Source organism: Vulpes vulpes, unplaced genomic scaffold, assembly GCF_048418805.1.
Source record: "Vulpes vulpes isolate BD-2025 unplaced genomic scaffold, VulVul3 Bu000000624, whole genome shotgun sequence".
In the NCBI taxonomy this organism is placed as follows: domain Eukaryota; kingdom Metazoa; phylum Chordata; class Mammalia; order Carnivora; family Canidae; genus Vulpes; species Vulpes vulpes.
In genome coordinates this window covers 120,667-191,421 of record NW_027325676.1, presented here as the reverse complement: position 1 = coordinate 191,421, position 70,755 = coordinate 120,667, and the positions used below count along the sequence as shown (strand labels likewise).

Here is a 70,755-nt window from a genome sequence, read left to right as displayed (position 1 = left end):
ATATTCTCAGACCATAATGCCTTGAAATTAGAACTTAATCACAACAAGAAGTTTGGAAGGACCACAAACACATGGAGGTTAAGGACCATCCTGCTAAAAGATGAAAAGGTCAACCAGGAAATTAAGGAAGAATTGAGAAGATTCATGGAAACTAATGAGAATGAAGATACAACCGTTCAAAATCTTTGGGACGCAGCAAAAGCAGTCCTGAGGGGGAAATACATCGCAATACAAGCATCCATTCAAAAACTGGAAAGAACTCAAATTCAAAAGCTCACCTTACACATAAAGGAACTAGAGAAAAAGCAACAAATGGACCCCACCCCCAGCAGAAGAAGACAGTTAATTAAAATTCGAGCAGAACTAAATGATATCGAGACCAAAAGAACTGTGGAACAGATCAACAGAACCAGGAGTTGGTTCTTTGAAAGAATTAATAAGATAGATAAACCATTAGCGAACCTTATTAAAAAGAAGAGAGAGAAGACTCAAATTAATAAAATCATGAATGAGAAAGGAGAGATCACTACCAACACCAAGGAAATACAAACGATTCTAAAAACATATTATGAACAGCTGTATGCCAATAAATTAGGAAATCTAGAAGAAATGGATGCATTCCTGGAAAGCCACAAACTACCAAAACTGGAGCAGGAAGAAATAGAAAACCTGAACAGGCCAATAACCAGGGAGGAAATTGAAGCAGTCATCAAAAACCTCCCGAGACACAAGACTCCAGGGCCAGATGGCTTCCCAGGGGAATTCTATCAAACGTTTAAAGAAGAAACCATACCTATTCTACTAAAGCTGTTTGGAAAGATAGAAAGAGATGGAGTACTGCCAAATTCGTTCTATGAGGCCAGCATCACCTTAATTCCGAAACTAGACAAAGACCCCACCAAAAAGGAGAATTACAGACCAATATCCCTGATGAACATGGATGCAAAAATTCTCAACAAGATACTAGCCAATAGGATCCAACAACACATTAAGAAAATTATTCACCATGACCAAGTAGGATTTATCCCTGGGACACAAGGCTGGTTCAACACTCGTAAAACCATCAATGTGATTCATCATATCAGCAAGAGAAAAACCAAGAACCATATGATCCTCTCATTGGATGCAGAGAAAGCATTTGACAAAATACAGCATCCATTCCTGATCAAAACACTTCAGAGTGTTGGGATAGAGGGAACTTTCCTTGACATCTTAAAAGCCATTTACGAAAAGCCCACAGCAAATATCATTCTCAATGGGGAAGCACTGGGAGCCTTTCCCCTAAGATCAGGAACAAGACAGGGATGTCCACTCTCACCACTGCTGTTCAACATAGTTCTGGAAGTCCTCGCCTCAGCAATCAGACAACAAAAAGACATTAAAGGCATTCAAATTGGCAAAGAAGAAGTCAAACTCTCCCTCTTCGCCGATGACATGATACTCTACATAGAAAACCCAAAAGCCTCCACCCCAAGATTGCTAGAACTCATACAGCAATTTGGTAGCGTGGCAGTATACAAAATCAATGCCCAGAAATCAATGGCATTTCTATACACTAACAATGAGACTGAAGAAAGAGAAATTAAGGAGTCAATCCCATTTACAATTGCACCCAAAAGCATAAGATACCTAGGAATAAACCTTACCAAGGAGGTGAAGGATCTATACCCTAAAAACTATAGAACACTTCTGAAAGAAATTGAGGAAGACACAAAGAGATGGAAAAATATTCCATGCTCATGGATTGGCAGAATTAATATTGTGAAAATGTCAATGTTACCCAGGGCAATTTACACGTTTAATGCAATCCCTATCAAAATACCATGGACTTTCTTCAGAGAGTTAGAACAAATTATTTTAAGATTTGTGTGGAATCAGAAAAGACCCCGAATAGCCAGGGGAATTTTAAAAAAGAAAACCATAGCTGGGGGCATCACAATGCCAGATTTCAGGTTGTACTACAAAGCTGTGGTCATCAAGACAGTGTGGTACTGGCACAAAAATAGACACATAGATCAATGGAACAGAATAGAGAACCCAGAAGTGGACCCTGAAATGTATGGTCATCTAATATTCGATAAAGGAGGAAAGACTATCCATTGGAAGAAAGACAGTCTCTTCAATAAATGGTGTTGGGAAAATTGGACATCCACATGCAGAAGAATGAAACTGGACCACTCTCTTTCACCATACACAAAGATAAACTCAAAATGGATGAGAGATCTAAATGTGAGACAAGAGTCCATCAAAATCCTAGAGGAGAACACAGGCAACACCCTTTTTGAACTCGGCCACAGTAACTTCTTGCAAGATACATCCACAAAGGCAAAAGAAACAAAAGCACAAATGAACTATTGGGACTTCATCAAGATAAGAAGCTTTTGCACAGCAAAGGATACAGTCAAAAAAACTAAAAGACAACCTACAGAATGGGAGAGGATATTTGCAAACGACATATCAGATAAAGGGCTAGTTTCCAAAATCTATAAAGAACTTATTAAACTCAACACCAAAGAAACAAACAATCCAATCATGAAATGGGCAAAAGACATGAAGAGAAATCTCACAGAGGAAGACATGGACATGGCCAACATGCACATGAGAAAATGCTCTGCATCACTTGCCATCAGGGAAATACAAATCAAAACCACAATGAGATACCACCTCACACCAGTGAGAATGGGGAAAATTAACAAGGCAGGAAACAACAAATGTTGGAGAAGATGCGGAGAAAAGGGAACCCTCTTACACTGTTGGTGGGAATGTGAACTGGTGCAGCCACTCTGGAAAACTGTGTGGAGGTTCCTCAAAGAGTTAAAAATAGACCTGCCCTACGACCCAGCAATTGCACTGTTGGGGATTTACCCCAAAGATTCAGATGCAACGAAACGTCGGGACACCTGCACCCCGATCTTTCTATCAGCAATGGCCACAATAGCCAAACTGTGGAAGGAGCCTCGGTGTCCATCGAAAGATAAATGGATAAAGAAGATGTGGTTTATGTATACAATGGAATATTACTCAGCGATTAGAAACGACAAATACCCACCATTTGCTTCAACGTGGATGGAACTGGAGGGTATTATGCTGAGTGAAATAAGTCAATCGGAGAAGGACAAGCAGTGTATGTTCTCATTCATTTGGGGAATATAAATAATAGTGAAAGGGAATATAAAGGAAGGGAGAAGAAATGTTGGGAAATATCAGGAAGGGAGACAGAACATAAAGACTCCTAACTCGGGGAAACGAACTAGGGGTGGTGGAAGGGGGGAGGAGGGCGGGTGTTGGAGGGGAATGGGTGACGGGCACTGAGGTGGACACTTGACGGGATGAGCACTGGGTGTTTTTCTGTATGTTGGTAAATTGAACACCAATAAAAATTAATTAAAAAAAAAAGAAGTCTAGGTACTCAGATAGGTAAAGCAAGTGGAGGGCATTGATTTTTTTAAATTTATTTTGTAAAGCCCTGGGGACTCTCCTTTTCCCAAGAACTTAAGGCTCCAGAAGGGTTGCTTTTAACCACACCATGCATAATAATTTTTCCTTCTGCCTCCAAAGAAATTCTTAATCCATGCTCTTCCTAATCCTTCTGCATTGGTTGTTTGTCAGTTAGAAACATTGACAGGTCTCATTAGTGAGTAGATATTCAAATAATACATTTGTTCTAAAGAGAAAAACAAACATATACATGTTACAGAGGTCACAAGTCACAGAATGTACTGTTTGGAAATTTGCATTCACTTTTTCTATGTATATAAAGATTAAACTCTGATTCTTTAGGGAACTGTTTTTCAAATTACCCTATTAAAATAAAGCACCTCTGTATCTGTAGCTACTTTGGTGAAAAAAAAAAAAAAAAAAGCTTTTGCCTCTTGGTGGATGTTAGAAGGAGATCAAGATGTACCTACAATGTAAATTTGTTAAAAAGAAGGTAGGGTAAGCTGATATACTAAACTACTAAGTACTCTCCCTACCGTGAAACCTTTGAACCTATATTTTCTCCTGGACACAAACTTCCTGAGAACTTTCTTATCTTTGAAGGCTCAAGGGCAGGTGTAAAATGAGCTTATCCTTTTTACTTGAATTGAATATCTTGGGCACTTAAAACTATAATCTCTATAGTCTAAACCCTTCCCACCAAAACAAGCAGTAAACCAACAAACTGCCCATCCAGGGAGATTACTAATCTGGTGGCTGATAGGTTATGTGATTTTGTTGCCTTTAATTTTCTTCCCAGATTTCCTTCTGTAGCATCCCTCTTTATTCTGTAAAGCCTTTTGAATTTCTGCTTCTCTCTGAAGTATCATCAATTAATGAAATATTATGTAAGTTGGTAACAATTTGATCCTCTCTACTCATATTAGCATTAAGCAACAAGATTCCTGAAGATGGAAAGACTTCCTTTGTCCTGCCTTTAAGATATATATATATGACATCAAAACTACTTGTGTCTTCCACTTCTCCACCCCCTGATCACCAGGAATATGGGGAAAATGTAGACAAAGGACACTCATTTCTAAGAGATTGCTAGTTCCTGATCTGAGCCTTTGCAGACTTCAAAAGAGAAAATACTATAATTGAGAATATTCTTTTAAAGAAGAATGTGTCGGGATCCCTGGGTGGCGCAGTGGTTCGGCGCCTGCCTTTGGCCCAGGGCGTGATCCTGGAGACCTGGGATCGAATCTCACGCCTGGTTCCCGGTGCATGGAGCCTGCTTCTCCCTCTGTCTGTGTCTCTGACTCTCTCTCTCTCTCTCTCTCTCTCTCTCTCTCTCTGTGTAACTATCATAAATAAAGAAAAAAATATTTAAAAAAATAAAGAAGAATGTCTCTTTTCTAGGCTTACCAATAATGGAGATTAAATAATAGAGAGCAAAGGTAATTCTAAGAAGAATGGTGGAATGATAGGAAACAGAAAAAAGAAAGGCAAAGAAATAGTTGCCTTTGTTCTATGGATTTGCTTAAATAATTTACAGCTCTGCCCCCAGACTCCTCTCTGATGCTATCAGAGCTAGCAACAGAGCTAGCCTAGGTAGCTATAGGCAGATCAATAATGAAACTCTATTGAAAAACCTCAGAAAGTAATGGGCAAAACCAAACCAAAATTACCCAAACATTTAATCAAGTGAATTTCTCTCAATTTTTGTTCTGGGTAACTATGTCATTACTTAAACAGTGTATTTCTTTGTATCGTTAGTGTATGTTTGATTGCATCTCTCCATTGACTTTAATCTTCAAATATGGTGTTTCTTTAATTTAAAAGGGTTTCAATATTCCCATCCCTTTATTATCAACAGACTTGCTGCTGGGAGAGATGAAATGTTGCCCTAGAAACACTCAAAACATCAATTTCCCTGGAGCAATATCTCACAAATCTCAGCACTCAAATCACAATGTATTTAGTTAGAGCTTGCTCAGTGAGTACTTGAGGGTTGACTAAATGACTATTAAACTTCCCAGAGCAATCAAAGTAAAAGCTCCAAAGCAGCAGATCACCCATGTTGGAAGACAGCTCCTTCCATTCAGAGATCAGTTTTGTCAAGACCACCTAGAAGACACACAATTACCATTTACTGAGGGTAACTGCAGAATAGTAATCCCATATGTACCATGGATAAAACCTATATATAATTTCCTGATATTTCCTAAATGTGGCATTTGGTGAAAACATAGGTAAGTATCCAGGTGTACATATGCATGTGCTTGTGTCTGTGTGTTCTCCTTGTGTAGAATCTCTTTGATTTGCTTACCCTCTCACTTGATGACTACCTTTCTTCTCTTGATTACCAACTCTCTTGGTAGAAGTTTGGCAATTTAGTTTGTGTATCTTGAGGAATGCAGAGAGGACAGATCTAAGGACTTGAGACATATTTCCGAAGTGTTTGATTTCATCAGGACCAGCATAAGATTAGGTGTTTGTAATACAGATTGACTCATGGATTAGATCATCTTCTGACAGAAAGAAAGTGGTAAGAAAGTTATAGCTTCAAGATATGCCTGCAAACTAACACATCTGCTCATAAATCATAGTTTCTGGGAGAAGGAAGACCAAAACAAAAGTAAAACAAAAGACATAACACTGTCAACAGCAACAGAAAATAAAAATTTGATTCATAAACCAAGAGTCAGAGATTTTGCAGGATACCAGTAAAATTCCCCTGAGTTACCAAGGGAAATGCTATTTCACCAGTTTTGAAATGACTTTCCACTAGACCATTGACAAGTACTTCCAATGCCGCCTTCCAGTCTAGCTTAGTGGAACATATTACTCTTCTGTGAAGGTTTGAGGGACTGTGTACGGCATTGCTGTTAATATTCACATTTCATGCGTGAAACTGGGGTATGAAGGGGTAATCTGTTTCTCTGGACTTGCACAGCTTTCTGAAGCAAGAATATCCAGAGGAATTACAGAAGTATGACTATATTGAAGCCTATTTTAAAAATTGTATACTATTTTGAAACATAAGTTAATTGGAAATTTGGGCTGTTCTCAATTATAATTTAACTTGAATGTCTGAAAATAATTCATAAGTAGCCTTTACTTTCTATCATTGAGGTTTCCATGTAAGATATGTTTTATTTATAACATGCTACACCTTATTTTTTTACATGGTTACTAACTGTGCACCTTTTGAAATAGTTATGATTTTAAAAATGATAATTCTGAAAGGTCTATTTCTATGCCTTCTATGCCTAGGAAAATATTTGAATACTCTTGCTGTATCATTTAATTTTGTATTGACTCCAGCTGCTGGTTGCAATCTATTTTCTTCCGGCCAGTGGCCATGAAGATGCCTGTCTAAGGTGTCTCAAATCCATATTTTATTTAAGATGTATGCTTTCAAAGGTGATCATCCACTTTAAAAATAAGAAACACCAAAAATAAATAAAGATACTAAGTCCTTTATTCCATTGAATATTCAAGCTAGAGGGAGTGTGTGAGGTCCTGCGGTCAGGGCTCCTCATCTTCTCTTTTTTAAAGATAAGGTTGCTAAGCCTAGTGAGATGGTGCAGCTTGCCAAGGCCACACAGCTAGTAAAGGAGGAGCCAGCACTGGAGCCCACATCTCTTGGCTTGCAGTTGAGACCTTCCCCACTGTATTTCAAGGAGACCATATTTAGCAAAGATTAAAATGCTGAAATTTTGTCTCCACATCTGTATTTTTCAGTAAATCAATCTTGGACATGAATCATACTCACCATTTCCAGTGTTTATCTAAAAACTCCTAGAGCTCTGAACATTTTGGGGTTTACCTTTCATTAGCTACAGTGAAAATAGTGGGACTGGAAAGACCCAGTCCCATCTCCTGTCCTGAATATACTGTTCCTCTGATATATTAGGTTTGCAGCTGCTTTTTGAGCCTCTCTCTCGAACACCATCCTCTTTACCTTATTGAAAAGTTATTGGGAATTTGGGAATCAACTGAAATATTTCAGTTTACAACAATGTAATTTAATGTTCACCATTCAAAATCAGAAACATAATGATACTCACTTATAGTCTGCCTTCCCTCTGGCTATTATTAATAATTTAAATAATGTTAAGATAGTGTTTCAAAGTAACATTTCAATTTTCACCATATGTGCTTAGGGGGATCCCTGGGTGGTTCAGCGTTTGAGCATCTACCTTCAGCCCAGGGTGTGATCCTGGAGACCTGGGATCGAGTCCTGCGTCGGGCTTCCTGTGTGGAGCCTGCTTCTGCCTCTGCCTGTGTCTCTGCCTCTGTCTTCCTCTCTGTCTCTCATGAATAAATCAATTTAAAAAAAGAAAGAAAGAAATGCCTGATTCGAGGGATTTTGCTTTTTCAACCAGTAGGAAGTGCATTAACTGAAGTATTTGTATCTGCTTTACTTCCCTTGAGGACCAGAATAATAGTAATCACATTTTTCCTGAGTGCTTACAAACTGCCAGTTCTGGGAATAAACACTTTATGTGCATCATCTTATTGAATTCTTATGGCTACCTTGTGAGATGGTTATTATGGACTCAATTTTACAGATGAAGTAACTGAGGCTAAGGAATTAAGATCACAGAGTTGATAAATGGCAGAACTGTGGAAAAATCCAAGCAGTCTCAATTCAGGTCCCAGCTCTGTTGCAGAATATATAACCCTCTGGGGAGGGGACAGCTTCCTAGTCCCAACATTATTTGGTTGCCTCTGTGATCATGGCAGACCTCCGGGAGGGGGTAATGATCAGGTTGAGACTGAAGAAACATCATGGAATAGTGGTTGAAACCCTGGGCTCTAGACAAACAGTGTGCTGAGGCTGGCATCCCTGCTTTGCTGCCTACCAGGCTTTAGTTACCCTGTGTCTATAGTGAGGAAAATATTACTACACATATCTGTAGGTCTGCTGTGAGCACGGGACAAGGTAATCCATGGAAACTATTTTACACAATGCTGGGCATGTAATACACACTCAGGAAAACTTAGCTATACTTACACTTTACTGATAACAAAACAAATGAATTCCTCACCCATTGTCCATATCTCCAAACCATAAAAATACCCCATGAAAAAGGAAGATCTGAAGAGGGTCTGGGGCCTCTGGGTGAGAGCTTTCATTCTTCTTTGAATAGCTCAGATGTCATGAAGGCTTTCTCACATGAAAGTAAAGCAGCCAGGCAGCAGTTACGATATGAAAACAAGTGAAAACAGGACAAAGCATCAACCGGACATGGCCCTAACCTTGGAAAAGTCGAAGAAGAGACTATGTAGCCAGGGATACTGTGAACAGAGGTGCACACGGGTATTACAAAGTGCACTGCTGTTGGGAGTGAGGCATGGGGTCTTGGGTAGAGACTAAGGAAGTACTATATGATAGCATCCTGGAGGTGATAAAGCCCTTGTTATGTGAAACACATGAGGCAGACCTGTTGTTGAGTCAAAGAAGCTGTTCTCTGCACCTAAGATATTTAATATGGCAGTTTCTGGGATAGGAGTTGCAAAATAAACGCACAGATCTTTCCTAGCACCAATGAAGGTTTTTGGCTAAAGCATAGAATGGGATGGGAGTGGTTGGGCAGGGTAAAAACCTAGTGTGAAGAGTCCTAAAGAATGTGGTTTAAGTATGGTTTAGATTCAAGGTAATTAACAAACTATCAGAGGTTCAAAGAAGAGTTTATGGTCTGTGTTTCTCTTTCTCCCTCTTTCCCTCTGTCTCCCCCTCCCTCTACCCCACCACACTTCCTGGATTCTCTATCTGGAATACCTCTCTATCCCTCCCCTCCCCATTCCCCTCCTGTTTGCTTAAACTAACTCCTGCAGTATTCAGGTCTCAGTTTTAGGTCTTTCTGAAAAAGCCATCCCTGACCACAGACTGAGTTAGGTCTTTTCCTGTGTGTACTACTAATGTCCTCCTCTTACCCCTGTGAAGTTTGTTTTCTTCATGTAGTGCTTTGTAACAAATCACCACAAATGTAGCAGCTTAAAACAACAAAATTTCTTTTCTCACAGTTTCTGTGCCTTAGGTATCCTGGACACTCTGCTCAGGAACTAAGGCTAACATCAGGATGTTGGCCAGCTGTGTCTTCATCTGGAGACTTGACCAGGGAAAATTAGGCTTCCAGGCTTCCTTAGCTTGTTGGAAGAATTTGTTTCCTTGCAGCTGTAGAACTGAGGTTCCTATTTCTTTAATAGCTGTAGGCTGGGACCTACTCTCAACTCAAGTCCTTACCATGTGGCCCTCTACAACACGGTAGTGTGGCACTTCAGGGCCAGCAGGGAATCTGCTACAATAGGAGCTTATGTAACATTAAATAATCATGGAAGTGACTTTCCCATCATATTCACAAATTCTGCCCATACTTAAGCGGGAGGGGATCATACTGTGTGTATATACCAAGGGTAGGGGATCTAGGGAGTCATCTCAAAATTCTGCCATTTTTGCTTTATGACTGAGACATCAGTCATCTCAAAATATCCTTTATCACATTGCATTATAATTGCCAAATTGCTGAGATCCGTGAAGTACTATCTCTTGGTGGACCTGGCTTGTGCTTTGCATAGTGCTTGGCAGATATCGGACTCTCACTAGATACTTGCTCAGTGACTTAATAAATGTTGACAGTTGAGTTTGGGTGGTAGAAACCATGAAGGTCAAGAGAGAAAAAAAACCTTACTAACCAATACGTTCAGTAGAGTCTTAGGTGAAAAAATGTTTCTGAATGGCAATGAAGGATAGAGAAATTTTGAACTAAATCTGGAATCCTCAGAATCTATTAATGAGGTGTTATGGAGCAAGAATTTTCTGTTCCCTAGTAGGTTATTCTAGGTGGGTTAAAATCAACTTGACATGAGACAGATTAATAAAAGGAAATAAAATTTAATTTCCTACATATGGAAAATCCACACATTCGGAAATACCAAAGATAGTCAAGCCAAGGGAGGTATATATATGTCATTCTGAACTAAGAAAAAAGAGATAGGGATCTGGTACTTCAAAGGGAAGGAATGCAATTCTCAGGAAGACATAAGTGGATTGATGTTTGGTAAACTGTTGTTTACCACTCAGAAACAATGGGACAGAAAGGACTTTGATCAAACAGGCCCTGCTATGTTCTTTCCTGTCTACCGTATCTAGTTTGTGGTGTACTGTAGTTAGCTCTGATGATAGCTCTCTTCCTGGAGCAGAGTGTCTATCTAAAGTATTTTTAGTCAGTTGTGGGGGAGATGAACTTTTCCTGAATCTTCTACGTTTTGATTGCATTTGAACTCAAAGAAGCTATCCATCCTGGGGTGGTCTGCCTTTTGGCCCCTAAGAGGATGGTAGCAGCATTGTGGTGATGGGGAAACTTGACACTGTATTTTTGGAGGTGGTGATTGAGTGATACTAGTCAACATGGTTTGGTTGATTATGATGCATGGGGTGTTGAATAAGTAAGAATGAACAGTTCCCACTAATTTGCTGACGTGTGGGAGGCCGTCCATGATAATCATTGCTTAAAAAAATATTTCAGCTTTTCCTCTGATCGAGACACAAGGATAAATACTATTGAAGAGTATCAGGGCTGAACCAAGAAAATATAGGAAATTTAAAGCAGGGAATTCGTTTACTCAGTGATGAGAATGCTGAGAAGACAAAGAAGGGACCGTGAGACTAACCAGAGATCAGTAGCCCCAGGAAGCCTCTACCATGTAGGGTTCTAGGTCATTCTAGGGAGGAGGTGATCACATAGGAGTTTGAAGGCCAGGGTTATGGAATTCACATGATAAAGGAAAACAAAACACAAAAAAGAGTCAATACTTATAATGTGCCTACGAAGTAAGAAAAAGACAACTAACCAAATAGAAAAGTAAGCAAAGGTATTAGCAATTCACACAGTAAAATAAGATAATATAGTTCAGTTTTCATAAAGCAAGACATTAAACAACAGTCCTCCATGGATGATTTTTGAAATGGAGAGAAATGTGAAAGGTTGCATAAATGGCTGGCTTCTTACATTGGTTACTGGAACGGAGGAGTGTGGAGCGTGGGACGCAGGACTAGGGAGCGGGAAAATAAAAGAAAAAGGAGTACACAAGAAAAGTTTAAAGAACACATTCAGCATATACATGGTCCCATTCACGAAAAATAATTGACATATATGTCTATGTATAGGTCTGTGTATATACTACTTCCACCGCTCCCACCCAAGTCCAAACATCAGCTCTTCTCCTGGATTCCCTTTAGAATCTTCTTTCTCATTTCCGTCTTCCATGCTTGCCTTCATGCAGCACTCTGCACACAGTCAGAGTGATTATTTGAAAAGCTAAATCAGATCCTTCGGTGATGAGTACTGCATGATAGTACTCTCTGAGTACATGATAGTACATGGTAGATCATGATAGTACTTTCCATCTCACTCAGAGTAGAATGTGGCCCCTGTAGCTTCTCTAACCTCAGGTCATTCTCTCCCTTCCCTCAGGACACTCCAGCTACACTTGTCTTCACTATTCCTCGGATGTGCTGAATGCCATGTCACCTCACAACTTTCGTGCTTTTGCAATCCCCTTTGCCATCTCCATCTTCCTGCCTTCTCCTCCATACTTCTGCTTAAATGTCACTTCTTTAAAAAGGATTTTCCTGACAACGCTACCCAAAATAACATCTCTGATACTAATAACCTTCTTTACTTTTCTTTTAGCATCTATTACCACCTGGCATATGACTAGAATATAAACATCTTGAGGACATAGGCTTTGTGTCCCATGGCACACAGTAGGCACTCAAAAACCATTTGCTGAATGAATGAATAAATGGGGATATTTGGGCAAGGATAGTCACCAAAATATTAACAATTATAGGTTTCAGGTGCTTTTTGTTTCTTCTTTATAATCTTCCCTATTGCTTGAGTAGCAAAATTCTTAAACATTATTTTTCAAAAAAAAAAAAAAAACACGTTATTTTTCCTCAGCGACAGATCAGAGGATTTGGCTTGTTAATAGGAGTCTCTGATGGTTTAGATGAAGAACTATTAAGGAAAAATGAGCTTATTACATTTCCTCTTAGAAACCCAAGATTATTAATAATCTCTGCAGCTTTCATTTTCCCGCAGGACCTCAAGATGTTATGTGGCTATGGCTTTATTTTCTAGACATGGGTAGGAAGTCATATATTCAGGGTCCTAGTTCCTATGCTAGTATATGAGCCTTGCATCTTCCTGCTTATTGTAGTGGAGATAAATGTATCTTGTCTGTGTCAAAAACCAAATCACTAGTGTTTGCTGTAGTACTTAAGATAAAGGACATTGATGTTTCTTACATGTGTTTCTTTACTTTGGTTATTAATTGGTTAATATAATTGGCTGCTTCCAAATTTGGAGCATAAATATTTACAATTGTTAGATCTTCTTGTTGTATAGACCCTGTAAGTATGATATAGTGCTCCTTTTCATCTCTTCGTACAGTCTTTGGTTTAAAATCTAATTTATTGGGAGCCCCGGCGGTGCAGTGGTTTAGCGCTGCCTGCAGCCTGGGGTGTGATCCTGGAGACCTGGGATGGAGTCCCACGTCAGGCTTCCTGCGTGGCGCCTGCTTCTCCCTCTGTCTGTGTCTCTGCCTCTCTCTCTCTCTCTCTCTCTCTCTCTGAGTAAATAAATAGATAAATCTTAAAAATAAATAAATAAAATCTAATTTATCTGATACGAAGATTGATACCCCAGCTTTCTTTTGAGATCCATTTGCATGATACATGTTTCTTCACCCCCTCATTTTCAGTCTACAGATAGATTTAGGTGTAAAATGAGTCTCTCTTAAAGAGCTTATGGATGGTCTTGCTTTTTTTTTAATCTAATCTGGATACCCTGTATCTTTTAACTGGAGCATGTAGCCCATTCATGTTTAGAGTAACTATTGAAAGATATGAATTTAGTGCCATTGTATTACCTGTACAATCCCTGTTTCTGCGGATTATCTCCAATTCTTTGTGGTCTGTGTTACTCTTGGTATCTCTTTGCTTACAGAATCCCCCTTAATATTACTTTCAGGGCTGGCTTTGTGGTCACATATTCTTTCAGTTTCTATCTGTCTTGGAAGCTCTTCACCTCTCTATCCATTCTGAATGACAACCTTGCTGGATTCAGTATTCTTGGCTGCATGTTTTTCTCATTTAGTATAATGAATATATCATGCCAGCACGTTCTGGCCTGCCAGGTCTCTGTGGAGAAGTCTGTTGTCAGTCTGATATTTCTCCCTCTGTATGTTGGGAATCTCTTTCTGGACCTGCTTTCAGGATTTTCCCTTTATCTCTGAAATTTTCAAGCTTCATTATTCTATGTCAGGGTATTGATCTATTTTTATTGATTTTAGGAGGGGTCCTCCCTACCTTTTGGATATGAATGCCTGTTTCCTTCCCCAGATTAGGAAAGTTCTCAGTTATGTTTGTCTCAAATATATCCCCTGCCTCCCCCTCATTCCCGCGCTCTGTGCCTTCAGGAATTCCAGTAATTCAGATTTTTGTTTTTTTAAATAGTATTATTTATGCCCATGAGGAACCTCTTTTCATGGGCTATTAGTTGTTTTTCTCTCTTTTCCTCAGCTTCCTTTCTTCCATCAACTTGTCTTCTATGTCGCTTTTTCTCTCTTCTGCCTTATTTACTCTAGCTGTTAGAGCATCCAGTTTAGACTGCATCTCAGAGTATTTTAAATTTTGGCCTGATTATATCTCATTTCTGCAGTAAGAGAATCTTTAGAGTCTTTTATGCTTTTCTGAAGTCCAGCTAGTCACTTTATAATTGTTATCCTGAATTCCATCTGACATTTTCTTAAATTCATATCCATTAGATCTGTGGCAGAGAATATTCTCTCCTGTTATTTCTTTTGTTGTGATTTCCTCCTTCTAGTCATTTTTCCAGTGAAGAATGGCTGTATGAGTCAACAGAACTAAAATTTTCAACAACGACCCAAGCAAAATACACACTAGAAGAATCTGAAGAGGTTAGGAACCAGGAAAGAAAAAAAACACAAAGAAACACACACACACACACACACACACACACACACCAAAAAAAAAAAAAAAAGAAAGAAAGAAAGAAAAGAAAAGAAAAGAAAAGAAAAGAAAAGAAAAGAAAAAAGGGGAGGAGAGAATATAACCTCAGAGTGGACAAAACAGGATGATCCACTTAGTCCTGAGTGTATTTTGGTCTATATGTTAGAAGATCCTAAATTCTAAAGTTATAAAGAAAACAAATATATATATATATATATATATATATATATTATAAAAATATATTTATTATATATATTACATATATTTTATAAAAATGAAATTGAATAGAGTCAAAGGAAGCCAAAAATGAAAAACATATCTATAACATGTAATTGTAAAATATGAAAGTTAAAAAAAGATTTAAAAAGAAAAAGTGGATTAAAAAAACTAGTTGACCATTGCTGATAGAAACATCGGGGTGCAGGTGTCCCGACGTTTCATTGCATCTGAATCGAAAGATGAATGGATAAAGAAGATGTGGTTTATGTATACAATGGAATATTACTCAGCAATTAGAAACGACAAATACCCACCATTTGCTTCAACGTGGATGGAACTGGAGGGTATTATGCTGAGTGAAATAAATCAGTCGGAGAAGGACAAACAGTGTATGTTCTCATTCATTTGGGGAATATGAATAATAGTGAAAGGGAATATAAAGGAAGGGAGAAGAAATGTTGGGAAATATCAGGAAGGGAGACAGAACATAAAGACTCCTAACTCGGGGAAACGAACTACGGGTGGTGGAGGGGGAGGAGGGCGGGTGTTGGAGGGGAATGGGTGACGGGCACTGAGGTGGACACTTGACGGGATGAGCACTGGGTGTTTTTCTGTATGTTGGTAAATTGAACACCAATAAAAATTAATTAAAAAAAAAATAAAAAAATAAAAAACAAAAAAAACAAAAAAACAAAAAAACAAAACAAAAAAAAATAAAAACATTTTGGATCAGTGTTGCTTCAAAGAAAAAACTGTATAATGGTTTTATTGTATATTCATCTAAATGTTAATTTATATATAACATAAATATATTAATTTATATATGTAAAAAAAATAAAAATAAATAAAATGGGGCAGAAAAAAAAAACTAGTTGAAATGGGAAAAAAAAAACACAGGAAAATTTTGAACTGAAAGACGAACAAACTATAAGAAAAAACCTTGAGTTCTTTATATATATTATTTTACCCTCCCACTGGAGTTTTCCAGTCCTGGTTGGTCAGTAAACTTGCTGTTCCCGTGTTCTTCCAGCCAGTATTCTGGGGTCTGGGAGGTCTGCTGTGCTGGTTCTCAGGTGTCTGTGCCTGGGCAGAGTTGCCCGCCCCTTGCCAGGGGGCTGGGCTCAGTTTAAGCTGTTTGCTGTTTGTGGCTTTTGTTCCCTGAAGGCTTTCCACAGCACTTAAGAGGGTGGAAATAAAAATGACTGGCCCCCATCTCCAACCCCAGAGCTGAAAGATCGTGGTGTGTGTCAAACTCTACAGACTGCTATGGTGCCCACCCACTCACATCCTCCAGGGGGAAGATGGAGGGACACTGATTTGTGTGATTTGCAGGGCTCTGGCAGGGAGAGCTTCCCCCACTAGGGCATGGAACTGCACGCCCCCTCGTAGAGGAAGGAGAGGGTCACCCTGTTTCTGTCCATTGCAGGAGTGTTCACAGAGTGTTCATCTGGTTGAGTGTGCACCCGCTCTGCCTTTCCTGAAAGAAGACAGAGGGTTGCTGCATTCCCATCCTTTTCAGGGGCCCAACACCCAGAGCAGTCACCCAAGCCAGCCTTGGTTCATTGTTTAGGGCAAAACAAGCTGAGGGTCCCCTCCCTGGCTCAGTTATTTAAAGCCATTTCCCTGCAGCAATGCTTGGAATTCCTTCAGCTGAGACACTCCTGTTCTTTCTGCACTTCCAGGGATATTGATCCCCACTGTCCCACCTTTAATTCTGCCCCCACTTCACCCCTGAGTATCTTTCAGGCAGAGAAGTCTCTCACAGGAGGAGATTTCTAAAGGTCCCAATTTTGAGCTCCAGGGCCACATCACTTTCCAGTACCAGCTTACAGAGGCTCCTCCACACCCCCACACCATTTGTCTTCCAGTATGGCCCCTCCATTTCTCTTCTCCCCACACTCCTTCCTTGCAAAAAATGGTCACTTTTCTATTTTTTTTAAGATTTATTTATTTATGAGAGAGAGAGAGCGAGAGAGAGCGAGGCAGAGACACAGGCAGAGGGAGAAGCAAGCTCCATGACGGGAGCCCAATGTGGGACTGGATCCCGGGACTCCAGGATCCTGCCCTGGGCCAGAGGCAGGCGCCAAACCACTGAGCCACCCAGGGATCCCCTCACTTTTCTATTTGTATTGTTCCAGCCATTCTTTCCTTATATCTCAGGTTGAATTCATAGTTTTCAGGATGATTTGAGAGTTATCTAGCTAAATAAGGGGACGAGATGAAAGGAGGATCCCTCCCCTTTTGCCATCTTGCCTCTTCCAATTAATTTAATTTAAATAAAAAATTAAAAAATGCATCTTCCAAACCAGGAAAAAAAATTACATTGGCTATTTGGGATCTCCTGTGGTCCCATATAAATTTTAGCAGTATTTGTTTGCCTTCTGTGAAGAGTACTATTTGTATTTTGATTTGGATTGTGTTAGATCTGTAGATTGCTTTGGGTAGTAAGGACATTTTAAATATATTAATTCCTCTGATCCATAAGCAGGGCATATCTTTCCATTTGTTTCGTTTTCAGTTTCCTTCTTCAGTGTTTTATTGTTTTCAGAGTATAGGTCTTTTACCTCCTTGGTTAAATGCATTCTTAGCCTCGGACCCCGGCACCCCAACTAGACTAGCGGGTGGAGGCAGAGGCGGTCTCGGGTCCCCTGTAGGCTCCGTGGAGGGGGTCGCTGTGCAGAGGCTCTGCGGCGGGCCTTGTGGGGGGGGCATGGCCGGGACGTGGCCAGGAGCTTGCCCCGTGCCTGACCCGAGAGTGACCTGAAGGGGGCCAGGGCGTGGCCACAGGAGGAGCTGTGCCCAGATGCGGACCTGGCCTTGGCAGGAGGTTGCACGGCCGTGCCGCCGCTCCAGGCCCGCGGTTCCCCGCGCCCCGGGCTCCCAGCAGCAGCTCTGCAGGCCTCGGCCCCCGGCGCGCAGGTCAGCGTGGGCCCCGGGAGGCGTGAGGGACCCCGGGGTGGCTGTGCGAGAGGCATCGGGCCCTCCCTGGTGGCGCGGCGGGTGCCAGGGAGGGGTCGGGAGGGGACAGTGGGCCTCGGGGGCCGCATGCAGGCGGCCCCGTGGCGAGCTGGACCGACACCCTTTGGGCCGCCAGGGTGCCGGGCAGAGGGCTGTGCGGGGGAGGAGTGCTGGGACCTGTTGGCGGAGGGGGTGGCGGTGGGGCCTCCTATGGGTCAGGCCGGGTCTCACATGGGCGGCTCAGGGAGGGTGCGGGGCCCCTCCCCCGGGCTCGGGGAGGAGCCCCCGAACCCATCCACTCGCTCAGAGGGGTTAGGATGCAGGCAACGTCCACACTCAGGGCAGGGCCTTGGGGCGGTGGCTTTAGGGCCTGGGCTGCGGGGCCCCAGGAGCTCCACCAAGGCCCTTGGCTCTTCCTCCGCCCCCCTCCCGCACCTCGCCCCTGCCCCCCTCCCCGCTCTCAGGTCCCCCCCTAAGCTCCCTAGCCTGGCCGGGAGCCCGCCCCCCCTCCTTGGTCCCTTACAGGTGAGTACGGCTACTTCTGAAATTTTTGCATTTTGAAAATGTTCCCCTTTCTCCACAGCCTCCAAACATTTGGTGTTTCCTGTCTTCTTAGTATTCTCACTGGTGTCAGGTGGGATCTCATAGTGGTTTTTATCTGTATTTCACTGGCGGCCAGTGATGCGGATAATGGTCTCGTGTGCTTTTGGCCATGTACGTCTATGTCTTCCTGCGTGACTTTTCTCTTCCTGTCTTGTGCCCATTTCTGGATTGGATGGTTGGTCTCTTTGCTGTGGAGTTGCAGAAGTTCTTCAGAGATCTTGGATGCAGGCCTTTTATGTGACAGGTCATGTGCACGTATCTTCTCCCAGTCTGGACGTTGTCTTTGAGTTTTGCTGAGTGTTTCTTTTGCTGTGCGGAAGCTGCTCATCTTGATGAAGTCCCAGCGATCCATCTTCGCTCTTGTTTCTATGGCCTTGGTGGCTGATGTAATTTGCCCGAAGTTGCTGTGGCCCAGTTCAAGAAGGGTGTTGTTGTTGGCTGTGTTCTCCTGGAGGGTTTTAATGGAATTTGTCTCACATTTACATCCTTCATCCATGTTGAGTTTTATCTTTGTGTATGGTGTGAGAGAATGCTTCAGTACCATTCTTTTGCATGTGGCTGTCCCATCCCACGTTCCCAGCAGCCTTTAGTGAAGAGACTGTCTTTTTTCCAGTGGATGGTTTTTCCTGCTTGGTTGAATATATGGTCTTGACTGTAGAGTTGAGGGTCCACTTCTGGATTACTCTATTCTGTCCCATTGGTCCGTGTGTCTGTTTTTGTGCTAGTAGCACACTGTCTTGATGAGCACAGCTTTGTAGCACAACCTGAAGTCCGGCATTGTGATGCCGCCAGCTGTGGTTTTCTTTTCTAATACTGCCCTGGCCATTCGGGGTCTTTTCTGATTCCACACTAATCTTCAGATGATATGTTGCAACTCTCTGAAGGGAGCCTTTGGTATTTTTGATGATAGGGATTGCGTTCAATGTGTAAGTTGCCCTGGGTCACGTTGACATTTTCCCAATATATGAATTCTTCGAATCCAGGAGCATGGAATAGTTTTCCATCTCTTAGTGTCCTCCTCAATTTCTTTCAGATGTGTTCCGTGGTTTTTTGGGTAGAGATCCTTTACGTCTTTGGTCAGGTGTAATCCTACGTATCTCATGCTTTTGGGTGCAGTTGTCACTGGGACGGACTCATTAATTTCTCTTTCTTCAGTCTCATCATTGCCGTATAAAGAGTTGAATGATTGCTCGGCATTGATTTGGGATCCGGCCACGCTGCCGAATTTGCTGTATGAGTTTTACAATCTTGGGGTGGAGTCTCTTGGGTTTTGCAGGTACAGTACCATGTCATCGGTGAAGAGGGAGAGTTTGACTCATTCATTGCCAATTTGAATGCCTTTTATTTCTTTCTGTCGCTTGATTGCTGAGGCCGAGATATCTTTTAGTATGTTGTATAGATGTGGTGAGAGTGGACATCCCTGTCTCTCATTCCTGATCTTCGAAGAAAGGCTCCCAGTGTTTCCACATTAAGGATGATAATTTGCCACGGACTTCTCGGGGATGGCTTTCAAGAGGCTGATGAACGTTCCCTGTGTGCCCGTACTCTGAAGCGTTTGGATCTGGCATGGATGCAGTATTTTGTCAAATGCTTCCTCTGCATTTGTCTCTTGAGAGGATCATCTGGTTCTTGTTTTCTCTCTGGCAGATCTGATGAAGCCCATCGAGTGCTCGCCGAGTGCTGAAGCAGCCTTGCAGCCCGGGGATAAACCCCACTGGGTCATGGTGAGTAACTTCTTAATAATGTCCCGTTGCCCCCTGTTGGGTCGTGTCTTGTGGAGAAGGTGTGCTTCCATGTTCATCAGGGACGTCGGTCCAGGATTCTCCCTTTTGGTGGGTTCTTGGGTTTTGGAGTTAAGGGCGCAGCAGGCTGGGATGGGGCCAGACTGGAGGTGTGGCTCCTTGGCCCAGGCGTCGGGTCCCACGTGGAGTGCAGAGGCACAGGGCAGGGGGACGGGTGCTGTCGGTGTAGAGGCCCCAGGCATGTGCATGGGCCCAAGGGGCAGGGAGGGGTGCTGGGTGCTGGGACCTGACCTGGGCAGAGCCTGGGCCGCCGCGAGGGCGGGTGGGCTGGGGGGGCCTAGGGGGCGGGGACCTTTCCTGGCTTGTTGCGGGCAGATGGTGCAGAACTGGCAGGGGCAGCAGGGGCCCGGAGAAGCGTGTTGTCCTCAGACGAGAGGAAGAACCACAGTTCGGTGTGTTAGCTGCCGAGGGGGATGCAGCCGGGTCCACGTGTCCCGCCCGGAGGGCAGAGGGAGTCCTGTGGCCTGGGTGGCAGGTGCGGGCCCCGAGGGAGGAGGGGCAAATGCAGGACTCTCCAGCCACACGAGGTGCACCCAGAGCCCTGGTGTAGACTGAGCAGGGCCCGTCACGTGGACTGCATTTTCCTCCCAGAGTAGGAGAGTGGCGGGAAGGGGGTAGGTGGGAGGAGGAGAGAATACGGATTGGGGCTTCCAGGGCGGGATACCTGTAGCCTGGAGGCCCTGACAGGGCCCTGTGTCCAGAGCAGTGTCGGCTTTGGAAAGCAGAGGGCGGGACAGTCCTGAGGAGCCAGTGTGCTGAGGCCACGGGTGTGGGGCAGGTACAGGAGGCCGGGGACATGGGGCAGGTACAGGAGGTTGGGTGCGTGGGGCAGGTACAGGAGGCCAGGGGCATGGGGCAGGTACAGGAGGCCGGGGGCATAGGGCAGGTACAGGAGGTTGGAGGCGTGGGGCAGGTACAGGAGGCCGTGGGTGTGGGGCAGGTACAGGAGGCGGGGGGTGAGGGCAGGTACAGGAGGCCGGGGACGTGGGGCAGGTGTGCAGAGGCCAGAAGCTCAGGGCTGTAGAGTGTGCAGCAGTCCCTTCAGCCCAGGGCCGCACGTCCTGAGCGCAGCTGTGTCCGTTGGTGGCGATGACGGTGGGGGCAGCGAGGACCAGTCACCTGCCAGGAACCCCTGTGGTTGAGCGGCCAGGTGCCACCGCTCTGCAGGTGGTGAATGGGGCAGTGGTCTGGAAGTGGCCAGGGCCGGGGCCTCGCTCCCTGGGACCCCTGCCTGGAGCCCCCCTGGGGGAGCGCTGCAGCAAGGGAGGCCAGAGCATTAGTGCGTGAGGGGTGCAGACGTCCCGCTCCTGTGGCCTGGCCCAGCCTGCGCCAGGTGCCAGGTGGGGCAGCAGTGGGCATGGCTGCTCTGACCTGGCCGTGGAGCAACGAGGAGGGCAGCACCGGGGGCCCGAGTGGGCAGTGTTTCCTCACGGGGGGAGGGGGCTGGCACGGATGAGCAGGGTTTCGGGGCACCCTCCTCCACAGGCCGGCCTCCTGGTGGGGACCCAGAGGCCGAATGAGAGAGGCAGCAGATTACGCCGGGCACTCCCTGGCCGGCCCTGTGGCTCCTGCCCCACTGCCCTGTGGCCCTGCCAACCTGTGGGTCTTGGGGTGCTCATCTGGACCCCGATATGCCCTGCCCCGGCCTCGGATTGTCCCCCACCCCCCACAGTTCCCCATGCGAACTCCCCCCCCTGCCCCTGGTCCCACCTGTCAGCAGGTGACCTCCGGGCATCACCCCCATCACTGGTGGCTGGTTACGTGGCCCACGCTGAGGGCGCCCTGCGGCCCACCGGGCAGGGCTGTGCCTGACTAGAGGGTGTAGGCGACGCCAGGAGGGAGGGGAGCGCCAGCCAGCAGGTGGGGGTGCGGGGAGGCCCCGGGCCGGGTGCATGCAGAGCGCCAGGCAGAGGAGCCCCCCCACCGGCCTGCTGGACACAGATTCCTCCTGCACGCAGGCAGCTTCACCAGCGCTCACGGGGCTGACGAGCCAGGGGGCCTCAGTTTCCCAGGGTGGATCCTCGTGGGGGGGGGGAAGGGAAGGAGTGATGAGGTGCGTGTAGGGCAGTGACCTGGGCCCTGCCGTTCTGCTGTCCGCTTCTCCCCTGGTCCGCTGGCCTCCCGCTGGCCCGTGTCCCGCCTCTGGCCCAGGGCAGGGCAGCCCGTGGGGTCCCGACCTCACACTCTGTGCCTCCGAGCGGGGTGCCCGCATGGGGGCTGTGGGGTGCCGGGCTGCAGGGGGGGCACGTGGCTCGCCGGTCCCCTTGCTGCCAAACGTGCAGTCGAGGCCGTGCGGGGGCACAGAGAGGCTAGACGGGTCGTGCGTTGGCCCGGAAAAGACGTGTGTTCCGCTCGGGAACCTGTCAGCGTATGGGGGTGGAAAGGCGCCCACGATTGCGCCCGGGGCACATGAAGCACCTTGACCTTGCAGAACCCTGTCCGCGGCCTCCCACACCCACGCTGCCCGCCGCCCCCGACTCGTGGCTTCAGGAACAAGTGGCACGAGCTGACCACTGGGCCTTGAGGGGGCCGGCATGCGGCCCTTGGACGCTGCCCCCCGCCCTCCACCCGGAGTCTCCTGGAGGCTGGTCAGGATCTTGAGATGCCCAGTTGGGAGTTCGCCACTTGCTCTGACCGGGCTGGCACTGGAGGCCTTTCTCCTGAGGCACCCGCTGCTGTGGGCTCTGCTGGACCCCGTGTGGGGAAGGCTGCTGGGTCTTTCACCAGGATGAAGGGGGGGGTCGGCTCTGTCCATTGCGGGCGCGCCGGGCCATGAGGTGCCCTGGAAGCCTGGGAGCAGGGGTGCTGGCCTCGTGCCCTGGGGAGCAGCTGAGGCTCGGCCTCCGGAGCCTCCGGGACCTCCTCCCTCCCTGACACCTGTGGTTTTGGGGAAGCCTGATGGAGGAGTCAGGGTGACGAGTCCCGTGTGGCGTGTGGAGCTCACGGACACGGCCTCCCATATTAGAGTCAGAACATGTGTTTTGTCCGAGGCCGGGGTGCCTGGTGGCCCGGGGCTTTCTGGGTGCTGCTCTAAGCTTTCCAGGGCCTGCGACTTTCCCCTGCCCCTCCACGAAGAATCTTCTGGATGAGGATTCACTGGCCACTGGGGCTCTGAAGACAGGCTGCTGATGTGAGGGGTGTGCCCTCCCCCCACTGTCCGAATCTGTCTTTCCTGGTCCCGGAGGGGACGTGTTCCCTCAGTGACTCAGTGGTCAGCAGTGCCACCAGGCTACCGCCAACCCCCGCCCCTGCTTGGGTCGCTTACAACAGCCCCCGACCCCAGGATGACAGGAGTCTGTAGAGTCTTAGCTTGTCCTTCCGTGGGTACACGGTTGGCAGATGTCTTCTCCCTGGCTTCCGCCAGTTTACTTACATGGCGTGTGACTCTGAGTGCAGCCCACTTCTCAGTGTCCTCTCGTGTGGACCATGGCATCCCCAGTGTGAGGGAGGGGTGTGCTGGCTGGCCCACTTCTGCTCGGGGTGGGGGCTACAGATGTGGGCCTCCCTGACCGCAGGGTGGAGGGCAGAGAGGCTGTCCCAGGGATGCATGGTCTGGGTCTTGTTCTCGGGATGAAATGTGTGATGTGGGGGCTCGCTGTCCTGTCCCGTTCTTTCTTCATCAGCTCAGGATACATTGGGCTCCCCCTGGCCCAGGCGGGGCCTCCCGGGCTTGCACCCCAGCTGCGATGTCACCATCCCTTTGCATCGGCAACCCACTCGGGGCTCACGCGGTGGACATCTGCTGGGCCTACTCTGGGGACAGGACGTGTTCCAAACATCTCTCAAGTCATTAGACTTGCCTTCCTGTTTTTGTTCATTGAATTTATTCCTGGGTATTTTATTCTCTTTGATGCAGTTGTAAATACAATTATTTTCTCCGCTTTTCTGAGCATTCATTGTTTGTGTGCAGAAACACCACAGATTTCTGTGTGTTAATTTCACATCCTGAAAATTTGCTGAATTCAGTTATTAGTTCTGACAAGTTCTTGGTGGCATCTTTAGGGTTTTCTGTAGATACTAAGCCATTTGCAGAGGAGATAGTGTGTGATTTTCTTTCCATGCCCGGTTGCTGAGGCTGGGACTTATGCTGTTGGATGGGAGTGGCCTCCCTGTCCACTCCTGACCCTGCAGGAGAAGCTCTCCTGTTCTCACTGTCGGGGCCGATGTGTGCTGTGGGCTTGGCATCCCCGGCCCTCACTGTGTCGAGAAACGTGCCCTCTGCACCTACCGTGTTGGGAGTTTTTATCCTGAAAGGATGTTGCGTCCTGTCAAATGCTTGTTCTGCATCTGCTGAGAGGATCATGTATTTCTACCCTTTCTTCTGTTAATGCTATGCATCACATCCATCGATTTGTGGATATCGAACCATCCTAGCATCCTGGGAACAAATCCCACTTGGTTGTGGTGTCCAGTCCCTTTAATGTACTGTTGGAAGTGGCTTGCTCGTGTGTTTGGGGGGATTTCTGCATCTGTGATCATTGGGGGTATTGGTATTAGTAAAAGATCATCGGGGATCCCTGGGTGGTGCAGCGGTTTGGCGCCTGCCTTTGGCCCAGGCCGCGATCTTGGAGACCCGGGATCGAGTCCCGCGTCTGGCTCCCGGTGCATGGAGCCTGCTTCTCCCTCTGCCTGTGTCTCTGCCTCTCTCTCTTTCTCTCTCTGTGACTATCATAAATAAATTTAAAAAAAAAAAAGATCATCATCTTTTTTTGGTCAGGTCCAGTGGTTTTGGGTTCAGGGTAATGCTGGCCCCATAGAGTGAATTTGGGAGCTTTCTTAGAGCTTAAGAAGTGTTGGTGATCTTATTCAAACGTTTGGTAGAGATCACTAGTTAAGCCATCCGGTCCTGGGCTTTTCTGTGTTGGGGGCTTTTGATCACTGCTTCAGTCTCTGTACTAGAAATGTCTGCAGATTTTCTGTTTCTTTATGATTCAGTCTTGGTAGGTTGAGTGTTTGTAGGGATTTATTCATTTCTTCTAGGTTGTCAGGTTTGCTGGTGTATAAGATGTGTCCCTTTTTATTCACTACTTGGCTCTTTCACCAGGACACGTGCTTGTGTTTGGGACTCTGGCTTAAATACCTTTATTGAGAGAAGTGCGCACACCAGACAGCGGGTGCTGCACACGTGGGAGCGACGTGGTGGGTGGGCTGCAGTGGGACGTGGTGGGACATGTCCATATAGCTGTGTGTGGGGGGGAATGCACGTGTGTATGGATATCCGCGAGTGCAGTGCATACATGCATGAGAGCATGTGCGTATGCAGTTGTGCACACACATGTGCATATGGACATGCTTGTTCACATATATGTGTGCAGGTGTCCATGTGTGAGTATGTGCATGTGGGCTAAAATTATTTTAGATGTCTTCCTGTTATGTTTCTGAAGGATGCTATTCTGTGGCTTTCCTTATGTCGTCTTCATGTGGAATCTTGGTCAGGCTGGTCTCCTGGAAGAGTTTGGGCATGTTTCCTCCTGTTCCACTTTCTGGAGATTTTCTTTCTGAAACTTTTAAAGAATTCTTAAGAAAATTTATGTATTAGAGAGAGAGCATGAGAGAGCACAAGTAGGCTGGAAAGGGAGAAGCAGGCTCCCCACTGAGCGGGGAGCCCAACTGGGGGCTCCCTCCCAGGACCCTGAGATTATGACCTGAGCAGAAGGCAGACACTTAACTGACTGAGCTGCCCAGGCACCCCTGGAAGTTTTTATGTACAGGTTCAATTTTTTAAAATAGGGCTATTATATATATATATATATATCTATAAAATCAGGGCTTTTCTAAAAAAGATTTTATTTATTCATTCATGAGACACACACACAGAGAGAGAGAGAGAGAGAGAGGCAGAGACACAGGCAGAGGGAGAGCAGGCTCCATGCAGGGAGCCCGATGTGGGACTCGATCCCAGGTCTCCGGGATCATGCCCTGGGCCGAAGGTAGTCACTAAACTGCTAAGCCACCCAGGGGTCCCTAGAATCGTTTTTTTTTATATGTATGTGATATATCCATATACGATATGCCTATGTACATATATCAGAGTGAGCTTTGTGTTTCATAGTCTTTCAAGGTATCTGTCCACGTGAGCTAAGTCACCGAGATTGTTAGAATAAAGGTGTTTATGGTATTTCCCTGTTAGCTTTCTAATATTTGCAGAAGCAGCAGTGACATCATCTCCTCCTTTTCTGACTGTGCTAATTTGTATCTTCCCTCTCTCCCCCATCATTCTGGCTGCACGTTTATCAATGATATCGATTTTTGTAAAGAGTTTGCTTTTGGTTTCATTGATTTCTCTGTTTTATTGTTTTTCTCTGATATTTTATTGTGATTCTTGTGCTTTCCTTGTTTTTCTTTTACTCTTGTTTTTGTAGTTTGGGAAGATGGAAGCTGAGACTGCTGATCAGGATCTTTTCCCTCCAAATGTGAAGAGTTGGTGCCGCAGACCAGGCAGGTGTCTGGCTAAGGTGGCATCCCCGCGTTGCTGTGACACTGTGTCCTCATTTCCCCTTGGTTCAAGATGCTTTCTAATTTCCCTTTTAATTGTGGTTACACCCATGGCTTATTTAGAGATATGTTTTGTGAGGGAATTTTTTAAAGGTCTTTCTGTTTTTGACTTCACGTTTAATTCTGTTGTGGTCAGAGAACACATTTTATCAAAAATTTGAGTCCTCTTAAGTGTACGGTTCAGAACACGGTCTCCTCAGTAACTGAGCAACAAGATGCACTGTGCTTCCGTGCCATCCTTGTGTTCTGGGGTGTTGTGTACACACGCTGAGGCTGGCTGGGGACGGGCTGCTCACGTTCTTACTCTGCGTCATTACTTATGTCCTGGCTCCCGGGTTTCTCAGTTCCTGATCGAGGGGTATGGAGTCTGCGACATACTTAGAGATCTGTCTGCTTCCTGTGTTCTCGAGCTCTGCTATTTGATTTGTAACATTTAGGGTTCTTAGGTCCTCTTGATGAATTAACTTTTTTAAGATTTTATTGATTCATGAGAGACACAGAAAGAGAGGCAGAGACACAGGCAGAGGGAGAAGCAGGCTCCCTGCAGGGAGCCCGATATGGGACTCGATTCCAGGACCCCGGGGTCACACCGTGGTCCAAAGGCAGGCGCTCAACCACTGAGCCACCCAGCGGTCCCATTCTGGTTTTTTAGAGACAGAGTGTGTGTGTGCGTGTGAGCCAGGAGAGGAGCAGAGGGAGAGCTAAAACCAAGAGTCGGATGCTCAACCTACTGAGCCACCCACGCTCCCCTAATCCCCTATTTTCATGAAGAAATGACCCTCGTTACCTGGAGACCTAACGTCCTGTGTGAGCATAGCCGTTCCAGCTTTCCTTTGATTATTGTCGGGAAGCATGTCTTTTCCATCCCCCTTTCTTTTCCCCCAAGGGGTTCATGTCTTTCTCTAACGGGCTGGGTTTGTCTTTTATCCCTCGAATCTGACCGTCTGCGTTTGCTGTGCTGTGCCGTCGGCCCGGGTTTGGTTTGTCCCATCTGTTCTGTGTCGTGGTTTTACTTTTCCTGCCATTCTGTGGGTGTAGGGGGTGCGTTCTGTGACTCTGCCCTTGCACCTCTGTTGGCTCATGAGTGTGCACCGTTGGCTCTGTCACTGGGCTGGCTGCTCCAGGGTCTGCGGCAGGTTCCTTGACGTCGTCCGAGGATCTCGCGGATGTGCCTCCTCATGTGCCTCCCTTCCTGGCCTTTGTGACGTTGCTGCTGTGCATGTTTCACTTCTTGTTATAAACCCTGTTTTGCATTGTTGCCATTTATGTTTGGGCAAACGAGCCATTCCCTTTAGAAGAGGGAAAGTGGGGTCCAGCCTGTGCGGGTCACCAGCGGGTCTGCGTGTGGGTACTCTGCAGGGAGGAGGGCGGGCCAGCCGGCGATGAATGAGCCCCGTGAGTGCACCTGCATGCGGTCACCCAGACTCACCCCGCCTTACCAGGGTCGCTTTGAGCAGTGAGACCGAGGGTGAGCGTGTTGGCTTGGTCTCCACGGTCTCCGGAGGTTTATTTACCCTTGTGCCCGGCGGACCGCAGATGGACACAGTATTTATTGCTTGAGCCACTTTAGGTTTACATCTGCTCTGACCACAGGGCTCTTCTCTGGATGCGGGGAGAGCAGCCCCACTGGGAGAAGCAGACGTTGCTCCATGAGCGTGCAGGCTCCCTGCGGAGGCCCAGACTCTGGCTGTGCCAGCCTTGGAGGCGGCCTGGGTCCCACGCGTCCCTCGGGGCTGACAGCTGGAGACCATCATCCGTCGGGGCTGCGCCCCAGGAGTTCCCGGCCGGAGCTTGGTGCACTCTGGTCGGTTCTCAGCCCCCAGGCGGCCTGTGCCTGGCACACGGCAGGCGTACACACTCGGACTAGACTGGCGTGGGGTCCAGCGCAGTCGGCCAGCTTGGACAAGCCTGGGAGGCATTGCCTGTCAGGGCGCATGATGTCCACGTGGGGGCTCACCTTGGGACCCCGCCCCGGGCTTGGCCAGTCTTCGCAGTCTCCGCCGCACATGCAGTGGGGAGCCTTCCTGGCCCCCCGACCCGCTGGATAGGAATGCAGGGAGCGTGTTGTTTGGGATTGTGAGGGAAGACGGGGCGGTGAGGACACGGAGAGGCTGGCCAAAGCCGCGGTGCTGTGCTCCCCCGGGAGCCGCCGGAAGGTGACCATGAGGACCGATGAGGGTGAGGTTGTCCATCTCCAGTGCCCGGGGATCCTCTGCGTGTGGCCACAGAAGCCAGTCTGGGAGCCAGAGCTCGTTGCAGTGTGTGCCCATGTCCCTCCTCCTCGCCGGGCTCCCCTGGGCTCAGCAGGCAGCGCGAAGACTCAGTGGCGTCCTTGGGTGTCCTCACGCCTTGGCTTCCTGGCCAGTGAATATGAGGAGCCCCGGTGGCCTCATCCCCGGAGGTGGCCTCCTCCCGGAGCGTGCTGTGGGCAGGGAGTGTGTGCGACGGCCAGCTGCGTCCCCAGCTGCGTCCCCAGCTGCCCCGTGCTGACGTGCTGTGCCCGTGCCGTCAGGCTTGCACGCAGGCAGGCTGTGGGGCACGTGGTGGCTCGCCTGGAGTGTCCCAAGCCAGAGGGGCCCGCATGGGGCGGTGTGGTCAGGACTGGGCCCGGCTCTCCTGAGGGAGGAGGGGGCAGAGCAGGCGGCGTCCACCCTCGGCTTGGGGGACTGTCCCCCCGGGCGAGCCTTGACGTTGTGGAGGCATGTGCATGACGGCCAGGGGCACAAACCGGCTGCAGAGCATGTGCACATGCAGCCACGAGCCATCGGGGGTGGGCTGCGGGGACGAGGGCCCCAGGGCTGTGGGTTCTCGCTGAGTTTTAATTTTTTGGAGCTTCCTGCATTATGATGAGCCCGATTTAATTCTTCCCTAATGAGCAGGAAATAAACACTTCCCTGAAACAGCAGGCGGTGTGTGGAATGCGACCACTGGGGTTTCCCGTGGGTGGAAGCCCAGCCGCAGTCCGGGTTGCCCCGGTTCACGATCCCCCGTCCCTGCTGCGCGGTACCCAGGGGGCTGCCCCGGTGCCCGGTCCCCAGTGCGCAGTCCCTGGGGGTGGGGGCCGGGGGCCGGGCTGTCCCCAGTGCATAGTCCCCCAGGGGCCTGGGGTCCTCCTCCCCAGGGTCACTCACCTGGTCATCCCCGCTTCGCCTGCTTCTGTGTGCAGAGATGTAGCTTCGTTTCAGGAGGAGACGATCACTGCTCGTCCCTGGCAGCTCAGGGCTGTGGGGTGTGGGCCCCCGGGAAGGTTGGAGGCACCTGGCGACCCTGGGGGTGCCTGCGTGCTTCTGGGGACACGCTCAGAGAAGCTGCAGGGAGAGGTCCAGCCCTGCCTTCGGGGGCTGGGGAACGTGTCGCGTGGACTCACCTATGCATGATGGCAGGGAGGACACAGCGGCCCCACCTGACCCCTGTAGCCCCTCTGGCTGGCGGCTCTCCTCCCGGGTTCTAGATGTCACCGCACCTTGTGCTCACAGTTGGGCCCCAGCCCTTCCCTCGAGAATGACGAGGCCGCCGTGATGCCTTTGTCACCCACCCTGTGGACCGCCAGCATGGAAGCTCTGGGTCTCTCTGGGCTGTGGCACCTGCTCATCATGTCAGGTGTTCTCTCCTTGGCAGCGTTGTTCCAGGCGGGATACGTGTCTGGGTTTAATGTATGTTTGGCATTGTCCGATGGCACGGAGCTCGTGCCACTGGTCACGGCCCCACAGACCCTGAAGAGGGCAGGGCAAGGCATGCGGGGCACAGAGGGGGCTGGGCTGCGTGGTGGGGCCTTCACGGGGTTTCCACAGAGGAAGGGTGAGGCGGGCGATGGGCCTGACAGTCGGTACATGGACCCTGGCTCCGGTGTCCCCTCCTCTGTGATCTGGCAGCCAGCCTGGGCGGCAGGGCAAGTAGAGCACATGGGGTGGGGTGGGGTGGGGTGGGGGCTCCAGACCCTTGGGCTACCATGGAGACAGCGGGACTGGTCGTCGCGGCCCCTGGGGCTGGGACCCTGCCTGGTTCCTTCATGTTGGGGAGCCTTCCTGGGTGCCGCCGGTTTCCCTGTTCGTCCCCTGGCGTGCCCCTTGGCCGGCTCCCAGGTGGTTCAAGGCTCATGGTTTCCATGGTCCCTGCATGCATGCGACCCACCTGCCGGCTGCTTCCCATGAAGTCCGTCCCATGGGGGGCCGTGGCAGCTGCCCGGAAAGCGGGGCGCTTGGCAACTTACTGCGGTGAACTTTTGCCATCATTGTTCCTGCACTTATTGGCTCGTGATTCTTTACATTGAAGAAGGTTCACACGTCAGCTGATTGGTGATCCTCAAAAACGGTGCCCGCTTGGCTTTTGTCACCGATGTGCTTTCCGACTGAGGAATGGGCGCCCCGGAGCCGCCTTCTGGCCCCTCCGTCCCGGGCGTTCCTGGGATTGTGGGTGCCCGCTGTGCCTGGATGCATCCCCCCTGCTCTGGGGCCTCCCCGCTGGTGCCATCTGCCTCCAGGGACGAGGCCGCCCCCAGCCCATGTCCCTGGACAGCGAGACGCCCCCCCGCACACAGATGCAGCAATTGCTTCCATCCACGGGAACTGGTTTTCCAGCTCCTTGTCCTCCGGCGTCTCAGGACGCAGGGGTGAGGCTGTGTTTTAGAAGAATAATTGCGAGTTCTGTGTTTGTGTTGCTCTTTCCGACCACTGAGTCACTCCGCTCCTTTGATTCTCACCCGCACGTCCCTTCTCCCCGAGGCTGGAAGTCCCCGCGCTGGCGACGGACTTTCCCTCTTTCATGTCTCTGTGCATCGAAGGCTCAGAGGGATGTTGCCCGCTCGAAACGTGCGACAGGACCCCACGTGCAGTTTTGGGTTCCTCGAGGCCTTTCTTTGTTTTGTCTGCAGCTGACGTCCCACTGGACGCGCAGTCGCCGTACCCGGACGCGGTCGCCATCCCGATGCCGTCGCCCACCCGACGGTGTCACCCTTAGGGCTTATTTCATTTTGGTTTTGCGTTTTGAGCATCGCTGCTTGACATTTATTTATTTATTTATTTATTTATTTATTTATTTATTTTGATTTTTAAAAATTGATTAGAGGGCGAGAGCGTGAACACAAGCAAGTTGAGGGGCAGAGGGAGAAGCCGACTCCGTGCTGACCAGGGAGCCCGATATGGGGTTTGATCCCAGGACCCTGAGATCATAACCTAAGCTGAAGACAGACGCTTCAGCTGAGCCTCCCAGGTGTCCCTCAATTGAATTTTTTGAACTGTGTATAGTATTTGCATGGCTTGGTTCCTCGGTGGAGACCCCGAGACCTGTGCGTGGAGGGAGGGCCACCCCGCCCACGGGGTCGGGCATCGTGCTGCCTTGGGCAGTCCCCTCGGTACCAGTACCAGGAGCCGACGTGCACGATGACCGCCTGCTGCCCAGAGCCACACTGGGCACGGGGCCGTCTTGGGCCTGCCTGGGCCTGCAGAGTCGGTGCTGGGCTGACGGCCTCTCTGCGGTTTGACAGACATGGCTCCTGTGCGGTCCCCCCCGCCCCCCCGGTGGGCAGAGGCTCTGGGAACACAGGACCCTCATCCTAGCCGGGAGCCAGCTCTCAAGGGCTGGGTAAAGGGAATTCTGTGCGGACGGTTCAGGAGGAACGGAAGTCACGGTGGATGGTGGTCCGCACCTCCTCCCAGCGATCGCTCTGGCTGTCGTCATGGGTCCGGGCCCCACGGCTGCCCACTCCGCCGGGCGGCGGGTCAGAGCTTGTCCATGAGGCCCTGCGTGCGGCCTTCCTGCCTGGATCCTCCTGCAGCCCCTCGGGCCTCGCTGGCCGCTGTGTCCCCCAGCGTGGACATGTGGGTGGAAGTCTCAGAAACCGCTGTCCCGTCGTCATCGCAGAGGCCTGGCTCCAGATCCAGGGGTGCCCCTCAGGGGGCTTGAGGTTGGAGCACGCTCAAGTCCATGCAGCACCTCCTCTGTCTCGCAAGCTGGCGAATGGCAGCCGGGACATTGGAGGTTAGAAGACGAGGTGAGGCGTTCGCTGCTTTCAGCCCAGTCTGCTGTGCGCTGTGCCTTGCCCTGCCCCGCGGCCAGGCAGCTGGGAGGGGTGGAGGCTGTGCGGCGGGACCTTCATGAAGGGCACATCTGCCGCTGACAGCCTGTAATTAGGAGGCTGTGGCCTCTGGCCACTACCTGCTAAGTGGCTTTGCCCTTACTTGGAGGTCGGCGTGCGGGCAGCGTGCTCACTCCCAGGGCTCCCCGTGGGCACCTCCCTGCCTTCTTGTGGCTGTCGCACACCTGGGGTCCAGAGACAGCCAGAGGCACAGGCACGCCCTGCCGAGGTGCTGATGGGCACACATCACCCTTGAGGTACCAGGACCTGGACCGGCTGCAGGAATAGTGCCGTCACACCTGGGCTCCTCGGAGGTGGGGGTCTGCAGCCCCGGGCTGATCTCTGGGAGGACGCCCTGATGCCCAGGAGATGGGCGAGGCTTGGCAGTGGCCTCTGGTGCCATCCCTGGACCCCAGGCCTGGGGACAGGGGACGTTGGGAGAGGCCTCCCTGTCCTTGGCCTGCATGGGTGTCCTGGCCTGCCTGCCCACTGGGGACGATGGGGACAGTAGGGTGAGCGCTCTGGAAGAGCTGGGAGAGAGCCCAGGGCTTCCTGCTGGCTGGAGGCTTGGCAAGCGTGGCTGAGGAACGCGGGCTGGCTGACTCCCAGGGGTCCGGCCCTCGGCTCTTCCGGGGTGGGGGCGTCTGCCTCCAGCCATCTGGCTCCGGCTCCCCAACACCAGCAGAGGACAGGCCGCCACCAGCATGGCCTTCCCGTGGGATATGCGGGAGCTCCTTTCTGCAGGCAGGGAGGCTGGAGGGGTCCAAAAAGGTGGCTGCCGCTGTCCTCTGGAGACTGAATGGTCAGAACTGGACATCTCTGCGGCCAGCTCGCAGTCTACGGGGGAGCCCAAGGGGGCCGGGCGGGCACCCCATCGTCTCACGTGGGGTGTGGGTGGGGCTGTAGGAGGCAGGAGCCGAGGGCTCATGCGGAAGGCCCGTTGGACACACCTGCTGTGGGGGCCACCTGTGGACAGACCAGGGCGGCAGAGGGGCTAGTCACCTGGCTCAGCACTCCCTCCGGCACCTGACTGTGGCCGTGCGTCCCAGAGCCGGGCGGGGACCCCGTGCTCCCGCCTGTTCAGGAGAGCCTCTCCTCATGGGTGTACACGAGGGCCCAGCTCATGCCCATGACCTGTTTTTTGCAGGTCGGTGGCCGAGGCCACTGAGGTGTACAGGAACATGTGTGTGGGGCTGCACACCAGCAGGGTCCTCTGCGGGGTCCTCGGCCTGCGCAAGTGGCAATACGACGTGTGGTCCAACGACGAGATCCTGGCCAGTGTCATGGAGGCCGCTGGCCTGCCTGGGTGAGTCGGGGGGAGGCGATGCGCTGCGGGCCAGAGGACTGGTGCAGGTGCTTCTCGGAGCCACCTGGGAGGGGCCTGCGGGGGGGCCCAAGGACCCCCGGCCTCTGCAGGAGCCACAGTGGACGGAGAGGAGGTCCGAGGCTCGGACCACCTGGTGCTGTCGCTTCTCTCTGCTCGTCCCCTGCACTCACGTGAGGAAGGGAGGCCCCGTGGCCTCAGAGTCCGGAGGGCACGCCGGCTTCCTCCTGGCACTGTGTGTCCAAGTGCCTGGGCTGCCACTGACATGGGGAGCCTGAGTCCTGGATGCACCCGCGGGGAGGGCCGCCCTGGGCATGGCGGGGCTGCTGTGTTGCAGGAAGGTCCACATCACAAGGATGACGCTGGCGTGTTTGAATGGTGACTACGAGGTGGTGCCGGATCACGGGCACAAGAGGAACAGCTTCCTGAAAACTCACAACACGGCACGAAACGTTCTTCATCGTGCCGTCTCACCGGCAGAAGGTAGGCTCCGGGAGGGGGACGGGGCCCCCCTTGCTTGGGCCTGGGCCAGGCCCTTGGGATGGACGGGCTCCTGGATCCCCAGGCAGAGCCCGGGGTCCTCTCGGGGGCGGGGCCCCCTGCAACCACCCTCCCCCCACTGACCTTCCTGGGCCTCAACTCCTCTCCAGCAGCACAGGTCAGGGGTGGGGCTGCTGAGGGCTGAGGGTGCTGTGCATGCGGGAGGGCCCGTGACCTGCATGGGGGCCCTCAAGGGTTTTGTGCCCAAGGAAATGGATTTGGGTGTGATTAAGGGGGCCTAGTTCTTCCAGGGCTCAGGCAAGAGGTTCAAGTCACAGAGGAGGGTCTCAGGGCATATGCGAGGGGTGTGGTGCACAGACAGGGGGCGCAGGGCACAGGCAGGGGGCACGGGGCACAGGCGGTGGGCGCGGGGCACAGGCTGGTAGGGTGAGGGGCACAGGCAAGGAGCGGGGGACACAGGCATGGAGCGGGGGACTCAGGCAGGGGGCACAGTGCACAGGCGAGGGGTGCGGGGCACAGGCGAGGGGCAGGGGCACAGGCAGGGGGTGCGGGGCTCAGGTGGGGGGTGCGGGGCATAGGCATGGGCAGGGGACACAGGCGAGGTGTGTGGGGCATATGTGAGGGATGCGGGGCACAGGTGAGATGCAGGGGGCATTGGTGGGGGACGTGGGGCACAGGCGGGGTTCATGGGGACTAGGTGGGGGTTGTGGTGCACAGGCAGGGAGCAGGGGGCACAGGCAAGGGGCTGGGGGCAAAGGCAAGGGGCGCTGGACACAGGTGGGGGTTGGGGGGCACAGGTGGGTGATGCAGGGCACAGGTGGGGGGCGAGGGGCACAGAAGCGGGGAGCGGGGGGCACAGAAGGGGGGTCACGGTGCACAGGTGGGGTCTGGGGTCAGAGGACGGGGTCTCAGGGCACAGGCAGGGGTCGTGGGGCACAGGCGAGGGGTGGGGGCACAGGCGAGGGATGGAGGCACAGGCGAGGGTTGGGGGGCACAGGTGAGGGGCAGGGGGCACAGAAGGGGGGGCCGTAGGGCACAGGTGGGTTCTGGGGGCACAGGTGGGGGTTGCGGGCATGGTCCTCACCATCCCCCCCACGGGGGGCAGGGTCTCCCCATGTCCGTGTTTCCTGGTGGGGTTTTGGGGGGAAGCTTCCTGCCCATCTCTCTCAGGCCCTGCGTGGCTGCAGTCAGGATGACGGGCTGCGCGAGCTCTCTGGTGCATCTGCCACCTGCCCAGCCTGGGTTCCCACGTCCTGAGGGCCCCTGGCAGCTTCCCTTTCTTACCACGTTCTTGTGCATCTGTAAGTGTCCCTGAGTGAGTGTACATGCGTGTGCATGGCCGTGTGTGCATGAGAACGCATGCATGTGCTCATGCGCGCCAGCCCTCCCCTCCCTCCTTGTTGTCTGATGTCCCTGCTGGATTCCTGCCCTACCTGGGAGCACAGGGCCGCGTCCCTGATTCCTGGCCCAGCCCCTGACCCCTGAACCTCTGTCTGCAGTGCGGGATGCCTCCCAGGTGGGGCCGTGCACACCTGCCGATTCTGGTCCTTTGTCTGTTTGCCGGGGACAGCGGGTCCTGGCCTCCCACCTAGGGTTTGCCCCCGGGGTGGAGACGGGGCAGTGACAAGGGCAGTGGTTCCGAAGGGCGGGGAACAGGCACCGAGGCTGGGCCAGGATGCCAGCTGGGCAGCTGGGGAGGTGGATGTTGGGTGACCCTGCTGGGCAGGCCCTTCTGCCCACAGGCACTGTCCCCACTGCCCCCCGGGGCCCATGTCCCCGTTGAGATGGGGTCTCTCACTGGCCCTGTGTCCCGGTCGTTCATTTCCATGCCTGAGTCCTGCGCAGGCACCCTCGTGTATGGCCAGGGTGGCTCTCTCGGTTTTCTGGACGAATGGTTGTAGGTATGACTTTGGCATCTCTTTTCCACTATGTATTATTACTATTATTATTACTACTATTATTATTATTAGGCTTATTTATTTATTCATGAGAAACACACAGAGAGAGAGAGAGACAGAGACAGAGACACAGGCAGAGGGAGAAGCAGGCTCCACACAGGAGCCCGATGCAGGACTCGATCCCGGGACCCTGGGGTCATGCCCTGAGCTGAAGGCAGACGTTCAACCGCTGAGCCCCCCAAATTCATGTCACATGTGTGTGCGCTCAGGGCCGCTGTGAGTCAGCGTGGGCATCGTGCTGTTGTACAAATCCGTGGTCGTGGCTGCTTGAACAGGAGAGAGGTTAGCTTTCTTACACTTAAAGTGAACCCAGAGAGCAGGCAGGTGGGGGCCCACGTGGCAGCTTCATGATCATCTTGAGCCAGACCCGTGACCCTGTTCCGGCCTGCCTGCCGTCATCACCACGTGTGCCAGCACGGATGCTCGGGCTCTGGTCATTGAGTCCTCGTTTCAGCTGGTGGGATGGAAGCAGAGCAGGGAAGTCCATGTTGGCCCCCAAGCTGGCTCTACTGCCTGCCCACCCCCGTCATGCCCACGTCCCCACAAGGCCTGGTGGCGAGCAGAGCGGGTCGGGGTCACCTCTCCTGCCTGGGGTCAGCCAGCCCAGCCAGGCCTCCCGACTTCCCGCGAGGGCCTCTTGCTCCCTGCGGCTCTGCCTCACCTGGGTCTCTGCGTGGACTCTGGTGCTTCCTGCTGGCAGCACACCGTGACCCCCTTGTTGTGGGTCGCAGACCGGGAAGCTGGAGCAGAGATGTTAGGTGCGCCCTCGGGGCTTCACGGCTGGCCCGCACCCAGGGCTCTGTACCCAGGCCTCGAGCCTGCCCTCTGGCAGGTCAAGAAACAGGCTCAGGCGGCCAGAGTCTGCACCAAAACGGGCATGTTTCCTCGTGACCTTGGCTCTGACTTGTTTTCTGAGGAAACACTATTGTTGTGGAAAGTCCAGGGAAGAACGACAAAGAGGGAGTGCGTGGCCTCGCTGCGGGGCAGGGGGGCGGGGGGTGCAGCGGAGGTCCTGCCCTCGAAGGAGCTGGGCCTGCTGTCCCAACCCATCCTATGTTCTCGCTGCGTTCCGGAGGGGGGTGGTGATGCACCACCCTGGCTGCACGCATGTCTGTGGTGGCACCACACAGTGTGCACACTGGGGCCCCCGGCGGGCTCCCCGAGGTCGCAGCTCCCCAGGACCCATGCACCCGAGCTAGTGATGGGTGCCGCTGGGTGGTGCCTGTGGCTGTGCCCTGGGGTGTCTTGGCGGCCACACTCGGGGCCCGGAACGTTCCCTCACGCCACGATCCCCCTTCTGCTGAGCCATACTGTCCCCTCCCCAGCCGCCGGGCCCCCCATGGACGGCTCTCCGTGCTGACTTCTGCACTGAGGACATCGTGGACGCGGACCCTGGGATGCGCCCCGTGACTCTGGCTCCTCCTCACTCGGGATGGAGCCCCGGGTCCCCCGTCCCCCCGTGCTCTGCTGGCATTCCGCGGGGCGGGCGGGCCACCGTAGGCGGACCCGTTGAAGGATGTTTAGCTTGTTCCCAACCGTGACTGTTAAAAATAAAACCGCAACATACGCTTGCGTTCCCTTTCTTGGGGACCAAAATGCTTATTATCTGGGACAGATGCCCAGCTGTACTGCGGATGGGTCTTGTTTTTGGTTTTTGTTTTTTTTGTTTTTTTTAAAGAAACTGCCAAACTGTTTCCAGAAAGACCGTCCCATACCACGTTCCCGGCAGCCACGTGTGAGAGACGCAGCTTCTCTGCGTCCAGCCAGCTTTGTGCTGTCTCTGTTTTTAGAAAATTTTGTCTGTTCTAACACGTTTAGTGACTTGTGTTTATTGGCATCTCCCAGGTGGCTCGTCATGTCAGCCACCTTTTCAAGTGCTAGTTTTCTGCCCATATATTTTCTCTTTGTTGGCAAAATGTCTGCTTTGTAATTGGAGTGTTTTTTTTTCTTGGTACTGTTGACTTTTTGGAGTTCTCGATGAATCCTGGATCTGATTCTACTGTCACACGTGTGGCTTGTCTTTCCGTTCCGTTCACAGTGTCTTTCCCACGACAGAGGTTTCAAATTTCAAAGATGTCCGATTTACTGATATTTTTTCCTTTCTGGACTGTGTTTCTGGTGTTCTAATAATTTTCTATGTAGCCCAAACCCTAAAGATTATCATGTTTCTTCTAAAAGTTTATACTTTTATGTTTTCTGGTTAAACTTATGGTGCATTTTGAGTTAATATTTATATATACATATATTTTATCACATCGTTTAATTTAAGTTAGATTTGCCAACATATAGCATAACACCCAGTGCTCATCCCGTCAAGTGCCCCCCTCAGTGCCCATCACCCAGTCACCCTCACCCCCCACCCACCCCCTTTTCTTCCACCCCTTATTCGTTTCCCAGAGTTAGGGGTCGCTCGTGGTTTGTCTCCCTGTCTGGTTTTTCCCATTCATTTTCTCTCCTTTCCCCTCTATTCCCTTTCACTATTTCTTAAACTCCCCATATAAGTGAAACCATATTTCTCCGATTGACTTACTTCACTCAGCATCATACCCGCTGGTTCCATCCACGTCGAATTAAATGGTGGGTATGTGTCATTTCTAATGGCTGAGGAATATTCCACTGTATACAGAGACCACATCTTCCTTATCCATCATGTTTCGATGGACACCGAGGCTCCTTCCACAGTTTGCCTATTGTGGACATTGCTGCTAGAAACATCGGGGTGCAGGTGTCCTGGCGTTTCCCTGCATCTGTATCTTTGGGGTAAATCCCCAGCAGGGCAATTGCTGGGTCGTAGGGCAGGTCTATTTTTAACTCTTTGGGGAACCTCCCCACAGTTTTCCAGAGTGGCTGTACCAGTTCACATTCCCACCAACAGTGCAGGAGGGCTCCCTTTTCTCCACCTCCTCTCCAACATTTGTGGTTTTCTGTCTGGCTAATGTTCACCGTCCTCACCAGGGTGAGGTGGGATCTCGTTGTGGTTTTGATCTGTATTTCCCTGATGGCCAGTGATGTGGAGCATGTTCTCATGTGCTTCTTGGCCACGTCTATGTCTTCCTCTGTGACATTTCCATTCATGTCTTTTGACCATTTCAGGATTGGATTGTTTGTTTCTTGGGATTAAGTTTGATAAGTTCTTTTTATAACATGTGAGTTTTAGGTCGAATTTCCTTCTTTGCACATGGACGACCAGTTGATCCAGCCCCCTTTGTTGACAAGACTATCCTCTTCCATTGAACTGCTTTTGCATTTAGTAAAAAATCATTGACCATACTGGTGTGAGGCTGTTTCTGGGCTCTCTATTCTGTAGATCTCTGTGTCTCTCCTGGCACAAGTGCTGTACTGCTCCAACCAGGGTAGCTACACAATCAGTCTTAACCTTGGGTTGAGTGATTTTGAGAAAAATGAGCTATTCTCATCCCCTTCCCTTTCCATTTATATTTAAGATAAGCCTGTCTATGAAAAATTTCCTGTTAGGAATTTGATAAGAATTACATTAAACCCATGCACCGCGGGGCACCTGGGTGGCTCATTGTTTGAGCATCTGTCTTCGGCTTAGGCCCTGACCCGGGGTTCTGGGATCGAGTCCCACATTGGGCTCCCTGCATGGAGCCTGCTTGTCCCTCTGCCTGGGTCTCTGCCTCTTTCTCTGTCTCTCATGAGTAAGCAAGTAAAATCTTTTTTTTTTAAAGAACCTGTGCACATCAGTATGAGGATAATCGACAGCTTTACTGTGTCATGTCTTCTCATTGATGAGCACGTGTGTCCCTCTGTTCATTGAAATCATTGATTTCTTTCATCAGTATCATATAGTCTTCAGCATACAAGTTGTGTACGTGTTAGATTTGTACCTAGTACTTCGTTTTTCTCCATGAGTACATATGTCACTGAATTTTAACTTTGGTCTTCACATACTGATTATTAGTTTAAGAAATACACTTCTTTTTCAAGAGAGAGAATGAGAGTGCACAAGCAAGGGGAGGAGCAGAGGGAGAAGGAGAAGCTCAAGCAGATTACTTGAGGGGGCCCAATGTGAGGCTTCATCCCAGGACCCTGAGATCATGCCCAGAGCTGAAACCAAGACTCAGAGGCCCAACTGACTGAGCCACCCAGGTGCCCCAAGAAATACGTTTTTTATGTTCATCTTGTATCCAGTGACCTTATGGAATTCATTTGTTCTAGAGTTATTTCCTCCCCTACATAGAATATCTATGTACGCCATTGTGGCATCTGCAAAGGGACAGTTTTCTGATGTTCTTTTTTCCTTTTTCTTGCCCTGTTGCAATGGCTGGGGTTGCTGAAAGCACTCCATCTTTCACCAGCGAGTACTATAGTAGCTTTCAGTATTCTGTAGATCTTCATCAAGTTGGAGAACTTCCCCTCCCTCCCTAGTTTTCTGATCTTATCAAGAATGAGTGTTGAATTTTGTCAGATTCAACTGTCAAATTCTCTGTGTCAATTGACACAACCATGGGATTATTTATGTGGTGTATTGTATCGATGGGCAGATGTGTAAAAGGATCTGCATCTCCAGACATGGTCATGGTGCATGCTTCTGTTCTGAGGCTGCCGAATTCTATTTGCTGTTTTGTTAAGGATTATAGCATCGGTATTGAAAGAGATGGCCTGTAGTGTTCCTTTTTTTGTATTGTCTTGGTCTGATTTTGGTATCAGGATGATTCCAACTTTATAAAGTGAGTTGGAAGGTGTTACCTTTTCTATTTTCTGGAAGAGATGATACAGAATTGGTGTTAATTCTTCATTCTTAAATGTTGAGTAAAATTCTCCAGTGAAGCCACCTGGAGCTGGAGATTCATTTTTCGGAACCTTTACAGTTATGAGTTGAATTTCTTTAGTAAATTACAGGGCTAATCTCATAATCTTTCACGTTAGGTGAATTGTGGTAGTGTGTGTGTTCCCGAGTCGTTCATTGGTCCAGGTCATCAAATTAATGTGTGTAATTGTTCACAGTATTTTCTTATTACCTTTTTGATGTCAGCAGGGTCTGTAGTAGAATTGTTTTCATCCCCAGGTTTGTTAGTCTCTCTCTCTTTTTCTTTGTCATGCCTGTTGGAGATTTGTCAATTTTATTGATATTTTTAAAGAAACAAATTCTGTTTTCTTGCTCTCTGCTGGGTTCCGCCCGCATCCACATGGAGTGCCACATTTTGAACGTCCCGTGCCCGTATTTGCAGACGCAGGCGTCTCAGGGCCAATGATGTGCTAAGTCACCTGGGATCTCAGCGCCAGCAGGTGGTGGAGGCATGACCACATCTCGGCCCCACACCTGCCCCGCCAGAGAGCAGGCTGAGGGAATGGAAGAGCTTTTTCTTCAATAAGTGGAGGATTTGACATTTATTTTTTTCCTTCCTTGGTGGCAGCAGATGGCATTGAGAACCACATCAGAGAAACTCAGACACCGCTAATCGTTCTCTGCGAACGTCATCTACACCACGCCGGGCATGCGTGTAAACAGGTACATCGGCCGCCTCCTGGAAGCGTTCCAGATGGAGCTGGAGATGGCAGACCTGGACTTCTTCACCCTGAAGTACAAGCAGGCTGACCGCGAGCTCAAGGTAGGTGGAAGGGGCCCCAGGTGCCGTCCCCCACCCGTCTCCAGGCGGCGTGGTCCCCAGGTCCCAGGTGCCGCTGCGGGGACCCTGCATGTGTCCTGGCAGCTACAGCCACTGATGGGCGGTCTCCGTGTCTCCCAGTACCACCAGCTCCAGGACGGGATTTCACCAGTGCCGTTGTGCTGGCGCTCATCCTCACCGCCCTGTTCGGCCTCATCTACCTTCTCATCATCCCTCAGTAAGTGTGACGGGCCTGGCCATCAGGGCAGGAGGGTGCCAGAGGCCCTTCCTCGTCTGCTCGTTGCCCCCGTCGTCCCTGGCACCGAGACGGCATGAGCCACAGCCTGTTGTCCCCTGGTTGCAGTCAGCCGTCAGGCCCTGGTGGCACACGTGTGGGATGCTCACGCTCAACTTCTCGTGTGTCATTTACACAGTTCTAAGACACAAGATATTTTCAGCGCCTTTCCATCTGCCCAACGTGTACCCTTGACTTCAGGACAGATTTTCGAGGGACGTTGTTTCTAGGTGCGCGTCATCTTCAGATATGTTAAAGTGAGAAATAGTGGCCTCTGGAAAGGAAGACAAACGTAGTAATTTAGTAATAATCAGTTACCCAAAGTCTGAGTTTGGCAGTGCTTGTTTTCAGGAGGAAAGTCCACTTTCCTTCCAGAGAGGCCACTTTCTTAGACCCCCTGGTGGAGTGGCTCTCCTTGGGTTTCCAGAGTTTCCAGGAAGCACAGGAAGCTGCTCCGTTCCCAGATGCTGTAAACACGGCGACCATCTGATGGCCCGTGTGGGGATCAAGCTTTTCCTAGAAAAGCTGCTCCCAGATGACTTGGCCCAGGAGGGCAGTGCCCAGCAGCAGGTCCTCCATGAGGGAGGGCCTCTCCATGGGCCCCGCTGGTTAGGAGTTGGGGGGAAGAAAGAAAGGGTCTTGGTGGAGCAGTCGGGGGTTGGAATTGCGGGCACTTGTTGGGCACACCTTGCTTGGCCCCAGCCCACAGTGACCCTGCATCTTCTGTTCTAGGAACGTGGTTGACCTCTTGCTCCTGGTGTTCTGCATCTGCTTCCTGGTGGCCTGCGTCCTATACCTGCACATCACTCGGGTCCAGGTGTGTGTGTGTGCATAAGTCCAGACCTGCCATCACCTGGGTCCAGGTGCATGTGTGCATGTGTCCTGTACCTAGACATCACTCAGGTCCAGGTGTGTGTGCGTGTGTACTGTACCTGTACATCACTTGGGTCCAGGAGTGTGGGTGCGTGTGTCCTGTACCTGCATATCACCTGGATCCAGGTAGTTATGTGTGCATGTGTCCTGTATCTGCACATCACTGAGGTCCAGGAGTGTGTGTGCACGTGTCCTGAACCTGCACATCACCTGGGTCCAGGTGCTTGTTGTGTGTCTCCCTGACCTGCAATCCACATGGCCCAGGTGCCTGTATGCCTGTGTCCTGTACCTGCACATTACCTGGGTCCAGGTGCCTGTTGTACTTCTCCCTGACCTATGGTCCATGTGGACCTATGATCCGTGTGTGTGCATGTGTGTCCTGTGCATCACCTGGGTCCAGCTACTTATGTGTGCTTGTGTCCTGTACCTGTACATCACCTGGGTCCAGATACTTATGTGTGCATGTGTCCTGTACCTGCACATCACCTGGGTCCAGATACTTATGTATGCGTGTGTCCTGTACCCGCACATCACTCAGGTCCAGGAGTGTGTGTGCATATGTCCCGTACCTGTGCATCACCTAGATCCAGGTGTATGTGCGTGTGTGTGCTTACATCCTGCTTGTGACAGGTACATGTGTGTCTTGCATCTGTATATCACCTGGGCAGGTATGTGTATTTGCCTGTGTCCTTTACCTGCACATCACCTGGGCCGGTACATGTGTGGCCTCCGCTTGTCCTCTTGACAGGACGGTGGGGCAGTGGAGAGTAGCAGGAGCTCCCCAAGCCCTTTTGTGTGCTGGATCCTGCTCGGAGTTCCAGGAGCGCCCCTGGGACACTGGGCAGGTGGTCCATAGTGATGGGATGAGGGCCGTGGGGTGTTCTGAGTGGAGAGTCCCTCAGGGCAGGGAACCAGCGATCCATCATACGCCTGCGTGGTGGACAGGACACCTGTACAGTGGAGGGTTCTCTGTTGGCTTTGCTGCTGTGAGCTTTGGGGTGGGGGCTGGGCTGGCTCCATGGGTGGCTGTGCTCCTGGGACAGCGCTCGGTCCCAGCCCCGCTGTGGCTCCCCCGTCCGTGTCTTTATGCACCCCATTACCCTGCTTCACCCCATGGCCATGTCCTGCTGACTCAGGATTCTCTTTGTGTAATTGTTGGAAACGGCAACTTTTTAAAAAACTAAATTCGCTTTTATCCACTTAACTTCTTTGTTCTTTATTGGGAACTTTTTTTTTCTTTTAATTGAAAAGATGTTATATATTTAAACCAATTTCCAGTTGTTTGTTCTTCATAGGGTGATACGTGGTTTGGAAACTGCAATTTTCAGATTTAAATAAGATGGTGTTTTCATGTAATTTTGGGGGAGAGTGTGACAGGTGGAGCTGACTCGATGGCCTGCCACCCCCTCCCGGGGAGCCGGGAGCCGGGTGCTGTGACGGACATGTCCCTCCTGGCAGAGGTGGCTTAGCCGAAGCATGTGGAATTTGGAGTGTCATGGCCGTTGGTGCCTCTGCGCTAGCTCTGAGTGTCCTCCCCGGGGTGTGGCTCAGAGATGGTGTGGAGGGGTGGCAACCAGCAGGTGGGGCCCAGCCTCAGTGGAGGGAGGTACAGGTGGGCGAAGCTGTGCATATGGTTGAGCCAGGGTCCATGGTAGCAGGGCCTCCGTGGGAAAGCACGAGTCAGCTGGGCATGCACTTTCCTCTGGGACAGGGCAGGAGGCCACAGGCAGGGCATCCGGGCTGCTGGGCCAGCCCCATGGCCCCCTGGGACCTCCATCCTCCCATTGGCTCCCGCATTGCTGGGGTTGCTGGCACTGGGAACTCCGTGCCTCCATGTCCCTGTCTGTGATGCAGGACAGAATTGAGTTGATATGCACCAGTAGCGGGAGCCTGGCACACAAGGGGAGAAGCTGGAGGACAAAGGAACAGGGTCAGTGGGGCCAGGAGGAGGCCAGGAGTTGGGGATGGGGGGGGCCTGCAGTGCCGTGGGCCAGCAGAGCACGGGCATGAGGGTGCAGGGTGAGAGCTAGGAGGGGCCTGAGCTGGACCAGGTGGCCACGAGTGCCAGTGGGAGCAGGACAGCCAGCCCTGGGTGGGGGGCAGTGGGACCAGGGCTGGCCGCTGGGCAGGAAGGGACTGTCTGCGAGCCTCTGCAGGTTCAGGTATGCTTTGCTCTGAGGGCGCTTGCTGGAGCCTGGGCAGACCCATGTTGTGAGCAGAAGGGGTGGACGCAGCCTCGTCCAGCACAGAGGCTTGCACAGGCCCTGCCCCTGGCGACACCTCATCCTGGGCCGTAAGCTCCAGGTGCCCGTGTAAATCAGGCTGTGTCGAGCCCAGGGAGGTGGCCATGGCGGCCACGGCTGCCTGTCTCACACACCCTCGGCCACAGGCTCAGGCTCGGGATACCGGCACCGTGTGCCTAGGTCGATGCATGGGGTCCTGGCCACAGCACCCTCCATGGAGAGGCAGGTATCCTGTTGTGCTCCGTGGCATCGCTCCTGGTGGCCTTGGCGACGTTACACACCTGTTGTGCTTACAGGTGGTCACAGGGTCATTGCTGGAGTTGGCACGGCTGCCTTTCGTGTGGATGGTGTGGCCCAAGGACGTGCAACCACGGACAATCCGCCAGGCCATGTTTGATGGCTGTGCTTAACGTTCCGAGGGGGTTTCTCCCGGGTTTGGAGCTGATGTGCTGTTTTTTTTTTTTTTCTGTATTACAGCTATTTTCCACGGATGTGTTTGCTCCACGAGTGTATAAGCAAACTGACCGTAAAGATGAGCAGCGACCAGCCTCACAGCTAGGAGAGGCCACATGGAGTCCACGCGTGGCCATCGGTCTCCGTGACCAGCAGCGTTCACTTTTCAGAAGAGCGCGCTACCCCGTTACATGTGAGCGAACGCGTATGCAGGCTCAGGAGTTGGGGGCGAGACGGGGGGTGGGTCTCAGCACCCACGCTGGCAGTCCCGCTCCTGCAGGGCTGTGGGCGTGCTGGCCGACAGGACCGTGGCTTCACAGGTAACAGAAGAGCCAGCTCCCGTGGCATCTCCCGCAGAGAGCCCGCAAGCTGCCCTCCCTGCGCCCTGGCGTCTCCAGTCAGCCCCAGGAAGCAGCATGTCCTAGCATACTGTGTAGGAAGGTCCCTCCCCAGGACCTGGCCTTCCTCCTCAGCTGGGCTGGTGCCCATCGCCGGGGGAGTCTGGAACCTGCGGGCCAGGAGAGCGAGGACACGAGTAGAAAGCAGGTGGTGGGCGGGCGTGGCCCTGCTGCACGGTCCTGGCCACCCCCGCTCCCAGCTGCAGCGTCAGTCCCATCCTCCTGCTGCTGCCGGGCCAGTGACCGCTGCCTCGGAGGTCTCAGGGCACGCACGCCCGCTGGCTCCTGGCTGTGGGCAGCACGTGCTAGAGGGCAGCGGCCCGTAGGCTCACTGTTGGCGGGGTCCCATGGGCTCGTTGGGGGGCCGTCACCTGCCCTGGCGCGTGGAGTTTTTGCGCCCCAGTCCGCCCATTTCCCCTTCCGCCACCGTCTGGCTTTCAAGACCTCTTGCTGCTGAGCCGGGTCCTCTGGAGTCCTCGGTCAGGAACCCGTCCCTCCGGTCACACTGCGACCCTCTGCCATGGGTGGCCGTGGGCCGGGGGTGGTAGCTCTTCGGGGCACGGCACTGGGGGAGGAACCCTATGCCGTCCTGTGCCGTGTCACAGGCAGCAGATCCAGGCTGGTCTTACCGTGCGCCTCTGGCTGTGTTTATGACTGAGGCTGAGAGTTCTGACGTTTCGACAAATGTTTCGGGGGTCACGGGGCACCGCCAGGCCCAGACAGCACCCCAGCGCCCAGGAGGACGTGCCTCAGCTCTGCAAGGGCGGCTGCCCAGTTGACACCATCCCTGAATCTTCAAAAGGCCATTTCCACATCAGCAAAGCTGCTGTGTCCAGATGGGGTGGGGGTGGGGCCGTGGCAAGAGCAGCAGCTCCAGGCTGTGGGGTCCCCTCCCTCCCCCATGAGAATGCCGGGCCGCAGTAGGCTCGGCAGCATGGCTGGGGTGAGGGGTCTGCTGGCTTTGGGGCCTGTCACTGGGCGGGGAGGGACCCTCGTTCCTGGCATCCCTTCCCGGATCCCCGGTTGGGAGGAGCTCGGCTGGTGGGGGCTCCCTGCATCTCTGGGGGCCACTGGGCCTCGGCGCTGGCCACGGTCAGGTCGGCTGAGGCAAGCGGGCCCCGTGTCCTGAATGTCACCTCCTCCGTGTCTGCAGAGCGGGCTGTCCCTGCCCCCATCATCACACTGCATCCGCCGAGGTCCCCGTGGGTGCTGTTCACATGGGACACGGGCACTTTCCTCCCACTGAGACCACTCTTTCCACATACGTGTGTCACAGCAGTGGCTTCTTTGGCACACTGTTCTGGTCGTGCTCCTTCCGAGTCCCTGCCTGTCCCTCTGGGGCTGGGGTTCACCTATCGGGGCAGCCAGCTGCTCTGGGGGCTCCCACCCACCCGCGAGCTCATGAATGGAGAAGGCCCACGAGCTGGTCTGTGTCTGCTGTGGGCTTGTTGCCGGTGGGCCTGGAGATCCCCAGGGCGGGCAGAGGGCAGGGGAGACACCTGGCTGGGGTAGGGGCAGGAACCCTGGGGCCCTGCGAGTGTGAGCAGATGACTGCCCACGTCTCCGATCTCATGTGGCGGGGGTCTTGGCATGGAGCACCCAGCTGGCCAGGTGTCCACGACCCTGAGCTGGGCCTGTGACGAGGATGACAGGTCACGCAAGGCCACAGCACCCCGTGGTTCCTGCTAGCCTGCGTCCTAGCCCTGGCGTGCTCTCTGAACCCGGCGAGGCAGTGTGCCCAGCACTGTGCACTCCGCTGTGCTCAGTGGCCCCGAGGCCTGGGTCCCAAGACACCGGGTCCCTGTATGTCACTGTGCACTGTGGAGTGAGTGCAGGGGAGCTGGCGCCCGGGCAGCCGATGGAGCAGCACCGGGGTGCCCTGAGTGTTGGCGGTGTGACAGGCGCTCAGCGGGCGCCCCGGGGCAGATGTGACCGAGGCCAGCCCCCGGCGGCTCGCTGGCTCTCCCATTTTCGCCGAGCGTCGTGTGGCGCTGGCACGTGTGTGGCGGGAGCAGAGCTGTCCTGGGTGAGTGCATCCAGGACTCGTAAGTCCCTGCTCATCAGTAGGACATCCAGGAGCGGCTAGCGCCCGCCGCGTGTCCCCTTCAGTGAGTAGAGCGCAGAGGGAGTGCCAGACCAGAGGAGCCACGTGGGCAGATTGTGTCCCCCGTGAGGCATCATCGTCGGAACCCACCACCCATTGGCCAGTTGGCAGCCAAATGGGAATGGCGCATCCGCCCCGCAGGCTGCCCCCGACTCTGAGCCCCGCTTGCACACTCCGGGCTGCCTCCCGCTTCAGCCTCCCTGCACCCCGGGCACAGCTTGCTGAGCATCGGCCAGTGGCCCTCCAGTCACCAGTGGCCACCAGAGGCCAGGCCTGGGCAGTGCCTCCAGGGGCTCCTGATGTCCACAGCCGGAGGAGCCTTACCCTGCGTTTGCTGAGCGAATGCGTGAGCAGCGTGTGCCTTGTCGGCCGGGCAAGGGTCCGTGGGCACATCTCTGTCCCGGCCAGGGGCGGACACGAGATTGGACAGGGAGGGAGGTGGCTAGTGCGAGGTGTGAGCAGTCGGGGCTGGCGCCACCGCAGGGGGCTCCTCTCCCTGAGATCTGGGGGCCCAGCGTGTCTGCGCAGTGTGGCAGCATCAGGCTCAGGAATCCTGAATGGAATCCGGAACTGTGGCTGCGCCGTGGGAGTCCCGTTGGACCCAGAAGGCCAGCTGGTGGGGACAGGACGGTCGAGACATCCCCAGGGGAGGGCCGCGGATGGGGCTGGCCCTGGCTGGCTGCGGGTCTCATCAGCGTCTTGTGCAGGGTCCCTGCAGTCTTTATATTAGTTTTTGTTTCAAATTTCATGAGCGTGAATCTAAAAAGAGCTTTGCGCTTTTATCCACAAAGTCACATGTTGACTATTGCAAAATGTATTTAAGCTGCCTTCTATTAAGCGCGCAGGCACTTTTAGAAAGATTTTATTTGAGAGAGAGCAAGAAAGAGCACAATTTTGGGGACGGGCAGAGGGAGTGGGAGAAACAGACTCCTTGCCGAGTGGGGAGCCCGACGTGGGACTCGGTCCCAGGACCCTGAGATCATGTCCTGAGCTGCCCAGGTTCACCCAAATAGATTTAAAATAAAATTTCTAGTAACAAAAACAGTTTAAAATCTATGTGAAGAAAATGATAAAATTTAAAGTACCTAAAAAAAGACACAAGTATGTGTAAATCCTTATTTAATATAATAACAATATATGAACTTGCAAAACACATGACATAGTAAGGATTTAATGTAATAAAAATCTCAAATTAACCAGTTCATTCTAGTGCCAGAGTCACAGTGTGGGGCACACGGTGGCGGGTGTGGTTGTTTTTCACTGAAAGACAGTAGTTTTTGTTTCTTTTAATTTTGGCAGCGTCGACCTGGGAGAGGAAGCCTGGGCACAGCTGAGATGTGTGTGTGGGGGCTGGGTGGGGAGCCAGCGGCACCAGGGCATGCAGCACATTCTGTGCTGTGACCGTTCCTGCGACCCGAACCAACTCTAAGAAACGCCTGTGTTCACAGTAATATGTTTTATTGTCCAGTGTTTTCCAGGATGCCTGACCATCCAGATCCGTACCGTCTTGTGTATTTTCATAGTGGTCTTGACCTACTCTGTCGCCCAAGGATGTGTGGTGAGCATGTCTGCAGGCAGCAGGGTGTAGCGGGGGGAGTCCCACGAGGTGTGTAGGGGTGAGGGGGGCTGTCTCCGGGTGAAGGGACACCCAGCCCCTCCCCAGTGCGCAGTAGAAGCTGGGGCAGAAGTCAGGGCAGGGGGGTGGGGCGCTGAGTACCAGGAGGGTGGCAGGGGCTGTCTGGGGGGCCGAGGGGGGTCTCTTGCTTCTCCCAGCCTACACTGGGAGGAGCCTGGAGGGCACAGCAAGGGAGGGGCGGGCGGCACCTGGGGGCATCCCCTCCTTCCCACAGGAAGCTGTAGCAGCAGGTGGACGGTGCAGGTGGGGCTGAGGGCAGCTGGTCCTGAGCCCCCGTCTCCCTGCCACCCCTGCCCCTGCCTCAACACCCCTGCCCCTCCACCCCTGCTCTTCTGCCCCTGGCTCCTCCACCCCTGGTCTTTTGCCCTTGGATCCTCCACCCCTGCTCTTCTGTCCCTGACCCCTCTGCCCCTGCCCCCTCCACTCCTGCCCCTGCTGTCTCCACTCCCCACCATCACCTCCATCCCTGCCTCCTCTTGACCCTCTGTCCCCTCTGCCCCTGCCTTCTCCACCCCTTCCCCCTCCCCCTCTGCCGCTGCCCCGTCTGCCCACCCCTTTGCCCCCTCCAGGTGGGCTGTCTGCCCTGGGCCTGGAGCTCCAGCCCCGACAGGTCCCTGGTGGTCCTGACACCCGGCAACCACAACACACTGCTAGCCACTTCACCCTGCGAGTCTGCGCCCCACGCCCTGCTCTGCGGCCTGGTGGGAACACTTCCACTGGCCATCTTCCTGCGAGTGTCCTCCCTGCCCAAAATGATCCTGCTCCTCGTGCTCACCACGTCCTACATCCTGGTCCTAGAGCTCAGCGGCTACACCCGGGCCTTGGGGTAGGTGCGCTGCTGCCAGGCTCCCTGGACACACCCGTCAGGCGCTGCCTGCTTCCGCGGCTTCTCCGTGTGTCCATTTGGGCCCAGGGCCAGAGAGGCCTCGGATCGGGCGGGAGGTGCTGCAGCCGGGCCGGTGGCAGGTGCTGCCGACCTGCCTGCCCCGGGGGCCCGTGCACGGGTCTCAGGCCCTCTGTACTGATGAGGTTTCCCTCCTTGCCCCCCCTCCAGGGGCGGCGCAGTGTCCAGGCACGGCTTCAAGCCCATCATGGCCATCCTGCTGTTCTCGTGAACGCTGGCCCTGCACACCTGGCAGGTGGATGTCACGCTGCAGCTGGACTACCTCTGGACAGCACAGGCAAGATGCCCTCTGTGTGCTTCGGGAATGGTGGGGTGCGGCAAAGGAGCCCCTGGGGAGGGACCGTGCGGGTGGAGGGGCTAGTGCTGGGGCAGGATGGGGACCAGGGGAAGCTGAGTACAGCCCTATGAGCCCCGCCTGACAGGCACAGGAGTTTGGTGGCATCCTGAACAGTGAGCTCCCCATCCCGAGGCGTCCGGCAGTACGGCTGCCGCGCACAGTGGCTCAGCATTTGCTGCGCTGCACGGGACAGCGGGTCTCCCCAGGGTCATGGGAGTCTCCAGAAAACACTGACTCTTGCACCGCCCACCCAAGTTAGTAGGTGTGCGGGTGCAGGTATGCGAGCTGTCGGCCCCGAGCCGGGGAGGGAGGGGATGACAACCGGAGGCATGGGCTGTGCACCTGCCAGGCGACCAGCACACCAGTGCACGTCTGGGCCAGCTGGGCATGCGCGAGGGGCCCCCCTCGTCCCCTGCTGTGTCCCTGACCTCCGGATGGGGAGGCCATCCGGCTTGCTGGACAAGTCCACCTGTGCAACTTGCAGACGTCTGGACCCTGAGTGGGGGGCCTCCCTTGGCTTCCCCGGCTAGAAGTGAGCAGGGGGCATGCTCTAGAACAGAGACGGTGGATGCGAGCTCTCAGGAGCTTTTTCTAATCCTGATGTATTACGAAGCCGCTCTCTAGCATCCGAGGCATTTAATGGTGTCTGGTCTTCATGGCAGCCCTGCCCAGGGCATGGGCCTGCAGGTGGGGAGCAGGGCAGCGATGTGAGGTGCTCGGGTCCGGGCGGCTGATACATGGCCCAGCAGGGAGGAGCCGGGGTCTGAATGGTGTCTGGAGCAGGGGGGCAGTCACCTCATCCTGGGAGTGCTATGTCCAGCCTGGGGCCCCCCTGGGGGCCAGAGTGCAGGGAGAGCCAGTGTTCGATGCCAGACAGGTGGAGCCCAGAGGATTGGGGGGTGAGGTCGCCCTCGCTGAAGAAGACCATGGGCTGCAGAGACCAGCACGGACACCTGGAAGTGATGTTTGGTGGCCGTGTGGGCGCCCTGTGGCCCGGTCCAGGTGACACAAAACCTTCCAGCCTGGGTGAGGATACAGTGACTAGTTCCCCACCAGGACGGGCTTGGCGGTGGGCCTGGCATGCAGTAAGCGCTCGGTGTGGCTGGGCGGCCTCTGGACGCTGCCTTGTTCATCTCTTGGGACGCTCCACCTGCAGGAGGCCAGTCTGATACCTTTACTCTGGTTTTGTTAACCTGGGAAAGACAGGTCCCCGCTAAGGATGTACGGGCTGGATGCGTGTTCGGGACCATGAAGGGTGATTTCATTCCTCCGGGTAGACAGAGGAGGGGAAGCTGTGTGCATGCGCGTGTGCATACCCGAGTACACAGGGGGTCTGCACACACATCCGTATGCCGGGGGACAACGTAGCCTAATTATTCTTTACCGCATAACACGTGTACTGAGGTTAAAACCACGCTCTTGGGATCCCTGGGTGGCGCAGCGGTTTGGCGCCTGCCTTTGGCCCAGGGCGCGATCCTGGAGACCCGGGATCGAATCCCACATCGGGCTCCCGGTGCATGGAGCCTGCTTCTCCCTCCGCCTGTGTCTCTGCCTCTCTCTCTCTCTCTCTGTGACTATCATAAATAAATAAAAAAATTTAAAAAAAAATTAAAAAAAAAAAAACCACGCTCTTCACGCTTCATGGCTGTAAAGTATGCAGTTCGGTGATTTCCAGTGTATTTACAGACTTGGGCCACCGTCGCCACGGTCAGGGTTAGAGCATCTTCACGTTCCCAGAGAGCCCTGTACCCAGCAGTGGTCACTCCCTACGTCTGCCGCCCCAACCCCGTGGATGCGTGCTTCTGCTCATTGCCCATCCCGCGTCTGCTCTGGGCAGCCCACGCCCCCGAGTGCTGGGGAGACCCCTGATCCTGAGGGGCTCGCTGCCTGGTGCCGTCTTCAGTGTACACCCAGTGGATTCTGTGTTCTGGGTGGGCAGAGGCTCTGGAATGCCGAGCCCTCTGAACCCCTGTCCATGGGGCTGGGACGTCCTGGGGGGGGGGGTACAGTGCTGGCTTGAGTCCCCCTGCAGACCGGGGAGCGCACCAGATGCTGGCTCTGTCCCTGAAGGGACTTGAGCTGCCACCGTCATCCCACATGAGGGCCCGACCACAGCCCACATTGGGTGGGTCAGGGGTAGGACCATCGGCTCACCTGAGATGGGCGGGTCTAGGGCCACTGCAGGCGCCCCGAGGCAGGCCACCAGACAAGACTCACAGCTTTCAGCCAAGGGACCCGGCTGGCCCTCTGTACCGTGCCAGGAGGTGCCCAGCCACGTTCTCCCCTGGCCTGCTGATGCTCCACCATGGCCAAGCCCAGAGGTCTCAGGTCAGAGCCGATGCCAGACAGATGGCCGCATACGAGGGCTCCCAGAAGGGAGACCCGACTGCTGCTGTTTGCCACAGCCTCACCAGGTGACGGAGCACAGAGTCTCTCGTGGGCTGTGCCAGGGGACTCAGGGGACTCTTGTCTGGCTGCGGCTGGCTGTCCAGGGGGACCAGGCTGGCTGGTCCCTAGAGGTGCCCACCCCACGGTCAGCTGGCTCATCTGGTTTCAGGTCTTTAGTTGTGATTAGCTACTCAGCTTGAGGAGAGCAGTCAGGGTGCGCTGGAGAGCCGGGTTGGCCTGGGGTGTGCGCATCTGGCTTCCGGCTTGTTCACCAGGCACCTGCCGTGCGGCCAGCGGCACAGTCAGAGGCTGCGGTGCCCCGCCTGGGTTGGCAGGCGCTCTTCTCGGTGTCCCTTTAGATGGTGTAAGCCCAGTGATTGGGCCTGCCCTGGGGTTCCCCACTGGCAATACCCTGGGCCCCCACCTCTAGGTGAGTTTTCCGGGGAGCTCAGTGGCAGGGAGACCCTCCACGTGTCACTGGGAAGGGGTGCCTACATGCGACACACTGACATATTTTCCCAAGGACGTGTAATGGGAAAGGCCACCTCACCTTCCTGTAAACCCAGCAAAACAAGGACATTTCTTGACTTTGGCTGTTTTCTCTGTGGGTCGGTAAGCCTGTCACGCAGACATCACAGAGTCTCATGCTGTTGTGGAACGGTCAGGCCAGGTCTTGGGGTTAATTAATTATGGACCCCAGGTGGTCACAGGAGCCTGCATGCATGAGCTTGCCTCCTCGTCTGTGGCCACCGCAATGCCTGTGTGCCAGAGCCGTGTTTTCTTTGGATTCCCCAGACAATCGGGATGCCGACCTTAGTTTGGGTGATAGTAGGGCAGCTTGTTCCTGCACAGGGAATGCCTGTCTCAGGAGGGTGATTCCCATCGGTGGTGGAGCCATAGTGGCGGCACTCGGAGGGAAGGTGGCCTGGCGTGGGCTTGCCTGTCATGCGGGAACGGTTCTGTGTGTTGTTGGATTCGCTTTGCCAAAACGTGGTGAGGGGATTTGCGTCGAAGCTCATGAATAATGTAGTTCTCTCATTTCTATCTATCTATCTATCTATCTATCTATCTATCTATCTATCTATCATCTATCTATCAATCTATCTATCTATCTATCTAGATTTATTTTTTATTGGTGTTCAATTTGCCAACATATAGGTTGTTCTCTCATTTTCTAGGCCAGACAAGGCTTTGAGGTCAGAGCGAAGCAGGCCTCACCAGGGGGGACCTGTTCCTTCCTTTGCGGGTTTCTGGAAGAGTTTGTAGAATTGGTACCATTTCTTCCTCAGACGTTTTGGGAAGTGAAGCCTTCGACTTGGATTTGTATGTCTGTCTTTAGAGTAGGAAGGTTTGAACTAAAATGAACTTCTCTAAAGATAAAGGGCCATAAGACTTTCTTTTTTTTTTCTTTTTTGAGGTAGCTTTGGGAATTTATGTCATTCCCTGACGTTGTTCATTCGATTATCACAAACTTGTTTTTACTATTCCCTTCTTACCCACTTTACCATTTGTCAGATTTGTGGTGACATCCCCTCTCTCCTGATGTAGGATTGTGTAGACTCTTTTTTTTTTTTTTTTGATCAATGTGACTAGAAGTTGATACATTTTATTGATCTCAAGAAATAGCTTTTGGTCTTACTGATCTTTCTCTGTTATTTTGAGTTTCCAATTTCACTGTTCTACTCTGATCTTTATTTTCTTCTGATAACTTTGGGGTTAATTTACTCATATTCTCTAGTTTCTCAAGATGATTTGTACTTTCTCTAACTCAGGGGTTTTATTATACATTTTCCTCCAAGTGCTGCTTAATTCACAAATTTTGCCTTTAAATGTCATTTCATTTTCCTTTGGCTCAAAGATCTTTCTTGTTGTTGTTGCTGTTGTTGTTGTTCTTCTTCTTCTTCTTCTTTCTTCTTCTTCTTCTTCTTTCTTCTTTCTTCTTTCTTCTTCTTTCTTCTTTCTTCTTCCTCAACAAAGAGTTATGAAGACATACATTCTTTTGTTGAAGATTACTCAGGGATCTTTCGGTTACTGACTTCTCCTTAGTTATACTGTGGTCAGAGATTATGCCTTGAATTCTTTTAGATTTCTTGAGAAAGAGGGGCACGTGGCTGGCTCGGTTAAGCTCCTGAACTCATTTTTGCAAACTCTATCATCCATGTTTCATTTTGTGGCTGTTGGATGGTGTGGTTTTTTAAAATTTATTTTTATTTTTATTTTTTTATTTTTTATTTTTTTCGACGGTGTGTTTCATGAATGCCAATGAGGCCACCCTGGCCGAGGATGCTCATAGGTCTTCTATGCCCTAATGGACTTTATGCCCAGATATTCTACCAATTTTTGAGAGAATGATATTGAAATCTCCCGTTGTACCTGTGGACAGAATTTTGTGCGGTTCTACCAATTTTTCCTTCATGTATTTTTTTTTTATTATTTATGATAGTCACAGAGAGAGAGAGAGAGAGAGAGAGAGAGAGAGGCAGAGACACAGGCAGAGGGAGAAGCAGGCTCCATGCACCGGGAGCCCGATGTGGGATTCGATCCCGGGTCTCCAGGATCGCGCCCTGGGCCAAAGACAGGCGCCAAACCGCTGCGCCACCCAGGGATCCCGCCTTCATGTATTTTGGCAATTCATTATTAGGTTCATAATAAATGTTTAGGATGAGGCTGTCCTCTTGGTAAGTTGGAACCTTTGTCCCCTTTATCACTATGGAAAGAGCTGCTTTTCCCAGGTAATGTGCTTGGCTCTGCAGTATACTTTACATGATATTGTATAGGTAATCCAGCTCCCTTTATAAATTTTTCTATCATTTTACTTTTAACTTTTCTATACATTTTTACTTAAGGTGGGTTTCTCATAAGCAAAAAACAGTTGGACCAACATATGATTGGACCTTGCCTTCTTATCCAACTTATAAATCTCTGCTTTTTAAATTGAGCTGTTCAGACCATTTATAATTAATATGATTATTGATGCATTGGATTTGAATCTTTTATCTTGCTGTCTCCTATTTGTCATGTCTGCCCATCTGTTCTTTGTGGTATTTTCCCTCTTTTTCTGCCTGCTTTGGATTAAATATTTTTGTTATTCTATTAAAATATAAAACAGTATTTATTATTCCATTGATTACTTTATTAACAGTAATAATTTGTCTCTCTTGCTCTCCCTCTTCTTTTTCCCTTCCTCTTTTTATTAGCTGCATTCTTTGTTGTATTATTATTCCTTTTAGGTTTCAAGCTTTTATATAAATTTGATGGTTAACATATAGCTATTATTAGTTTCAAGGGTAGAATTTAGTGATCCATCACTTACACATACTGCTCAGTGCTCATCACAGGTGCCCTCCTTAATACCCACTCCCACTCTCCCCTCCCCTCAGCAACCCTCAACGTATTCTCTGTAGTTAAGAATCTGTTTCCTGGTTTGCCTCTCTCTCTTTTCTCTCCATGTGTTCATCTGTTTCATTTCTTAAATTCCATACATAAGTGAAATTATATGGTGTTTGTCTTTCTCTGACTGACTTATTTCACTTAGCATCATACGCTCTAGCTCCAACCAGGATGTTGCAAGTGGCAAGATTTCATTCTTTTTGATGGCCAAGTAGTATTCCATCATATATATATATAGACTACATCTTTTTTTTGTTTTTGTTTTTACATTTGTATTTGTTTTTATTAAAATTCAATTTTCCACCATATAGTGTAACATCCAGTGGTCGTCCAATCAAGTGCCCTCCTCAGTCACCCAGTTACCCCATCCCGCCACCCACCTCCCCTTCTGCAACCCTTTGTTTCTTTCCCAGAGTTAGGAGTCTCTCATGATTTGTCTCCCTCTCTAATTTTTCCTGCTCACTTCCCCTCCTTTCCCTTATAATCCCTTTCACTATTTCTTATATTCCACATATGAGTGAAACCATATGATTATTGTCCTTCTCCAATTGACTTTTTCACTCAGCATAATACCTTCCAGTTCTATCCACATCGAAGCAAATGGTGGGTTTTTGTCCTTTCTGATGGCAGAATAATATTCCATTGTATACATAGACCGCATCTTTATCCATTCATCTGTTGAAGGACATCTCGGCTTCTTCCACAGTGTGGCTATTGTGGACATTGCTGCTATAAACATTGGGGTGCAGGTGTCCCACCGTTTCACTGCATCTGTATCTTTGGGGTAAATCCCCATCAGTGCACTTGCTGGGCTATAGGGTAGCTCTATTTTTAACTTCTTAAGGAGCCTCCACACAGTTTTCCAGAGTGGCTGCACCAGTTCATGTTCCTACCAACAGTGCAAGAGGGTCCCCCTTTCTCTACATCTTCTCCAACATGTGTTTCCTTTCTTGTAAATTTTCACCATTCTCACTGGGGTGAGAACAATCTTTATCCGTGAACGTTGATAAACATTTAGGCTCTCTTGATAGTTTGGCTATTGTTGATAACGCTGCTATAAACATCAGGGGGCATGTACCCCTTTGAATTAGTATTTTTGTATCTTTTGGGTAAATACATAGTAGTGCAATTACTGGATCTTAGGGTAGTTCTATTTTAACTCTTTGAGGAAACTCCATACTGTTTTCCAGAATAGCTGTACCACTTTTCATTCCCACAAGCAATGAAAGAGGGTTTCCCTTTCTCTACATATTCACCAACACTTGTTGCTTCTTGAGTTGTAAATTTTGGCCATTCTGACAGGTGTGAGATGATGTCTCATCATGGTTTGATTTGTATTTCCTTTTTAAAAATTTTTTAAATTTTTATTTATTTATGATAGTCACAGAGAGAGAAAGAGAGAGAGGCAGAGACATAGGCAGAGGGAGCAGCACGCTCCATGCACTGGGAGCCCAATGTGGGATTCAATTCCGGGTCTCCAGGATCGCGCCCTGGGCCAAAGGCAGGCGCCAAACCGCTGCGCCACCCAGGGATCCCTGATTTGTATTTCCGTGATGATGAGTGATGTTATATATCTTTCCATGTGTCTGTTGGCCATCTGTATGGCTTATTTGGAAAAATGTCTATTCGTGTCTTCTGCCTATTTCCTAGCTGGATTATTTGTTTTTTGGGTGTTGAGTTGGATAAGTTCTCTATAGATTTTGGATACTAACCCTTTATCAAGTATGTCATTTGTAAACATCTTGTCCCATTCTGTAGGCTGCCTTTAGTTTCATTGTTTCCTTCACTGTGCAGAAGATTTTTATCTTGATGAGGTCCCAATTGTTCACTTTTAGCTTTGTTTCCCTTTCCTCTGGAGACACGTCTAGGAAGAAATTACTATGGCCAATATCAGGGAGGTTACTCTGTGTCTCTTCTGGGATTTTTATGGTTTCAAATTTATTTTGACTAAATTAATTTTGGCCTGTAGAATGTAAGAAAGTGGTCTGGATTCATTCTTCTGCATGGGGCTGTCCAGTTTTCCTTACACCATTTGTTGAAGAGACAGTCTTTTATCCATCGGATATTGTCTCTTGCTTTGTTAAGGATCAGTTGACCATAGAGTTGAGTATCCATTTCTGGGCTCTCTATTCTGTTCCACTGATCTATGTGTTTATTTTTGTGCCAGTACCATAGTGTCTTGATCACAGCTTTGTAATACAGCTTGAAGTCCAGAATTGTGATGCCTCCCACTTTGCTTTCTTTTTCAAGATTGCTCTAGCTATTTGGGTTTTTTTGTGATTCCATACAAATTTGGGTATTGTTTTTTCTGGCTCTGTGAAAAGTGCTGGTGGTATTTTGATACGGATTACATTACTTGTGTGGATCGCTTTGGGTAGTATAGATATTTTAACCATATGTGTTCTTCAAATCCATGAGCATGGAATTTTTTCCATTCTTTTGTGTTCGCTTCAATTTCTTTCATGAGTGTTCTATAGCTCTAAGAGTATAGATCTTCTACCTATTTGGTTAGGTATATTGCTGGGGGCGGGCCTGTCTGTGGCCTGGGCGTGGCCAGGGCGTGGCTGGGGTTGGGGCGTGGCCGGGATCTTGCCCAGGCACCTGACCCCAGCTTGACCCAAAGGCCCCAGGGCGTGGCCGCGGGAGGAGCTGGGCACAGATGCAGCGACCCCTCGGCCCTGGCAGGAGGTTGCTCGGCCGCGCCGCCGCTCCAGGCCCGCGGTTCCCCGCGCTCCAGGCTCCCGGCAGCGGCTCTGCAGTCCTCGGCCCCCGGCGCAGGTCAGCGTGGGCCCCAGGAGGCGTGACGGCCCCAGGGTGGCTGTGCGAGAGGCATCGGGCCCTCGCTGGTGGCGCGGCGGGTGCCTGGGAGGGGCCGGGCGGGGGAAGGCGGGCCTCGGTGGCCACATGGAGGTGCCCAAGTGGCAAGCCGGGCCGACACCCTTTGGGCCGCCGAGGTGCCGGGCAGAGGGCTGCACGGGGGAGGAGTGGTGGGACCTGTTGGCGGAGGGGGGTGGCGATGGTGCCTCCTATGGGTCAGGCCAGGTCTCCTCCGGGCGGCTCAGGGAGGGTGCGGGGCCCCTCCCCGGTCTCAGGGAGGTGCAGTGGACCCATCTGCGCCCTCAGACGGGTTACGATGCAGGCACCGTCCAACGTCAGGGCTCGGCCTTGGGGCGGTGTTAGGAGTCTCTCCTGTTCAGTCTCCCTTTCCCCTATCTCCCACTAATTTTTCTCTCCTTTCCCCTCTATCCCCTTTCACTATTTTTTTCATCCTCCCCAGAAGAATGAGACCATATGATGTTTGTCCTTCGCCGATTGCCTTCTTTCCCTCAGCCTTAATACCCTCGGGTTCCATCCACGTGGAAGCAAATGGTGGGTGTTTGTCGTTCATAACGGCTGAGTAAACTTCCATTGTGTACAGAGAACACACGCCCTCCTTATCCATTCATCTTTCGATGGACACCGAGGCTCCTTCCGCAGTGTGGCTATCATGGGTGTTGCCGGTCAAAACCTCGGGGTGCGGGTGTCCTGGCATTTCCCTTCAGCTGTATCATTGGGGTACATCTCCACCAGTGCACCCCCATGCTGGATCACAGGGCAGATCCGTTGTTACCTCTCTGAGGCACCTGCACACGGTTTTCCAGGAGTGGCTGCACCAGGTCCCATTCCCACCAGCAGTGCAAGAGGGTTCCCCTTTCTCCACATCCTCGCCGACATTCGCTGCTTCCTGTCTTGTTAACATTCACCGTGGTCACTGGTATGTCAGGTGGGATCTCGTTGTGCTTTTGACCTGTATTTCCCTGACGGCCAGTGATGCAGCGCATTGTCTCATGTGCTTGTTGGCCACGCCTACGTCTTCCTCTGTGACATTTCTGTTCACATCTCTTGCCCGTCTACCGGATTGGATCCTTGGTCTCTTTGCTGTGGAGTTGCAGAAGTTCTTCAGAGATCTTGGATACTGGCCCTTTACCTGACAGGGTCATTTCCACATATCTTCTCCCACTCTGTGCGTTGGCTTTAAGTTTTGTTGAGTGCTTCTTTTGCTGTGCGGAAGCTGCTCATCTTGGTGAAGTCCCAGCGATCCATATTTGCTCTTGTTTCTCTGGCCTTTGTGGCTGATGTAATTTGCACGAAGTTGCTGTGGCCCAGTTCAAGAAGGGTGTTGTTGCCTGTGTTCTCCCTAAAAAATCCCCTAGGATTTTGATGGAATCTTGTCTTGCATTTAGATCCTTTCCATTTTGAGTTTATCCTTCTGTATGGTGTGAGAGGAATGGTCCAGTTTCATTCTTTGCCTGTGGCTGTCCAGTGTTCCCAGAAGCATTTATTGAAGAGACTGTCTTTTCTTTTTCCCCGTGCATGGTCTTTCCTGCCTGGCTGAATATTTGTTACCCGTAGAGTTGAGGGTCCACCTCTGGATGCTGTCTCCTGTTCCATTGATCAGCGTGCCTGTCTTTGTGCCAGTATCACACTGTCTTGCCGGTCACAGCTTCGTAGCACAACGTGAAATCCGGCATTGTGCTGCCCCCACAGTGGTTTTCTTGGCTACTCTTCCCGAGGCCATTCGGGGTCTTCTCGGATTCCACACCAGTCTTCAGAGGACTTGCTCCAGCTCTCTGAAGAGAGTCCGTGGTATTTCTGACAGGGATTGCATTAGTTGTGTAAGTTGCCCTGGGTCACGTTGATATTTTCAAGAATATTAATTCTTCCAATCCAGGAGCATGGAACCCTTTTCCATCTCTTTGTGTCTTCCTCAGTTTCCTTCAGACTTGTGCAGCATTTTGGGTAGAGACCCTTTACACCTTTGGTTAGGGATCTTCCTAGGTAGCTCATGCTTTTTTAGGGGTGCTGCAGTTGTATACATGGGGTTGACCCCTTCCTCATGTCCCTTTCCTCGGTCTCCTTGTCCGCATGTAGAAAGGCCACTAGTTTCTGGGCCCCGAGTTTGTATCCTGCCACACTGCCGAACTTGCTGTAGGGAGTTTGAGCAATCATGTGGTAGAGTCTTTTGGGTTTTCTAGGTACAATATAATGTCATTGGCGAAGAGGGAGAGTTTGACTTCTTCTTTGCCAGTTTGAATGCCTTTTATTTCGTTTTGTTGCCTGACTGCTGAGGCCATGACGTCTCGTACTGTGTTGAGAATAGCAGTGGTGAGAGTGGACATCCCAGTCTCGTGCCTGGTCTTCACGGCAAGGCTCCCAGGGGTTCCCCATTGCAAATGATAATTTGCTGCAGGCTTTTCGGAGATGGCTTGGAAGATGCTGAGGGACGTTCCCTGTATCCCCGTACTCTGATGCGTTTGGAACGGGCATGGATTCTGTATTTTGTCAAATGCTTCCTCTGCATCTCTTGAGAGGATCATATGGTTCTTGTTTTCTCACTTGCAGATCTGGAGAAGCACATGGAGTGCTCTCCGAGTGCTGAAGCAGCCTTGCACCCTGGGGATAAACCCCACTGGGTCACGGTGAGTAACTTCTTAATAATATCCCGTTGCATCCTGTTGGGTCGTATTTTGTGGAGAAGGTGTGCATCCGCGTTCATCAGGGACATTGGTCCAGGATTCTCCCTTTTGGTGGGTTCTTGGGTTTTGGAGTCAAGGTGACACTGGCCTCCAAGAACAGGGTTGGAAGGGTTCCATCTCTTGCTATCTTTCGGAGCAGCTTAGTAGCATAGGTATGCTTTTGTCTTGAAGCTTTGGATAGAATTCCCCTGGGAAGCCTACTGGCCCTGGACTTTTGTGCCTTGGGAGGTTTGTGTGTTTATCGGTTTATATATTGTTGGAGTTCATTTTGCCAACATAGAGCGTAACCCCCCAGTGCTCATTCCATCCAGTGCCCCCCTCGGTGCCCGTCACCCAGTCACCCCCACCCCCCGCCCTCCTCCCTTTCTTCCACCCCTTGTTCGTTTCCCAGGGTTAGGAGTCTCTCCTGTTCTGTCTCCCTTTCTGCCATCTCCCGCTCATTTTTTTCTCCTTTCCCCTCTATTCCCTTTCAAAATTTTTTTCATACTCCCCAAAAGAATGAGACCATATAATGTTTGTCTTTCACTGATTGTTTTCTTCCCTCATCCGTAACACCCTCTGGTTCCATCCACATCGAAGCAAATGGTGGGTGTTTGTCGTTCCTAACGGCTGACTAATCTTCCATTGTGTACAGAGACCACACCCTCCATATCCATTCATCTTTCGATGGACACTGAGGCAAAGCAAAATGGTGGGTGTTTGTCGTTCCTAATGGCTGACTAATCTTCCATTGTGTACAGAGACCACACCCTCCATATCCATTCATCTTTCCATGGACACTGAGGCAAAGCAAAATGGTGGGTGTTTGTCGTTCCTAACGGCTGACTAATCTTCCATTGTGTACAGAGACCACACCCTCCATATCCATTCATCTTTCGATGGACACTGAGGCCCCTTCAAAGTGTGTCTATCGTGGGCATTGCCGCTCTGAACCTCGGGGTGCGGGTGTCCTGGCGTTTCATTGCATCTGCATCTTTGAGGTAAATCCCCAGCAGTGCAATTGCTGGGTGTAGGGAGGTCTATTTTTAACTCTTTGAGGATTTTCCACACAGATTTCCAGAGTGGCTGCACCAGTTCACATTCCCACCAACAGTGTATGAGGGTTCCCTTTTCTCTGCATACTCTCCAACATTTGTAGTTTCCTGCCTCGTTAATTTTCCCCATTCTCACTGGTGTGAGGTGTTATCTCATTGTGGTTTTGATTTGTGTTTCCCTGATGGCAAGTGATGCAGAGCATTTTCTCATGTGGGTGTTGGCCGTGTCTATGTCTTCCTCTGTGAGATTTCTTTTCATGTCTTCTGCCCATTTCATGATTGGATTCTTTGTTTCTTTGGTGTTGAGATTAATAAGTTCTTTATAGATCTTGGAACCTAGCCCTTTATCTGATACGTCATTTGCAAAATCACATTGATTGTTTTACAAGTGTTGAACCAGCTTTGTGTCCCAGGAATAAATCCTACTCAGTCACGGTGAATAATTTTCTTAATGCACTGTTGAATCCTATTGGCTCTTATCTTGTTGAGAATTTTTTTTTTTAAATTAATTTTTATTGGTGTTCAATTTACCAACATACAGAAAAACACCCAGTGCTCATCCCGTCAAGTGTCCACCTCAGTGCCCGTCACCCATTCCCCTCCAACACCCGCCCTCCTCCCCCCTTCCACCACCCCTAGTTCGTTTCCCCGAGTTTGGAGTCTTTATGTTCTGTCTCCCTTCCTGATATTTCCCAACATTTCTTCTCCCTTCCTTTATATTCCCTTTCACTATTATTTATATTCCCCAAATGAATGAGAACATACACTGCTTATCCTTCTCCGATTGACTTATTTCACTCAGCATAATACCCTCCAGTTCCATCCACGTTGAAGCAAATGGTGGGTATTTGTCGTTTCTAATCGCTGAGTAATATTCCATTGTATACATAAACCACATCTTCTTTATCCATTCATCTTTCGATGGACACCGAGGCTCCTTCCACAGTTTGGCTATTGTGGCCATTGCTGATAGAAACATCGGGGTGCAGGTGTCCCGACGTTTCGTTGCATCTGTATCTTTGGGGTAAATCCCCAACAGTGCAATTGCTGGGTCGTAGGGCAGGTCTATTTTTAACTCTTTGAGGAACCTCCACACAGTTTTCCAGAGTGGCTGCACCAGTTCACATTCCCACCAACAGTGTAAGAGGGTTCCCTTTTCTCCGCATCCTCTCCAACATTTGTTGTTTCCTGCCTTGTTAATTTTCCCCATTCTCACTGGTGTGAGGTGGTATCTCATTGTGGTTTTGATTTGTATTTCCCTGATGGCAAGTGATGCAGAGCATTTTCTCATGTGCATGTTGGCCATGTCCATGTCTTCCTCTTGTTGAGAATTTTTGATTCCATGTTCATCAGGGATATTGGTCTATAATTCTCCTTTTTGGTGGGATCTTTGTCTGGTTTCGGAGTTAAGGTGATGCTGGCCTCAAGAACGAATATGGAAGTACTCCATCTCTTTCTGTCTTTCTAAATAGCTTTAGTAGAATAGCTATGGTTTTTTCTTTAAACGTTTGATAGAATTCCCCTGGAAGCTATCTGGCCCTGGACTTTTGTGTCTTGGGAGGTTTTTGATGACTGCTTCAATTTTCTCCCTGGATATTGGCCTGTTTAGGTTTTCTGTTTCTTCCTGATCCAGTTTTGGTAATTTGTGGCTTTCCAGGAATGCGTCCATTTCTTCTAGATTGCCTAATTTATTGGCATAGAGCTGTTCATAATATGTTTTTAAAATCATTTGTATTTCCTGGGTGTTGGTAGTGATCTCTCCTTTCTCATTCATGATTTTATTAATTTGAGTCTTCTCTCTCTTCTTTTTAATAAAGCTGGCTAATGGTTTATCTATCTTATTAATTCTTTCAAAGAACCAACTCCTGGTTTTGTTGATCTGTTCCACAGTTCTTCTAGTCTCGATTTCGTTGAGTTCTGTTCGAATCATTATTAACTCTCTTCTGTGGGGTGTAGGATCTATTTGCTGTTTTTTCTCTATCTCCTTTTTGTGTAAGGTTAGCTTTTGTTTTTGAGATCTATCCAGTTTTTGAATGGATGCTTGTATTGCAATGCATTAACCCCATAGGACTACTTTTGCTGCATCCCAATGATTTTGAATGGTTATATCTTCATTCTCATTAGTTTCCATGAATATTTTTAATTCTTCCTTAATTTCCTGGTTGACCCTTTCATCTTTTTTCAGGATGGTCCTTAACCTCCATGTGTTGGAGGTCCTTCCAAACTTCTGGTTGTGATTAAGTTCTAATTTCAAGGCATTATGGTCTAAGAATATGCAGGGGACGATCCCAATCTTTTGGTATCGGTTCAGACCTGATTTGTGACCCAGTATGTGGTCTCTTCTGGAGAAAGTTCCATGTGTACTTGAGAAGGATGTGTGTTCCGTTGAGTTTGGATGTAAAGCTTTGTAGATATATGTGAAATCCATCTGGTCCCGTGTATCATTTAAACCTCTCATTTCTTTGGAGATGTTGTGTTTAGAGGACCTGGCGAGTGTAGAAAGCACTAGATTGAAGTCACCAAGTATAAGTGTATTATTATCTAAGTATGTCTTAACTTTGGTTATTAATCGATTGATATATTTGGCAGCTCCCACATTCGGGGCATATATATTGAGGATTGTGAAGTCCTCTTGATGGATAGATCCTTTGAGTATGCTATAGTGTCCCTCTTCATCTCTCACTACAGTCTTCGGGGTAAAGTTTAGTTTATCTGATATAAGGATGGCTACACCTGGTTTCTTTTGAGGACCATTTGAAGGGTATATGGCTTCCCAACCTTTTATTTTCAGGCTGTAGGTGTCCTTCTGTCTGAAATGAGTCTCCTGTTGACAGCAAATAGATGGGTCCTGCTTTTTTATCCGGTCTGAAACCCTGTGCCTTTGATGGGGTCATTAAGCCCATTCACGTTCAGAGTTACTATTGAAAGATAGGAGTTTAGTGTCATCATGATATCTATTCAGTCCTTGTTTTTGTGTGGATTGTTCCACTGGATGTCTTCGTAAAGGGGAATTTTAAGAGTCCCCCTTCAAATTTCTTTCATAGCTGGTTTGGAGGTCACATATTCTTTCAGTTCCTGCGTGTCTTGGAATCTCTTTATCTCTCCTTCCATTCTGAATGGGAGCCTTGCTGGATAAAGTATTCTTGGTTGCATGTTTTTCTCATTTAGGACACTGAATATATCCTGCCAGGCCTTTTTGGCCTGCCAGGTCTCTGTGGAGAGGTCTGCTGTCACCCTAATACTCCTCCCCATTAAAAGTCAGGGATTTCTTGTCCCTTGCTGCTTTAAGGATCTTCTCTTTATCTTTGGAATTTGCAAGCTTCACTATTAAATGTCGAGGTGTTGAACGGTTTTTATTGATTTTAGGGGGGGATCTCTCTATTTCCTGGATCGGAATGCCTGTTTCCCTTCCCAGATTAGGAAAGTTTTCAGCTAGGATTTGTACAAATACAAATTCTGGCCCTCTGGCCCTTTCTGTGCCCTCGGGAACCCCAATTAAATGTAGGTTTTTCTACCTCAGGCTGTCGTTTATTTCCCTTAATCTGTCTTCATGGTCTGTTAAATGTCTGTCTCTTTTTTTCCCCAGTTTCCCTCTTTGCCATCACCTTGTCTTCTATCTCACTCACTCGTTCTTCCACCTAGTTAACCCTAATCGTTAGGACTTCTAGTTTGGATTGCATCTCATTCAATTGATTTTTAATTTCTCCCTGATTAGATCTAAATTCTGCAGTCATGACATCTCTTGAGTCCTTTATGCTTTTTTCTAGAGCCAGCAGTAGCTGTATAACAGGGCTTCTGAATTGGCTTTCTGACATTGAATTGTAATCCAGATTTTTTAACTCTGTGGGAGAGAGGACTGTTTCTGATTCTTTCTTTTGAGGTGAGGTTTTCCTTCTAGTCATTTTACTCAGTGCAGAGTGGCCAAAAACAAGTTGTATTGGGAAAAGGAGAAAATGAGAGGAGAGAAAGAAGGAAAGAAAAGAGAAAAAGAAAAAAGAGAAAGAAAAAAAAGGGAAAAAGAGAAGAAAAGGAGAAAGAAAAAGAAAGGTGGAAAAAAAGGGGGTGGGGGAAGCAATCAGAAATCAAAAAGAAAGAAAAAAAATACAAAAAAAAATAAAAATAAAAAAACAAAAAACACGGGGGGTATCTTCTGAATCTGTATACTTTACGTCCCTTGACTTCCCCTGGAACTGGTCCTTCTAGCTGGTCTTCTGGGGGAGGGGCCTGCTGTGCTGATTCTCAGGTGTTAGCACTTGGGGGAGCTGCTCTGCCCCCTGCCTGGTGCAGGGCTCAGTGGGGGTTGTTTACCCCGTGAGGCCCCAGGAGGAACAGCCACAGTGGCGGGGCCAGCTCTGGAAACCTGGATTCAGCCCCCGCCGTAACTCTGGGGCTCTCTGTCTGCTGGGCCTGGAGGCTCCGGGGCGGGGCTCCTGATCTGCTCAGCTCGGGGCAGGAGTGTCCTTGCTGTCCTGGGCCCTCCGGGTCTCTGCCTGTCCCGGGGGGAAGCCGGATCCGGGGCTGTGTCCCGGCGCCCTGTGCTTCGGGCCTGCGCTGTTGGATTTGCGCTCCCGGCCGCGCAGCCCCCTCCGCGGAGCTGCCGCCCGAGCCCCTCCGAGCTGCTCCCGGAGCCGCGCTGCCCCCTCCCCACGGAGCTTCTTCCTCTGCCCGAGCCGCCGCCGCCCAGCTGCTCCCGGAGCCGCGCAGCCCCCTCCGCGGAGCCGCCCCCTGAGCCCCTCCGAGCTGCTCCAGGCCCCACCGTGTGCGCTGCAGCCCTTAGGGAGCTCGGCGCACTCTCCTGTGGGCGCTGCAGGTGCCTGTTAGTGTCCCAGGGAGCCCGAGGGCATCCCCGCCCTCCTGGGGTCTGGCTCTAACTCCTTGGGGGCGCCTTTCCACCTGGGAAGGATGGTGCAGCTCCTGCTTCTCCAGGACGGGGCTCCCCTGTCCTCAGCCCAGGTCCTCGTGGGGCCCCTCCCCCTTGGAGGCCTTTTGTTTCTTTATTTCTTTTTCCCCGTCTTCCTACCTTGATAGAAGCGCGAACTCTTCTCACTGTAGCATTCCAGGTGTTCTCTCTTTCCGAATTCGTAGATTTGCAGGATGATTTGAAGGTTATCTAGGTAATTTGTTGGGGACAGGTGACTTTGGGATGCTTCTCTTCCACCATCTTGCCCCTCCTCCCTCTTGCATTTAATTCTTATTTATTACTCGCAATCCCAGGGTTTAAGCTCCTTTATGTGTCATTTCTCATTTTTAATACTTCTGATCTTCTATATGTTTGGATTTAGTATTTATATTCTCATCATGTTTTTAAGAGCTGTATATTTTGGGATCTCTAGCTTTGAGTAGTGAAGTTTTGTTTCTTTTCCTGTCGAGGGTCCATTTCATCTCTCTCTAGTAAAAGCATCATCTGCACACTAATTTTCTTCTACACATCTATCTTCCCCTCCCTAACTTCTGCCCTCCACAACTATGAGAAAAACAGGTTTTACTGTTTAAGCCACCCAGTCAGTGGTATTTGGTTAGGACAGCCTAACCACACTACTACAGAAGGGGTGCATCCTTCTTTGTGACTTTTCATTCCTGTTTGGTAAAATGTGGAATCAATGGCTGGAGCTCGTGCAGCCTTCTTGAACCAAAAGATTGTAGCTGCGTATTAAAGGATGCACTAAGAAGAAGAATGATGGCAACTCCACCATAACAGCCCTGTTTAACCTTTTTTTTTTTCTCTTTTCCCGTGGATGCTATATTTTATTGTAAGCACACCTGTAAGCCACTGCCAGTATTTTTAAACAAGGGAGTGGTGATATTATAAAAATTCAGTTCAGACATTAACTTTTATAATCAGGAACTAATGGCTTCCCAAGATGATACATTATTCCTTTCTCTAATAAAATCAATTTTTTTTTGAGAGAGAGAGCAAGGGGTGGGGGAGAGAGAGAGAGAGAGAGAGAGAGAGAGAGAGAGAGAGAGAGAGGGAGAGAGAGAGAGAGAGAGAGAGAATTCTAAGCAGGTTCCATGCCCAGCATGGAAGGCTAATGTGGGACTTCATCTCATAACTCTAGATTATGATCTGAGCTGAAACCAAGAGTCAGACACTCAACCAAGTGAGCTACCCAGGCACTCCTAAAAACCAATTGTGTGCATGGCCATTCGATTCAAAGATTGCCTTTCCCAGGCTCTCCTGTAGGTCAGGGGTGGCCATATCATTAACTTCTGGACAATGAGATGGAGTGGAAATTTGGAACAATTTGGTGGGGGGAGAGTAAAGCAGGGATCAGGAGTGATAGTAAAGATAATAGCAGCACTTATTTTGCATTTATAACATGCCAGGAAGCATCTGAAGGCCTTTACATAAACGAGTCAGCAGGACCTGTTTTGAGAGACTACAAATGGTTTGGCATCCCAGCAGAGCAAAGTGGGTGGAGATTAGGGAGTAGGAGAGGCAGAAAATTTAGAGAATAATCTAAATTCTCTTCCTAAATTCAAGAAGATTGAAAAAGGCCTTGTGTTCCATTCTATGAAGTGAAAACTTCAAACCAAGGGTAACAGGAATCCACTGAAGGATTTTAAAGTGGGCTATAACCTGATCAGATAGCTTTTGAGAAATTTCACTTGGAGAACAGTATGGACAATGGAAAGAGAAGCTCTGTCACAGGTTTATAGTAATTGTCCAGGTGAGAGGTTCTTTTGTAAAGAAATACATGAATTAACACATTAGGAATCTTTTTGACAGGCACACACAGGGCTTTGTGATGAATTAAGTAAAAGGTCTTAGTGAACTATTACCATAATTTCTATTATTGGAAACATACATTTTTTAAATAAATTTATTTTTTATTGGTGTTCAATTTGCCAACATACAGAATAACACCCAGTGCTCATCTCATCAAGTGCCCCCCTCAGTGCCCGTCACCCATTCACCCCTACCCCCCGCCCCCCTCCCCTTCCACCACCCCTAGTTCATTTCCCAGAGTTAGGAGTCTTCATGTTCTGTCTCCCTTTCTCATATTTCCTACACATTTCTTCTCCCTTCCCTTGTATTCCCTTTCACTATTATTCATATTCCCCAAATGAATGAGACCATATAATGCTCGTCCTTTTCCGATTGACTTATTTCACTCAGCATAATACTCTCCAGTTCCATCCACGTCGAAGCAAATGGTGGGTATCTGTCATTTCTAATGGCTGAGTAATATTCCATTGTATACATAAACCAC

The 70,755-nt window shown here is 50.7% G+C and overlaps 1 protein-coding gene and 1 pseudogene across 1 annotated transcript; both read left to right on the top strand.

The window, feature by feature from the left end:
* The first annotated feature begins 41,781 nt into the window (after positions 1-41,781).
* LOC140596554 (uncharacterized) lies at positions 41,782-47,200 on the top strand (annotated as a pseudogene).
* A 2,523-nt stretch (positions 47,201-49,723) lies between these two features.
* On the top strand, positions 49,724-52,835 carry LOC140596551 (uncharacterized). Its single transcript, XM_072745117.1, has 3 exons — positions 49,724-49,894; positions 50,542-50,798; positions 51,027-52,835. The coding sequence occupies exons 1-3, from the start codon at positions 49,789-49,791 to the stop codon at positions 51,282-51,284; spliced, it is 621 nt and encodes a 206-aa protein (XP_072601218.1). The 5' UTR covers positions 49,724-49,788; the 3' UTR covers positions 51,285-52,835.
* Positions 52,836-70,755: the final 17,920 nt, after the last annotated feature.

Bases quoted from the DNA above. Each gene is read 5' to 3' on its own strand.
- LOC140596551 (XM_072745117.1), top strand. From the start codon at position 49,789: ATGTTTTATTGTCCAGTGTTTTCCAGGATGCCTGACCATCCAGATCCG. The intron at 49,895-50,541 runs GTGAGCATGTCT...TGCCCCCTCCAG, and splicing joins CTGTCGCCCAAGGATGTGTG to GTGGGCTGTCTGCCCTGGGC. The intron at 50,799-51,026 runs GTAGGTGCGCTG...CCCCCCCTCCAG, and splicing joins GGCTACACCCGGGCCTTGGG to GGGCGGCGCAGTGTCCAGGC.